The sequence below is a fragment of the Panulirus ornatus genome, chromosome 20 (genome assembly GCF_036320965.1).
Source record: "Panulirus ornatus isolate Po-2019 chromosome 20, ASM3632096v1, whole genome shotgun sequence".
Classification (NCBI taxonomy): Eukaryota; Metazoa; Arthropoda; class Malacostraca; order Decapoda; family Palinuridae; genus Panulirus; species Panulirus ornatus.
Genome location: NC_092243.1, coordinates 14,124,546 through 14,196,634, shown reverse-complemented (window position 1 = coordinate 14,196,634; position 72,089 = coordinate 14,124,546). Strand labels below are relative to the sequence as shown.

Below are 72,089 nucleotides of genomic sequence, written 5' to 3'. Positions count from 1 at the left end.
TACACAGATATTTTCATTTGATGTCGGAACTTATCTGTGAGAACTTAATATACCTGTTCTTCCAATTTACACATCTTTTTTTCATTCTTTGCTGACTGATACGGTATATATATATATATATATATATATATATATATATATATATATATATATATATATATATATATATATATATACATATATATATTTTTTTTTTTTTTTTCAAACTATTCGCCATTTCCCGCGTTAGCGAGGTAGCGTTAAGAACAGAGGACTGGGCCATTGAGGGAATATCCTCACCTGGCCCCCTTCTCTGTTCCTTCTTTTGGAATATTAAAAAAAATTGAGAGGGGAGGATTTCCAGCCCCCCCGCTCCCTCCCCTTTTAGTCGCCTTCTACGACACGCAGGGAATACGTGGGAAGTATTCTTTCTCCCCTATCCCCAGGGATAATATATATATATATATATATATATATATATATATATATATATATATATATATATATATATATATATATATATATATATATATATATGTGTGTGTGTGTGTGTGTGTGTGTGTGTGTGTGTGTGTGTGTGTGTTTGTGTGTGAAGTGAGAGAGTCAGGAAAAGTGGCTTGGTGACGAGACAAGAAGTTGATAAAAGCTGGAGTGGATGGTACTGCATTTATTTAGAGAAGGGCTGATTGTGTTGTTGACTGGTTGGTCAGGATTTTCAGTGTATGAGTGGATCATGTTGAAGTCCCTGAATATTGACGGAATGCATGTATGACGCCATTGTATAAAGGTAAGGGGCATAAAGTTGTGTGTTCAAACAGCTGGATACGTTTATTGGGTTTACTCGGTAAGTTGTATGGGAGGTATTGATTGAGGAGGTGAAGGCATGTACAGAGCATCATATTGGGGAGGAACAGTCTGCTTCCAGAAGTGGTAGAGGATGTGTGGATCAAGGTATTTACTTTACAGAAATACTCAGAGTTACAGATGCATTTGTATGTGGCATTTACGGATTTTGAGAAAGCATATGATAGAGTTGATAGAGATGTCTTGTGGAAAGTATCAAGAATACAGAGTGTGAGAGAAAAGCTTCTTGAAGTAATGAGAAGCTTTTAGCAGAGGTGTACGGCATGTGTGCGAGTAGAAGAGAAGAGAATTAATTGTTTCAAGTGAAGGTCGATCTATGGCAGGGATGTGTGATGTCCCCATGGTTGTTCAGTTTGTTTATGGATGAAGTGGTGAGGTAGGTTAATGTGTGCATTTTGGGAGAGAGGGTCGAGTGTGCAGTCTGTAGGGGGTGAGAGGGCCTGGGAAATGAGTCAGTTGTTGTTTGCTTCTGATACAGCACTGGTGGTTCATTCGAGTGTAAAACTGCAGAAGGTTGTTACTAAGTTCTGAAGAGTGCATGAGAGGAGGAAGCTTGAAATAAATGTAGATAAAAGCAAGGGTGTTACGTTTAGCAGGATTGAGGGACAGGTAAGCTGGGGTGTGGATTTGAATAAAGAAAACCTGGAGGAAGTAAGTGTTTTAGATACCTATGATTGGACATGGTAGTGAATGGAGCCATGGACGTGGAAGTAAGTCATTGGGTGATGAGGGGGCGAGAGGTCTAGGAAAGCTGAACAGTGTGTGGAAAGACATTGGTATGTTTGAAGGTATAGTAGTACCAACAATATCATATCAATTCGAGGCATGGGCTATGCTATGCTAAGAACCATTTGAGGACAAAATGTGGTGTGAGGTGGTTTGATCGAGTAAGTAATGAAAGGGTAAGAGAGATGTGTGGTAATAAAAAGAGTGTGGTTGAGAGAGAGCTGAAGAAGGTGTGAAATGGTTTGGACATATGGAGAGAATGATTGAGGAAAGGTTGACAAAGATGTGTATAAGTGAAGGGAACAAGGAGAAAGAGGAGACCAACTTTGAGATGGAAAGATGGAGTGAAAAAGATTTTGAACGCTCGAAGCCTGATAATGCTGGAGGGGTGTAGATTGGCACGGGATGGAGTGAATCAGAATGATGTGGTTTACATGGGTCAACGTAGTATCAGTAGACTGAACCAGAGCATGTAAAGCGTCCGTGGTAAGCCATGGAACGGTCTGTGTGGATTGGTTGTGGGTAGGGAGCTGTGGTTTTGGTGAGCTAACGCGATCAAGAATGGAGAAGAGATTATATATATATATATATATATATATATATATATATATATATATATATATATATATATATATATATATATATATAATATATATATATATATATATATATATATATATATATATATATATATTTTTTTTTTTTTTTTTTTTTTCATACTATTCGCCATTTCCCGCGATAGCGAGGTAGCGTTAAGAACAGAGGACTGGGCCTTTGAGGGAATATCCTCACCTGGCCCTCTTCTCTGTTCCTTCTTTTGGAAAATCAAAAAAAAAAAAAAAAAAACGAGAGGGGAGGATTTCCAGCCCCCCGCTCCCTTCCCTTTTAGTCGCCTTCTACGACACGCAGGGAATACGTGGGAAGTATTCTTTCTCCCCTATCCCCAGGGAAAAAAAATATATATATATATATATATATATATATATATATATATATATATATATATATATATATATATATATATATATATATATATATTTTTTTTTTTTTTATACTTTGTCGCTGTCTCCCACGTTTGCGAGGTAGCGCAAGGAAACAGACGAAAGAAATGGCCCAACCCCCCCCATACACATGTACATACACACGTCCACACACGGAAATATACATACCTACACAGCTTTCCATGGTTTACCCCGGACGCTTCACATGCCTTGATTCAATCCACTGACAGCACGTCTACCCCTGTATACCACATCGCTCCAATTCACTCTATTCCTTGCCCTCCTTTCACCCTCCTGCATGTTCAGGCCCCGATCACACAAAATCCTTTTCACTCCATCTTTCCACCTTCAATTTGGTCTCCCTCTTCTCCTCGTTCCCTCCACCTCCGACACATATATCCTCTTGGTCAATCTTTCCTCACTCATTCTCTCCATGTGCCCAAACCATTTCAAAACACCCTCTTCTGCTCTCTCAACCACGCTCTTTTTATTTCCACACATCTCTCTTACCCTTACGTTACTTACTCGATCAAACCACCTCACACCACACATTGTCCTCAAACATCTCATTTCCAGCACATCCATCCTCCTGCGCACAACTCTATCCATAGCCCACGCCTCGCAACCATACAACATTGTTGGAACTACTATTCCTTCAAACATACCCATTTTTGCTTTCCGGGATAATGTTCTCGACTTCCACACATTTTTCAAGGCTCCCAAAATTTTCGCCCCCTCCCCCACCCTATGATTCACTTCCGCTTCCATGGTTCCATCCGCTGACAGATCCACTCCCAGATATCTAAAACACTTCACTTCCTCCAGTTTTTCACCATTCAAACTCACCTCCCAATTGACTTGACCCTCAACCCTACTGTACCTAATAACCTTGCTCTTATTCACATTTACTCTTAACTTTCTTCTTCCACACACTTTACCAAACTCAGTCACCAGCTTCTGCAGTTTCTCACATGAATCCGCCACCAGCGCTGTATCATCAGCGAACAACAACTGACTCACTTCCCAAGCTCTCTCATCCCCAACAGACTTCATACTTGCCCCTCTTTCCAAGACTCTTGCATTTACCTCCCTAACAACCCCATCCATAAACAAATTAAACAACCATGGAGACATCACACACCCCTGCCGCAATCCTACATTCACTGAGAACCAATCACTTTCCTCTCTTCCTACACGTACACATGCCTTACATCCTCGATAAAAACTTTTCACTGCTTCTAACAACTTGCCTCCCACACCATATATTCTTAATACCTTCCACAGAGCATCTCTATCAACTCTATCATATGCCTTCTCCAGATCCATAAATGCTACATACAAATCCATTTGCTTTTCTAAGTATTTCTCACATACATTCTTCAAAGCAAACACCTGATCCACACATCCTCTACCACTTCTGAAACCACACTGCTCTTCCCCAGTCTGATGCTCTGTACATGCCTTCACCCTCTCAATCAATACCCTCCCATATAATTTACCAGGAATACTCAACAAACTTATACCTCTGTAATTTGAGCACTCACTCTTATCCCCTTTGCCTTTGTACAATGGCACTATGCACGCATTCCGCCAATCCTCAGGCACCTCACCATGAGTCATACATACATTAAATAACCTTACCAACCAGTCAACAATACAGTCACCCCCTTTTTTAATAAATTCCACTGCAATACCATCCAAACCTGCTGCCTTGCCGGTTTTCATCTTCCGCAAAGCTTTTACTACCTCTTCTCTGTTTACCAAATCATTTTCCCTAACCCTCTCACTTTGCACACCACCTCGACCCAAACACCCTATATCTGCCACTCTGTCATCAGACACATTCAACAAACCTTCAAAATACTCATTCCATCTCCTTCTCACATCACCACTACTTGTTATCACCTCCCCATTTACGCCCTTCACTGAAGTTCCCATTTGCTCCCTTGTCTTACGCACCCTATTTACCTCCTTCCAGAACATCTTTTTATTCTCCCTAAAATTTACTGATAGTCTCTCACCCCAACTCTCATTTGCCCTTTTTTTCACCTCTTGCACCTTTCTCTTGACCTCCTGTCTCTTTCTTTTATACTTCTCCCACTCAATTGCATTTTTTCCCTGCAAAAATCGTCCAAATGCCTCTCTCTTCTCTTTCACTAATACTCTTACTTCTTCATCCAACCACTCACTACCCTTTCTAAACAGCCCACCTCCCACTCTTCTCATGCCACAAGCATCTTTTGCGCAATCCATCACTGATTCCCTAAATACATCCCATTCCTCCCCCACTCCCCTTACTTCCATTGTTCTCACCTTTTTCCATTCTGTACACAGTCTCTCCTGATACTTCTTCACACAGGTCTCCTTCCTAAGCTCACTTACTCTCACCACCTTCTTCACCCCAACATTCACTCTTCTTTTCTGAAAACCCATACTAATCTTCACCTTAGCCTCCACAAGATAATGATCAGACATCCCTCCAGTTGCACCTCTCAGCACATTGACATCCAAAAGTTTCTCTTTCGCACGCCTGTCAATTAACACGTAATCCAATAACGCTCTCTGGCCATCTCTCCTACTTACATAAGTATACTTATGTATATCTCGCTTTTTAAACCAGGTATTCCCAATCATCAGTCCTTTTTCAGCACATAAATCTACAAGCTCTTCACCATTTCCATTTACAACACTGAACACCCCATGCATACCAATTATTCCCTCAACTGCCACATTACTCACCTTTGCATTCAAATCACCCATCACTATAACCCGGTCTCGTGCATCAAAACCGCTAACACACTCATTTAGCTGCTCCCAAAACACTTGCCTCTCATGATCTTTCTTCTCATGCCCAGGTGCATATGCACCAATAATCACCCACCTCTCTCCATCAACTTTCAATTTTACCCATATTAATCGAGAATTTACTTTCTTACATTCTATCACATACTCCCACAACTCCTGTTTCAGGAGTATTGCTACTCCTTCCCTTGCTCTTGTCCTCTCACTAACCCCTGACTTCACTCCCCAGACATTTCCAAACCACTCTTCCCCTTTACCCTTGAGCTTCGTTTCACTCAGAGCCAAAACATCCAGGTTCCTTTCCTCAAACATACTACCTATCTCTCCTTTTTTCACATCTTGGTTACATCCACACACATTTAGGCACCCCACTCTGAGCCTTCGAGGAGGATGAGCACTCCCCGCGTGACTCCTTCTTCTGTTTCCCATTTTAGAAAGTTAATACAAGGAGGGGAGGATTTCCGGCCCCCCGCTCCCGTCCCCTCTAGTCGCTTTCTACGACACGCGAGGAATACGTGGGAAGTATTCTTTCACCCCTATCCCCAGGGATAATATACATATATATATACACACACACACACACACACACACACACACACACGCACACACACACACACACACACACACACACACATACATATATATACATATGAAAAATGTAAGAAACAATTTAGAAAACAAACTTTTAGCTTGAAATGAATGAAAAAATGAAAAATGAATATATATATATATATATATATATATATATATATATATATATATATTTTTTTTTTTTTTTTTTTTTTTTTTTTTTTATACTTTGTCGCTGTCTCCCGCGTTTGCGAGGTAGCGCAAGGAAACAGACGAAAGAAATGGCCCAACCCCCCCCCCCCCCCATACACATGTACATACACACGTCCACACACGCAAATATACATACCTACACAGCCTTCCATGGTCCACCCCAGACGCTTCACATGCCCCGATTCAATCCACTGACAGCACGTCAAACCCTGTACACCACACCGCTCCAACTCACTCCACTCCCCGCCCTCCTTTCACCCTCCTGCATGTTCAGGCCCCGATCACACAAAATCCCCCTCACTCCATATATATATATATATATATATATATATATATATATATATATATATATATATATATATATATATATATATATATATATATTTATACCTCAGCCTAAGCTAGGTACCCTATTTATAGACCGGCCCTTAGGTGTCCATGAACAGATGGGTCGACTGTGGAACGATTGCCGCGACCAGGATTCGAACCTATGTAGGCTCGACCATACACGGTCAGTGAATACGTCACGGTTAGCGACGCGAAGCGCTACGCAACGAAGGTGAAGCTTCATTTATCCTTCAGGACCTACTTCAAGTGGCCCGCCTCAACAGTCAGGATATACACGTTGGGATGTATGTGTTAGGATTCATTCCAAACCCACCTCTTTCTGAAGCATCCCCATCATGCCAGTCCAGGAACCGTTGGGTAGAGAGACGCCCCACGCATGGTCTGGCGGCTGGACCAACGCGTACCTGCGGGGAACGAAGTAAAACCATTTTTGGAACAGTTCTTACGTTTGTGCAGCCACATTCTGTCCGACTTTCCTTTATCAAACCATTTCTCTTCTTCCTTTTGGTACATCCTTTTTTCTCTTCTTACTCTGCGATCGTCTTCTTCATTTTTCTCATCCTTCTTGTTCCCTTCCTCTCTCTGCATTCCCACATGGGAACTAATACTTCAATCAGCTAATCCTTGAAACCATAATCTCAGGGTTCATCACACTGTGTTTCAGAACCAATAAAACTGTTTGTTAAGCACTACCGAATAAACATTTGGCACAGTGCGCCTCGAATGCATATATGGAGACCACCGAACTTATTCCCAGATGCTACAAAAAGGTATGGTGTATACAGAACTGGAAAAAGAATAAGAATAGATATGTTACTTATGACATAAAGGTTTCATGTTGAGTTTCATATTTTGGTATAATCTGTCATAACTGTTGTGGTTATTCATGCTTTGTTACGTACTCGAAGTTCACCTTGTCAGCTAAGATGTCGAGAAGGTTAGCCATAGGTCCCAGCACCTTGACGGTCCCGTCTTCCTGGACGTCGGTCTTAATCCATGGCATCCACTGCAAAAGAGTACGTATGAATACTTATGGCTAGAACCTACCATTTACCAGACCTAAACCATATCTTCATATCTCTCCAGTTATCACAATTCTACAGGCAAAAAGTCTTGACAGTTTGCAATTATAATAAGCTCGTAAAAAGAAAACTGTAACCAGATAAACATAAAAATGAAAATAACACACCCGTCCTAAGTACATTATAAATGATTACATTCAATTCATGAAACTAAGGCATACGAGAAGGACAGGTAATAAAAGACCCATCGGCTCATGTCTAGGTTATCAATCTATATCTCCTTTTCATCCCTGTCTTTATTTTAAGTGGATGACGCAACGATGCAATAGTAAGAATGCTCTCACCCCATCCTACATTCTCTACAGCAACAATAGCCATCAGAAAAAAAAAGAATGGAAAAAAAACATACGTTTATGAAATAAGGTCTCTTGCACTTTGATCGAATATAGAGATTTTGAGGTGTGCGCGGGATAGAGTGAAGTGAAGAGATGCGATATACGTGGTGGTGGTCGGGGAAGGAGGTTGTGGATGAGGGATAAGGTGCTGTCGATGACTGGAACAGGGGTATGAAATAGTCGGGGGATCTACGGAAATGGGTGTGGGGCGTGGTTATGGACAGAGGAGCTGTGGTTTCGGTACACTACACATGACTGCTAGAGAATGGATGTGAGCGGATGAAGCGTTTCCTTCGTCTGTCCTGGTGCTACTACTATGCTGATGCAGGAAACGGGGAACACATATGAAAGAAATGGAACGAAAGGAAGAGTTTTATTGCAATATCTCATCACACTATCTCACCTTCTGTTACACTTCAGTTTTTCTTTAGCATACCATAAAATTATCGAACGTAATTCCACAAATCTACAACATTTCACTGTGACTTTAAGGCGAGATAAAGTGGCCAGAAGAAAATGATCCAGAACTTGAGAAACAAGAGAAAAGTGACGCTGGAGAAAGATACATGGAAAATTAGATGTAAAGCAGCACCAGCAGGAGGAATGAAATGTGGAGGAAAGGGAGGTACTGCAGGAGCTAGGGAGAGAAGAGAAGAAAGAGAGAGCAAACGAAGAAGAGAATAAGAAGTTGACATCGCCTCAGAGGAGAGGAAAACGAAGACAGTAAGAACAGAATGTGGAGGAAGAGGAGAAAAAGAAAACGAGAAGGGAAAAGGGAGAGAAAAAGGATGAATGGGGAAAGGGGTAGGTGGAAGAGAAATAAGAGGACAAAGGACAAAGTAAGGTGCCTATAACTCGATTGATTATATATATATATATATATATATATATATATATATATATATATATATATATATATGCCTATAACTCGATTGATTATATATATATATATATGTATATATATATATATATATATATATATATATATATATATATATATATATATATATATATATATATATATGGATCATTTGATATTCGAATAGGACAAATGACTGAGAGCAACACAAAATACCTGCTCAACAGCCACCCTCAGGAAAGGCTTGAGTGAAGACATTTTCTCGTTGTTACTCATTCCTCTTTCTTATCTCTTTCGACTATCTTGTCTTCCTTTCCGTACGTTCACCGACTCGTTCTTCAATCTCTGTTGTGTCAGACAATGACTCTGGTCACTGATCATCGTTATATCACTGCTTACATAATTCGTGTGTCGTCTTCTGGTATGTTACAGTCCACGTGGATGTAAAAGATAATTGTGTTCCAGCAACTGGTGTCGTGTTTCCAGCCTTAATATACGGTTGCCTGTAAGATAATGTACACACATACAATATATATATATATATATATATATATATATATATATATATATATATATATATATATATATATATATATATATATATATATATATATATATATTTAATGATAGGGGAGAAGGCGCGGGGACTGGAAATCCTCCCCTCTAGTTTTACTTTTCCAAAAGAAGGAGCAGAGTAGGAGGCCAAGTGAGAAGTATTCCCTCTAAGGCAGTGGAATTTATTACAAAAGGGGGTGACTGTATTATTGACTGGTTGGTAAGGTTATTTAATGTATGTATGACTCATGGTGAGGTGCCTGAGGATTGGCGGAATGCGTGCATAGTGCCATTGTACAAAGGCAAAGGGGATAAGAGTGAGTGCTCAAATTACAGAGGTATAAGTTTGTTGAGTATTCCTGGTAAATTATATGGGAGGGTATTGATTGAGAGGGTGAAGGCATGTACAGAGCATCAGATTGGGGAAGAGCAGTGTGGTTTCAGAAGTGGTAGAGGATGTGTGGATCAGGTGTTTGCTTTGAAGAATGTATGTGAGAAATACTTAGAAAAGCAAATGGATTTGTATGTAGCATTTATGGATCTGGAGAAGGCATATGATAGAGTTGATAGAGATGCTCTGTGGAAGGTATTAAAAATATATGGTGTGGGAGGAAAGTTGTTAGAAGCAGTGAAAAGTTTTTATCGAGGATGTAAGGCATGTGTACGTGTAGGAAGAGAGGAAAGTGATTGGTTCTCAGTGAATGTAGGTTTGCGGCAGGGGTGTGTGATGTCTCCATGGTTGTTTAATTTGTTTATGGATGGGGTTGTTAGGGAGGTAAATGCAAGAGTTTTGGAAAGAGGGGCAAGTATGAAGTCTGTTGGGGATGAGAGAGCTTGGGAAGTGAGTCAGTTGTTGTTCGCTGATGATACAGCGCTGGTGGCTGATTCATGTGAGAAACTGCAGAAGCTGGTGACTGAGTTTGGTAAAGTGTGTGGAAGAAGAAAGTTAAGAGTAAATGTGAATAAGAGCAAGGTTATTAGGTACAGTAGGGTTGAGGGTCAAGTCAATTGGGAGGTGAGTTTGAATGGAGAAAAACTGGAGGAAGTGAAGTGTTTTAGATATCTGGGAGTGGATCTGGCAGCGGATGGAACCATGGAAGCGGAAGTGGATCATAGGGTGGGGGAGGGGGCGAAAGTTCTGGGGGCCTTGAAGAATGTGTGGAAGTCGAGAACATTATCTCGGAAAGCAAAAATGGGTATGTTTGAAGGAATAGTGGTTCCAACAATGTTGTATGGTTGCGAGGCGTGGGCTGTGGATAGAGTTGTGCGCAGGAGGATGGATGTGCTGGAAATGAGATGTTTGAGGACAATGTGTGGTGTGAGGTGGTTTGATCGAGTGAGTAACGTAAGGGTAAGAGAGATGTGTGGAAATAAAAAGAGCGTGGTTGAGAGAGCAGAAGAGGGTGTTTTGAAGTGGTTTGGGCACATGGAGAGAATGAGTGAGGAAAGATTGACCAAGAGGATATATGTGTCGGAGGTGGAGGGAACGAGGAGAAGAGGGAGACCAAATTGGAGGTGGAAAGATGGAGTGAAAAAGATTTTGTGTGATCGGGGCCTGAACATGCAGGAGGGTGAAAGGAGGGCAAGGAATAGAGTGAATTGGAGCGATGTGGTATACTGGGGTTGACGTGCTGTCAGTGGATTGAATCAAGGCATGTGGAGCGTCTGGGGTAAACCATGTAGGTATGTATATTTGCGTGTGTGGACGTATGTATATACATATGTATGGGGGGGGGGGTTGGGCCATTTCTTTCGTCTGTTTCCTTGCGCTACCTCGCAAACGCGGGAGACAGCGACAAAGTATAATAAAAAAAATATAACATATATATATATATATATATATATATATATATATATATATATATATATATATTAACGTTTCCCGCGTTAGCGAGGCAACTCCGCATTCGCTCACATCCATTTTCTAGCTGTCATGTTTAATACACCAAAAAACAGCTTATCCACAACTAAGCCCCATAAACTTTTCTGTGGTTTACCTTGGACGATTCTCATGAACTGGTTCACTCCATCGAAAGCATGTCGCCCCCTGTATACCACATTGTTCCAATTTGCTCTGCACCCAACACACCTCTCACCCTTTTTTTCTTTTCATCCTTCGATCTCTAATTTGATTTATTCCTTCCCCTTGACCACACTATTTCTGACACATATGTCCTCTTTCTCAACCTCACCTCGTACTCACTCTCCCTATATCTCCAAACATTTCAGGATACCCTCTTCAATTCTCTCGACCACACTCTTCTCAGGACCACACATCTCTCTTACACTTTTTTGATTACTCGATCAAACCACCTCACACCACATATCGTCCTCAAACATCTAATTTCCAACATATCCACCCTCCTCCGCACATACTTACATAGAGACCATGCCTCGCATCCGTACGACATTGTTGGGACTGATGTACCTTCAAACATACACATTTTTGCCCTTCCTCCACACGACTAAAAGACATCTCTTTCCGCATATTCCTTAATGCTCGCACTATCTTCGCCTCATCACTCACCCTGTAACTCCCTTCTGATTCCATGGTCCATTTCTTTCCATGTCCACTCCCAGATATCTAAAACACTTCATTTCCTCCAAATTTTCTCCATTTAAACACAAGCAAACTTATCCCTCGAAACTGATAAACCTAATAACCTTGCTTTTATTCACATTTACTCTCAAATTACTCCCTTCACACTCTCAAAATCAGTCACCAACTTTTGCAGTTTCTCACTCGAATCTGCCATCAGTGTTGTGTCATCAGCAAACAGCAACTGACTTCCCGGGACTCCTCATCTTTTACAAACTGCTTACTTGCGCCTCGCTCTAGGAATCTTGCAGTTATCTCTCTGGTCACTTTCTTTTCTGTTTCATCTTCTAGAAATTTGAATACAAAAAGGGGAAGGTTTTCAGATCTTCAAATACCAACACTCGCTTCCTTTCCTGTTATTAACCGTCTATTACACTCAGGAAAACGTGGATAAAACTCATCCTTTCCTATTCCCTTTGATATATATATATATATATATATATATATATATATATATATATATATATATATATATATATATATATATATGTATATATATATATATATGAATGTGAAATCACAATTCAGTAGTTCATGTAAAGCAATTTAACATGAAATTTTTCTATACATGCAGCACATGTTACACGGAGACAATCCACCTCATCAGGTGCCAACACTTCATAAAGTTATTAAATCCCAACACCATCACAAAAATACTGTCTCACTCTCTTATTTTATACATACATATATATATATATATATATATATATATGTATATATATATATATATATATATATATATATATATATATATATATATATATATATATATATATGTATATTGTTATCATTCATCATTATGCTTTGTCGCTGTCTCCCGCGTTAGGAAGGTAGCGCAAGGACACAGACGAAAGAATGGCCGAATCCACCTACATACAGATGAATATACATAAACGCCCACACACGCACTTACATATAACAATACATTTCAACGTATGCATACATATATACACATGTACATATTCATACACGACTCCTACATCCATTCTTGTCGCTACCCCGCCTCACATGAAATGGGACCCACCTCCCCCGGGTGCGCGCGAGATAGCGCTAAGAAAAGACAACAGAGGCCACTTTCGTTCACACTCAGTCTCTAGCTGTCATGTATAATGCACCGAAACTACAGCTCCCTTTCCACATCCAGGCCCAACAAAACTCTCCATAGTTTGCCCCAGACACTTCGCATACCCTGGTTCAATCCATTGACAGCACGTCGACCCCAGTATACCACATCGTTCCATTTCACTCTATTCATTGCACGCCTTTCACCCTCCTGTATGTTCAAGCCCCGATCGCTCAAAATCTTTTTCACTCCATCCTTCCACCTCCGATTTGGTCTCCCACTTCTCCTCGTTCCCTTCACCTCTGACACATATTTCCTCTTTGTCAATCTTTAATCAGTTATTCTCTCCATGTGACCAAACCATTTCAATAAACCCCCATCTGCTCTCTCAACCACACTCTTTTTAATACCACACTTCTCTCTTACCCTTTCATTACTTACTCGATCAAACCATCCCACACCCCTTATTGTCCTCAAGCATTTCATTTCCAACACATCCGCCCTCCTCCGCACAACGTTATCTATAGGCCAGCGCCTCGCAACATCCTCAGACAGAGTGGGGGGAGGGATACAAGTGTTGAGGTCCTTGGAGGCACAGAGGTAGCAGTGAGGCGGGGTTTCATTAATCCCCGTGGAGTGCAGGTTGGCACTAATTATGTGACCTGACGTCTGATCATCCTCTCCTTACATTGTGTGTGGACAAGATTATTCTGGTGGATACTTCTTGATAATCATTTGTCACATTTAAGATAGCCAAAGGACATATATACATTATGATCAAATGTGCCAGAGATCAAACATAATTCAATTACATTTCTTTCACTGAAACGGTTTAGCTATCGTCTTAGCTCCTTCTCAGTCGATATGGTGATCAAAGGCAGCTTTATGTTGAATAAGCTGTTGCTCTGTTGGGCTGTCTTAACACTATACTTATGTTGTGAGATCCTAGACTCCAAATCTTTCTTGATTGTCCAATATAAGTTTGGTTACAGTCTTTACATGGGACTTTATAAACAATTCCTTTATCATTTGATGAACTATTCTCGATAGGGCGTTCTTGATGGTGTTGTCATATTTGAATACTAATTGTATATTAAGTTTTTGAGAATGTGAAAAATTTGTGAAAATTCTCATGGAAGGGAAGAACAAAGGTTCTTAGGTAACTTTTACATTCTGGCCTATTATTTTGGCCTCTAATAGAAACGTTTCCTCTCTGTATTCTGACACTGGTTGATGTATTGAATCATTTTCAGTTCATCATCTAAAAATTCAGGATCTGAAATCCTATATGCTCTCAGATACACAGATATGAAAATCGATCTTTTACATTAGTATGATGATTTGAATGATAGTGGACATGAGACAGTATATTTGTGGGTTTTCTGTAAACTTTAGTTTTCAAGATACCATAACCCTGATGACCTCTATATCCAAAAAGGGTAACATTATTATACACTGTAACTTGATACGAGCAACTAGCACCGTGTAAGCCACACTCAACTGGGACAGGTTAAGTTAGAATGGTAGCGTGACGTGTGTCCGGACTGATACACTCACCTTCCTCGAGCCACGGCAGGGAACAAGGTGGAGCCACATCTCTCCACTCTTATTTATATGCCTGTACGAGAACCTCACTTCAAAAGGTTTAGTAATGTACGAACATAATGCCATTAGTCTCCAGGTTAACGTCTCGTTGAATATCGCCTTTCATTATAAATGAAGATTTCGTTAAATCGTGAATATTTAAAGATGTGTCTAGAAGTGTAATAGACAGTGTTATATATAAACAACTGGTGGCAAGTGTTTGGCCCATCTGGTGAGCGCTGGTATTAATGTGAGTGAATGTTTGAGAGGGAGAACGGTGTTGGGCTGTGACTATTGGATAATTACTTGTCCATATCCTACACTCCTGACCAACGAAAACATTACGCTGTGATGAATGCGCCTGAAATTTACAGTGTGGTAAGACGTGAGCGACTCAAGTGTGATGTTGGGATTTAAATAACTTTGTTAAGTGCTGGCACCTGATGAGGTGGATTGTCTCCACGAAACATGTCGTGCCACATGTATAGGAAAATTACATGTTAAACAGAGTTGTCTGAACTCCTACTAAGTGTGATTTCACCTTCATACTATTATCACGGACTACTGTGCATATATATATATATATATATATATATATATATATATATATATATATATATATATATATATATATTTATATATTTTTATTCATTTATTTTGCTTTGTCGCTGTCTCCCGCGTTCGCGAGGTAGCGCAAGGAAACAGACGAAAGAAATGGCCCAACCCACCCCCATACACATGTATATACATACACGTCCACACACTCAAATATACATACCTATACATCTCAATGTACACATATATATACACACACACAGACATATACATATATACACATGTACATAATTCATACTGTCTGCCTTATTTATTCCAATCGCCACCTCGCCACACATGGAATAACATCCCCCTCCCCCCTCATGTGTGCGAGGTAGCGCTAGGAAAAGATAACAGAGGCCCCATTCGTTCACACTCAGTCTCTAGCTGTCATGTAATAATGCCCGAAACCACAGCTCCCTTTCCACATCCAGGCCCCACACAACTTTCCATGGTTTACGCCAGACACTTTAAATGCCCTGATTCAATCCACTGACAGCACGTCGACCGCGGTATACCACATCGATCCAATTCACTCTACGATCCAATTCACTCTATTCCTTGCCCGCCTTTCACCTTCCTGCATGTTCAGGCCCCGATCACTCAAAATATTTTTCACTTCATCTTTCCACCTCCAATTTGGCCTCCCACTTCTCCTCGTTCCCTCCACCTCCGACACATATATCCTCTTGGTCAATCTTTCCTCACTCATTCTTTCCATGTGCCCAAACCATTTCAAAACACCCTCTTCTGCTCTCTCAACCACGCTCTTTTTATTTCCACACATCTCTCTTACCCTTACCCTCGATCAAACCACCTCACACCACATATTGTCCTCAAACATCTCATTTCCAGCACATCCACCCTCCTGCGCACAACTCTATCCGTAGCCCACGCCTCGCAACCATACAACATTGTTGGAACCACTATTCCTTCAAACATAGCCATTTTTGCTTTCCGAGATAATGTTCTCGACTTCCAAACATTCTTCAAGGCTCCCAGAATTTTCGCCCCCTCCCCCACCCTATGATTCACTTCCGCTTCCATGGTTCTATCCGCTGCCAGATCCACTCCCAGATATCTAAAACACTTTACTTCCTCCAGTTTTTCTCCATTCAAACTTACCTCCAATTGACTTGACCCTCAACCCTACTGTACCTAATAACCTTGCTCTTATACACATTTACTCTTAACTTTCTTCTTTCACACACTTTACCAAACTCAGTCACCAGCTTCTGCAGTTTCTCACATGAATCAGCCACAAGCACTGTATCATCAGCGAACAACAACTGACTCACTTTCCAAGCTCTCTCATCCCCAACAGACTGCATACTTGCCCCTTTTTCCAAAACTCTTGCATTCACCTCCCTAACAACCCCATCCATAAACAAATTAAACAACCATGGAGACATCACACACCCCTGCCGCAAACCTACATTCACTCAGAACCAATCATTTTCCTCTCTTCCTACACGTACAAATGCCTTACATCCTCGATAAAAACTTTTCACTGCTTCTAACAACTTGCCTCCCACACTATATATTATTAGTACCTTCCACAGAGCATCTCTATCAACTCTATCATATGCCTTCTCCAGATTCATAAATGCTACATACAAATCCATTTGCTTTTCTAAGTATTTCTCACATTCATTCTTCAAAGCAAACACCTGATCCACACATCCTCTACCACTTCTGAAACCACACTGCTCTTTCCCAATCTGATACATTGTACATGCCTTCACCCTCTCAGTCAATACCCTTCCATATAATATTGGTAAGGATCACAATTTTGTGCGTGATCAAGTTTATTCTTAAGAGTCCACGGGAAAAATGAAACGAAAGTTCCGTTCCCAGGTGCACTTTCGTGTAATAATCACATCATCAGGGGAGACACAAGAGAGAAATATAACAGTGTACAGCAAATAGACGAAGATAGGACGCCATTTGGTAAACATGCGATTGTCCAAGACAGACAACGAGCGTTCATAAAATCATCATTTTACAAATCTTTTCAACAATAAGGTTATCTAATTTGTATAGACCATCACTAATATTAACATTATAATTCTTTTGTGTATCTAATAACAGACGATTCAATTATATTTCTAGATTGCATGATCCATAGGCAAGGAAACAAGTTTAAGTTTTGCATGTGCAGTAAACCTACCAATGTATACTCATGTATGCATTATTACTCATCTCAACATAACAGAGTTAAATTATCATAATTTCCGTCTATGTTCCTTAGGGCATTATGTATTTGCAGTCCAGAGTATATTGATGATGAGTTTGAGAAGATATATTCTATTAGATCTAAGTTAAAGTACCCTAGATCTTTCATTGCTAAATCCCTAAGTTAGCAAAAAAATCATTTTATAGAGTTGAGCCCAAACCTCCCATTGACACCAAGAATCTTTTAGTTCTCCCTTTTGATAATAATTTTACTTTACTTCCCTCGTTGCTTATATCCATTAATGTAAATGTTGCCTTCAGCAACAATGATACTATATAGAATATCTTAATCAGGAATTCACCAGAAAATTCTCCTGGGTGCATCTATAAAGTGCCATGCAGAAATTGCGATAAGTTTTATGTTGGGCAAACTGGTAAGGATCTTTTTGTTAGAATTATGCAACATGAATATAGTATCAGAAGGGGACAAGAATCAAATGCCTTGTTTAATCACGTTAAAAACTATGATCATTGTATTGACTGGAGTAATGCCATCTCAGTTATTAACTCTAACTCTATTACTACGAGAAATATCACTGAATCTTCTATTATCAAATACACAGACAATTATATTCTTAATATTAGTAATGGTCTATACATATTAGAAAACTTTACTGTTGATGAAACTTGTAAAATGATAATTTTATGAACGTTCGTTGTCTGTCTTGGACAATCGCATGTTTACCAAATGACGTCCTAGTTTCGTCTCGTCGATGTACATCAACTGACTGTTATATTTCTCTCTTGTGTCTCCCCTAATGATGGGATTATTACACGAAAGTACACTTGGGAACTTATCGTGTTTCATTTTCCCCGAGGACTCCTAGGAACATATATATATATATATATATATATATATATATATATATATATATATATATATATATATATATATATATATATATATATGCATTTTTCTTCTTCTTTTTCGTACTATTCGCCATTTCCCACGTTAGCGAGGTAGCGTTAAGAACAGAGGACTGAGCCTTTGAGTGAATATCCACACTTGGCCCTGCTCTCTGCTCCTTCTTTTGGAAAATCAAAAACGATTTTGTATGTAGCATTTATGGATCTGGAGAAGGCATATGATAGAGTTGATAGAGATGTTCTGTGGAAGATATTAAGAATATATGGTGTGGGAAGCAAGTTGTTAGAAGCAGTGAAAAGTTTTTATCGAGGATGTAAGGCATGTGTACGTGTAGGAAGAGAGGAAAGTGATTGGTTCTCAGTGAATGTAGGTTTGCGGCAGGGGTGTGTGATGTCTCCATGGTTGTTTAATTTGTTTATGGATGGGGTTGTTAGGGAGGTGAATGCAAGTTTTGGAAAGAGGGGCAAGTATGAAGTCTGTTGTGGATGAGAGAGCTTGGGAAGTGAGTCAGTTGTTGTTCGCTGATGATACAGCGCTGGTGGCTGATTCATGTGAGAAACTGCAGAAGCTGGTGACGGAGTTTGGTAAAGTGTGTGAAAGAAGAAAGCTAAGAGTAAATGTGAATAAGAGCAAGGTTATTAGGTACATTAGGGTTGAGGGTCAAGTCAATTGGGAGGTAAGTTTGAATGGAGAAAAACTGGAGGAAGTAAAGTGTTTTAGATATCTGGGAGTGGATCTGGCAGCGGATGGAACCATGGAAGCGGAAGTGGATCATAGGGTGGGGGAGGGGGCGAAAATCCTGGGAGCCTTGAAGAATGTGTGGAAGTCGAGAACATTATCTCGGAAAGCAAAAATGGGTATGTTTGAAGGAATAGTGGTTCCAACAATGTTGTATGGTTGCGAGGCGTGGGCTATGGATAGAGTTGTGCGCAGGAGGATGGATGTGCTGGAAATGAGATGTTTGAGGACAATGTGTGGTGTGAGGTGGTTTGACCGAGTGAGTAACGTAAGGGTAAGAGAGATGTGTGGAAATAGAAAGAGCGTGGTTGAGAGAGCAGAAGAGGGTGTTTTGAAATGGTTTGGGCACATGGAGAGAATGAGTGAGGAAAGATTGACCAAGAGGATATATGTGTCGGAGGTGGAGGGAACGAGGAGAAGTGGGAGACCAAATTGGAGGTGGAAAGATGGAGTGAAAAAGATTTTGTGTGATCGGGGCCTGAACATGCAGGAGGGTGAAAGGAGGGCAAGGAATAGAGTGAATTGGATCGATGTGGTATACCGGGGTTGACGTGCTGTCAGTGGATTGAATCAGGGTATGTGAAGCGTCTGGGGTAAACCATGGAAAGCTGTGAAGGTATGTATATTTGCGTGTGTGGACGTATGTATATACATGTGTATGGGGGTGGGTTGGGCCATTTCTTTCGTCTGTTTCCTTGCGCTACCTCGCAAACGCGGGAGACAGCGACAAAGCAAAAAAAAAAAAAAAAAAAATATATATATATATATATATATATATATATATATATATATATATATATATATATATATATATATATATATATATATATATATTTTCCAAAAGAAGAAACAGAGAAAGGGGCCAGGTGAGGATATTCCCTCAAAGGCCCAGTCCTCATCCTCTGTTCTCAACGCTACCTCGCTAATGCGGGAAATGGCGATTAGCATGAATATATATATATATATATATATATATATATATATATATATATATATATATATATATATATATATATATATATATATATATATATATATATATATATCCCTGGGGATAGGGGAGAAAGAATACTTCCCACGTATTCCCTGCGTGTCGTAGAAGGCGACTAAAAGGGGAGGGAGCGGGTGGCTGGAAATCCTCCCCTCTCGTTTTTTTCAATTTTCCAAAAGAAGGAACAGAGAAGGGGGCCAGGTGAGGATATTCCCTCATAGGCCCAGTCCTCTGTTCTTAATGCTACCTCGCTATTGCGGGAAATGGCGAATAGTACGAAAGAAAGAAAAGAATATATATATATATATATATATATATATATATATATATATATATATATATATATATATATATATATATATATATATATCCCATTCCTCCCCCACTCCCCTTACTTCCATTGATGGATTGCGCAAAAGATGCTTGTGGCATGAGAAGAGTGGGAGGTGGGTTGATTAGAAAGGGTAGTGAGTGGTGGGATGAAGAAGTAAGAGTATTAGTGAAAGAGAAGAGAGAGGCATTTGGACGATTTTTGCAGGGAAAAAATGCAATTGAGTGGGAGATGTATAAAAGAAAGAGACAGGAGGTCAAGAGAAAGGTGCAAGAGGTGAAAAAAAGGGCAAATGAGAGTTGGGGTGAGAGAGTATCATTAAATTTTAGGGAGAATAAAAAGATGTTCTGGAAGGAGGTAAATAAAGTGCGTAAGACAAGGGAGCAAATGGGAACTTCAGTGAAGGGCGCAAATGGGGAGGTGATAACAAGTAGTGGTGATGTGAGAAGGAGATGGAGTGAGTATTTTGAATGTTTGTTGAATGTGTTTGATGATAGAGTGGCAGATATAGGGTGTTTTGGTCGAGGTGGTGTGCAAAGTGAGAGGGTTAGGTAAAATGATTTGGTAAACAGAGAAGAGGTAGTGAAAGCTTTGCGGAAGATGAAAGCCGGCAAGGCAGCAGGTTTGGATGGTATTGCAGTGGAATTTATTAAAAAAGGGGATGACTGTATTTTTGACTGGTTGGTAAGGTTATTTAATGTATGTATGACTCATGGTGAGGTGCCTGAGGATTGGCGGAATGCGTTCATAGTGCCATTGTACAAAGGCAAAGGGGATAAGAGTGAGTGCTCAAATTACAGAGGTATAAGTTTGTTGAGTATTCCTGGTAAATTATATGGGAGGGTATTGATTGAGAGGGTGAAGGCATGTACAGAGCATCAGATTGGGGAAGAGCAGTGTGGTTTCAGAAGTGGTAGAGGATGTGTGGATCAGGTGTTTGCTTTGAAGAATGTATGTGAGAAATACTTAGAAAAGCAAATGGATTTGTATGTAGCATTTTTGGATCTGGAGAAGGCATATGATAGAGTTGATAGAGATGCTCTGTGGAAGGTATTAAGAATATATGGTGTGGGAGGAAAGTTGTTAGAAGCAGTGAAAAGTTTTTATCGAGGATGTAAGGCTTGTGTACGTGTAGGAAGAGAGGAAAGTGATTGGTTCTCAGTGAATGTAGGTTTGCGGCAGGGGTGTGTGATGTCTCCATGGTTGTTTAATTTGTTTATGGATGGGGTTGTTAGGGAGGTAAATGCAAGAGTTTTGGAAAGAGGGGCAAGTATGAAGTCTGTTGGGGATGAGAGAGCTTGGGAAGTGAGTCAGTTGTTGTTCGCTGATGATACAGCGCTGGTGGCTGATTCATGTGAGAAACTGCAGAAGCTGGTGACTGAGTTTGGTAAAGGGGCCTGAACATGCAGGAGGGTGAAAGGAGGGCAAGGAATAGAGTGAATTGGAGCGATGTGGTATACCGGGGTTGACGTGCTGTCAGTGGATTGAATCAAGGCATGTGAAGCGTCTGGGGTAAACCATGGAAAGCTGTGTAGTTATGTATATTTGCGTGTGTGGACGTATGTATATACATGTGTATGGGGGTGGGTTGGGCCATTTCTTTCGTCTGTTTCCTTGCGCTACCTCGCAAACGCGGGAGACAGCGACAAAGTATAATAATAAAAAAAAAAATATATATATATATATATATATATATATATATATATATATATATATATATATATATATATATATATATATATATATATATATATATGTGCGTCGATATGAATTGTACATTCTTTGGATGGAACATGGAGAGATACCATAGCGCGGATACATTCCTTTAAGAAACAATGATAATTTGCTAAAGTCACCGGTCACAGAGAGAGAGAGAACGTGGACCTACCCCACTCTCCTAATAACCCACGAGTAAAAACAGTGGTTCAAACCATACAACTCGATCGCTAGGACTTGTAGTTTCAGAACACGTCGCCCGTACGTGATACTCTATTCGCTTACGACTCTGAGTCCATCACTTCAGGGTATATCTAGAAAACCCTATTACAATAAAGTACAAATATCATCGACATACGGGAAAAAGGGGTTTGTTCAGTCATTAAGTGAGCTGGACAGGTCTAATATCATAGGCTGCAACAACAGTAATGAAGCACAGACTCATTTCAAGCCATTTTTCTTATTTCCTTATGGACTACTTGGCGTTATTTAAAGCAAAATACTGAGGAATGAATTACTATTGACAGGATTGAGCTCATCGTACAATGAATGTGTTCAAACGATTCAAACTTAAGTCAGATTATAAGCAATACTTGTATGTTAGAAACTACGTCAGATGTAAGATAGGCTAAGCAGAATCTAACACTATTTAAACACAGATAACGGTAACAAGAAGCATTCGAAGAAACTGTGAAAAGTCTTGAAAGACCTTGATGCTTCTGAATTGTAAAAGTAGGTGTACTAACACAGGCTTGAAAAATGACAATGTATTATGCTTTGACAAAGATAGGTGACCATTTTGATATCTTTGCCACTATTACGTCAACATTTGCTGATAGATTACCTGCACGTACCGACCGCTTTGGTCTCTATCAAACTGACTCATCTTTCAAAAATGTATTGTACATAAGATAGTTGGCTTATCTGTTGTTACAGATGATCAAACAGGGTCGAATTGTACACAGCATGAGTGGATGTAAGGCCAGACATTCAAATTAGAATTATAAAGGATATTTGCTTTGATAATTACCTCTCCTCCTCCCCATGATGCAAATATGACTCTCAATGATGGTAACACATCTAATGATCGGATGATGGTTTGGGTTGTGTCTTTGTAGAAAAAGGAAGAGTAAAGCACATGCTGGTAACTGAAGTGTAAAGTGCTATTCCTAGGGTTCGAAAGTATTGTGAATAACCAATGGGAATGAAAAGTTGCCTTAGACGAGGCTGTATCATTGGAAGTCCAGTCTCCTCAAAGGATTTCTTATTTCACAGGAGTCCATCACTTCTCTGGTGCTGAGAGCAGGGCAGTCATGGAGCGGCAGGAGCTCCAGGAAAGACGTTCTAGGTAACATCAGGGCCTTCTTGTAGAAAGTGGTCGTGAGGCAATTTAGAATGAATAAATTGAATAGAAGAAGGAGTCATGCGGGGAGTGCTCATCCTCCTCGAAGGCTCAGATTGGGGTGTCTAAATGTGTGTGGATGTAACCAAGATTAGAAAAAAAGGAGAAATAGGTAGTATGTTTGAGGAAAGGATCCTGGATGTTTTGGCTCTGAGTGAGACGAAGCTCAAGGGTAAAAGGGAAGAGTGGTTTGGGAATGTCTGGGTAGTAAAATCAGGGGTTGGTGAGAGGACAAGACCAAAGGAAGTAGTACTACTCCTGAAGCAGAAGTTGTGGGGGTATGTGATAGAGTGTAAGAAAGTAAACTCTAGATTGATATGGGTAGCACTGAAAGTGGATGGAGAGAGATGGGTGATTTTTGGTGCCTATGCACCTGGTCAAGAGAAAAAGATTATGAGAGGCAAGTGCTCTAGGAGCAGCTGAGAGAGTGTGTTAGCAGCTTTGATACACAAGACAGGGTTATAGTGATGGGTGATTTGAATGCAAAGGTGAGTATTGTGGCAGTTGAGGGAATAATTGGTGTATATGGGGTGTTCATTGTTGTAGATGGAAATAGTGAAGAGCTTGTAGATGTATGTGCTGAAAAGGACTGATGATTGGGAATACCTGGTTTGAAAAGAGAGATATACATAAGTATGTAAGTAGGAGAGATGGCCAGAGAGCGTTATTGGACTGCATGTTAATTGTTAGGCAACTGGAGGGATGTCTGATCATTATCTTGTCAAGGCGAAGGTGAAGATTTGTAGAGGTTTTCAGAAAAGAAAAGAGAATATTGGAGTGAAGATAGTGTTGAGAGTAAGAGAGCGTGGAGAGGAGACTTGTGTGAGGAAGTACTAGGAGAGACTAGGTGCAGAATGGAAAAGGTGAGAGCAAATGACGTAAGGGGAGTGGGGAAGGAATGGGATGTATTTAGGGAAGAAGTGATGGCTTGCGCAAGAGATGCCTGTGGCATGAGAAACGTGGGAGGTGGGCAGATTAGAAAGGGTAGTGAGTGGTAGGATGAAGAAGTAAGATTGTTAGTGAAAGAGAAGAGAGAGGCGTTTGGACGATTTTTGCAGGGAAGTAGTGCAAATGACAGGGAGATGTATAAAAGAAAGAAGCAGGAGATCAAGAGAAAGGTGCAAGAGGTGAGAAAGAGAGCAAATGAGAGTTGGGGTGAGAGAGTATCATTAAATCTTAGGGAGAATAAAAAGATGTTTTGGAAGAAGATAGATAAAGTGCGTAAGACAAGAGACAAATGGGAACATCTGTGAAGAGGGCTAATAGGGAGGTAATGACAAGTAGTGGTGATGTGAGAAGGAGATGGAGTGAGTATTTTGAAGGTTTGTTAAATGTGTTTGATAATAGAGTGGCAGATATAGGGTGTTTTGGTCGAAGTGGTGTGCGAAGTGAGAGGGTTAGGGAGAATGATTTGGTAAACAGAGAAGAGGTAGTCAGAGCTTTGTGGAAGATAAAACCCGGCAAGGCGGTGGGATTGGAATGGTATTTCAGTGGAAAGGGAGCTGTGGTTTCGGTGCATTACACATGACAGCTAGAGACTGAGTGTGAACTAATGTGGCCTTTGTTGTCTTTTCCTAGCGCTACCTTCGCGCGCGCGTGGGGGAAAGGGGGATGCCATTTCATGTGTGGCGGGGTGGCGACGTGATTAGATAAAGGCAGCGTGTGTGAATATGTACATGTGTATTTATGTACAGATCTGTGTATGTATATGTATGTATACGTTGAAATTTATAGGTATGTATATGTGTGTGTGTGGGCGTTAATGCATATACATGTAGGTGTGGGTGGGTTCGGCCTATTCTTTCGTCTGTTTCCTTGCGCTGCCTCGTTGACGCGGGAGACGGCGACTTAGTACAATAGATAAATAGAATAAATATTACAAGAGGTCGCAGGTGGATGGCGCGATCGATGACCAAGTGCTTCCAAGATTTATCTTGCCACAAGGATTGTTTTTGTCTGGTAGACCATCTGATGATTTTGAAAATAGGCGAACATTAGTGAAGAATGACTTCACGTTAAAAGTTACTCGCTCTTTGCTGCAATTTGCATGAAAGTTGTTATCTGATTTATCGACCAGATCCTGGTTATTTCGTATGTTTGACTGGGAGACTGTACCAACGATTAGGTTCAACAAAGCCAGAATCCTCATCGAGAGAGAAAATGTGTATATAACATCCGGAGATTAAAGGTATGTGACTGACCTAACTGAAGTGATGATTGGTGTTAGTGGGTTGGTAGGTTTTGATGTCTTGATTAGACCGTAAATATACGAGAGTGAAGGAGAAACTGTAGACGATTATTTTATCAAATTATCATGATTTTTAAGTGGATGTTTCACTTTTTGATTGACACTACTGTTAACAGTTTCTAAAGGATTTGTTTTTAATTTTGTGTAAGTTTGAGTGTCACTCAGACGACTTTGCATTTTGTCTAAATAATAACATTTATTCACTATAACCATCATATTTCATTCATCAGATGTAGTTATATGTAGATCTTTGTCTTTCTTCATATTTCTGGCCGCAATTTCAAATTTCTAAGGATAGTTAGGAATGGTGTCTCTTGACAAGGCTTCTTGGAGAGTACATTTACATATGTTATCATTATCACTAGATAAGTCACCATGTAATTCAAGGTTGGAAAATGCCTCAGCCGCCTCTGCACTGTTCTTGGGTTTGTTTGAAATGGTGAAAATTTGTCCATATCTAAGAGCTGAAGTTGGTCATTGTTCTGTTCCTTATTGGAAAGATTACTTACAAGTTTTGTAATTATCACAAACTATAGTTCTAGCGATATCCCACCGCTTCAAGTCCTGTATCATCTGTTTTCTTTTTCGTACACTTCTTTTTTATATTCAACCTTACATCTAAAAGTCCCATTTTAGTAAGGTATTACATTTTGAATATAAGTACAACTTTCCTTTATAGCATTGTATGACATAGAGAAACACTCATAAGTTACATTACCTAACATTACTCAACAACTTTATAATGTCTCTACATTCATCATTACCTACAACTTGAACTTAGTAACTTCACATGCCATCAAGACTACTTCCGCATGTTAGTGTTTGGTGCCAAGACTAACTTGCTGTAATGACTGAGGACTTAAATATCTTCAATTGCTTTCAAGGTTTCCTTTGGTCTCTTTGTTGGCAAGTGTGTAAACAGACTATGTTGGTGTAGGTGGTACATGACCCAGAAAATGTAGTCATTATTCGAGCAATAAACGAGAATGGTGTAAACAGGTGGACTTAAGAGAAATATCAAAGGACATGAAGATTGTATTGCCAGGAAGCTTCATCATCTAGCTCACACTTGTATTATGACAAATGATGCTGCCTTGCTTGCAGCAGGAGCCGTGACGACAGAACGCAGTACAGGGTGGGCCAAAAGTCGCTTCCCAGAGGGATTATAAACATTACGAGGAAATGATGATAATAATGATGATAATAATGATAATAAGCTTTCGAATTATCGGCCATTAACATTGTGAGACCTTTTGTATTCAACGAAGATATGAACGCGCCTGTAGACAGACATTGACATGGATTTCAGAACATCTGCCGTAATTCGTTTATGTTCCTCAAATAAAAACCTTACAAGGAAAAATGAAAATCTATTATAGAAAAGAAAAGATTTTATTAGTAAGCATTCAGAATCCTACGAACCGTCGCTTTATAACAATCTCTTTTGGTCTCGAAGTTGCGTCATCACGTATATTTTGTCCTAACGTAAGTTACATTTCTGATTTCATCAGATGACATCGTTTGACAGTCCTCATACTAATGGTTGAGACATCATGGCGTTGTTCTCTGATCTCATACTCGCTGTGATTGCTCCAGTAAAGACGTCATCTGTGATCTCACTAGTGGACGTGTTACAGTTGATGAAGTATAAAGCCTTGACATCATTTTCTTAAGTTATTTCAGACTGTGAAAGTTCACTGTAAATAGGAAAACATTGTTGTAGTATATAGCGCCTGAATAGACTTTTGCTGAAATATTCATTGCAAACATCACAGTTACTGATGACGTTTCCGTCAGGAAGACCAGCTCTCCCTCTACCATCCCTGGAGGAGGAAATAGACAGATGCTGTTATACCAACACTAACAAAATACTGTCATCATCATTACTACTACAGCTCACACTACAGTCATTCTCACCGTGACTCTTACAACTACATTTCTCTCCCTCTCTGAAATATCCATATGTCTTCCTACTCTTACCACACTAATCTATGAGCGTCTGATCTCTTCCACTATCACAAACCGCCTCGTTAGGAACCAGTGGTCTGTTGCTGTTTGAATTCCTTTTGTATCATATATGGTATTTGAATACATCATAGATTCATATTTTTTTCTTCACGTTGGAGGATCCAGTTACGGACAGATGCCCTCATGAAGACTGGGCCTCAGCTGAAATATAAAGAGGTTAATGGAAGGGAAAAAAAAGAGACAAGAAAAAGTATCTACGAATTTTCGAGGAAGTGGTAAACCTCTCTTTTGAAAAGGTTTAAGAGTTCCAAATCTACGAGGTTTAGGGAAAGAACAGGCTTAAGAGTTCCAAATCTACGAGGTTTAGGGAAAGAAATAGTCATCCAAACGGTCTACCCTTGACCTGCCAGTGGCCACAAAGTAATCATGGGACGCATCAGCTTACCGAGAATTGCGTGGTATAGCTAATGATGAAGGTACACAAGCCTCCAGTTCTTGGGTTAGTACAAACCAAACTAACACCTGTAGAAGAGAGTGAAACAACAATACGGCGTAGGGCAAGTGAGTCAAGTTTTGAAGTTAGCTTGGGAGAATTGAGAGGTCGGACCGTTTTCGACTCAACTCTGTCTAATAAGGAAGCAGAGCTAGAGCCACCCCAAATGTGAGAGCAGTACTCCATACAAGGACGGATGAGTCCCTTGTATAAACGGATCATCTATTAAAAAAAACAGAAATATCGATATCTAAACAGGACTCGAAGTATCTAAGCTATTTCCGGAACGTAAGGTTTCCTAGTATGTTCATTGAGTCAAGAGGCGTAATTACAGATCCTTTAAAGGAGAGAGGAAAGTTGTAAGGATTTTTCGAGAGAAAAATGGGTAGAAACGGAGATCTTGGAGGCATTAAACCTGACTAGATTTCGTCTACCCCAGTGAGATGTCCTGTCCAAGTCTTGAGTTTACTGAGGAAGTTGTGTCTAGACGAAATACAGATGAAGTGAAGTAAGGGGCAGATTTAAGGAATGAGGAGGAATGAAGTGCTGAGTCGTCAACAGATGAGGGAGATTGATCATTCGTAGGAAGGAAGGAAATAGTTGACAAAATGGATAGAACGTGTAGGGGGACAGGACAAAACCTTGAGGGACATCGATGTTAATGCAAAAACGGGGAGAGGCTGATACATCCACTGAAATAGATTGGCCAGAAAGGAGGTTATAAAAGAGGGAGCAGCTATACATGACTTCCCAGATTCTTTCAGGAATGTCGACCAGACATTAGTAAAATAGGATTGAACGTCATGGGCAGATCTCGCCTTACGGAAGCCAGACTGGTGATCGGAGAGGAGACTGTGAGTTTCAAGATACCCAAGTTTATAGGAGTTGAGGAGGGATTCAAGGACTTTTGGAATGGTATATATATATGTTTGTTTATGGATGAGGTTGTTAGGGAGGTGAATGCAAGAGTTTTGGAAAGAGGGGCAAGTATGCAGTCTGTTGTGGATGAGAGAGCTTGGGAAGTGTCAGTTGTTGTTCACTGATGATACAGCGCTGGTGGCTGATTCGTGTGAGAAACTGTAGAGGCTGGTGACTGAGTTTGGTAAAGTGTGTGAAAGAAGAAAGCTGAGAGTAAATGTGAATAAGAGCAGGTTATTAGGTACAGTAGGGTTGAGGGTCAAGTCAATTGGGAGGTAAGTTTGAATGGAGAAAAACTGGAGGAAGTGAAGTGTTTTAGATATCTGGGAGTGGATCTGGCAGCGGATGGAACCATGGAAGCGGAAGTGAGTCATAGGGTGGGGGAGGGGGCGAAAATTCTGGGAGCGTTGAGGAATGTGTGGAAGTCGAGAACTTTATCTCGGAAAGCAAAAATGGGTATGTTTGAAGGAATAGTGGTTCCAACAATGTTGTATGGTTACGAGGCGTGGGCTATGGATAGAGTTGTGCGCAGGAGGGTGGATGTGCTGGAAATAAGATGTTTGAGGACAATGTGTGGTGTGAGGTGGTTTGATCGAGTAAGTAATGAAAGGGTAAGAGAGATGTGCGGTAATAAAAAGAGTGTGGTTGAGAGAGCAGAAGAGGGTGTTTTGAAATGGCTTTGCTCACATGGAGAGAATGAGTGAGGAGAGATTGACCAAGAGGATATATGTGTCAGAGGTGGAGGGACCGAGGAGAAATGGGAGACCAAATTGGAGGTATATATATATATATATATATATATATATATATATATATATATATATATATATATATATATATATATATTTTTTTTTTTTTTTTTTTTTTTTTTTTTTGCTTTGTCGCTGTCTCCCGCGTTTGCGAGGTAGTGCAAGGAAACAGACGAAAGAAATGGCCCAACCCACCCCCATACACATGTATATACATACGTCCACACACGCAAATATACATACCTACACAGCTTTCCATGGTTTACCCCAGACGCTTCACATGCCTTGATTCAATCCACTGACAGCACGTCAACCCCGGTATACCACATCGCTCCAATTCACTCTATTCCTTGCCCTCCTTTCACCCTCCTGCATGTTCAGGCCCCGATCACACAAAATCTTTTTCACTCCATCTTTCCACCTCCAATTTGGTCTCCCTCTTCTCCTCGTTCCCTCCACCTCCGACACATATATCCTCTTGGTCAATCTTTCCTCACTCATTCTCTCCATGTGACCAAACCATTTCAAAACACCCTCTTCTGCTCTCTCAACCACGCTCTTTTTATTTCCACACATCTCTCTTACCCTTACGTTACTTACTCGATCAAACCACCTCACACCACACATTGTCCTCAAACATCTCATTTCCAGCACATCCATCCTCCTGCGCACAATTCTATCCATAGTCCACGCCTCGCAACCATACAACATTGTTGGAACCACTATTCCTTCAAACATAGCCCATTTTTGCTTTCCGAGATAATGTTCTCGACTTCCACACATTCTTCAAGGCTCCCAGAATTTTCGCCCCCTCCCCCACCCTATGATCCACTTCCGCTTCCATGTTTCCATCCGCTGCCAGATCCACTCCCAGATATCTAAAACACTTCACTTCCTCCAGTTTTTCTCCATTCAAACTCACCTCCCAATTGACTTGACCCTCAACCCTACTGTACCTAATAACCTTGCTCTTATTCACATTTACTCTTAACTTTCTTCTTTCACACACTTTACCAAACTCAGTCACCAGCTTCTGCAGTTTCTCACATGAATCAGCCACCAGCGCTGTATCATCAGCGAACAACAACTGACTCACCTCCGAAGCTCTCTCATCCGCAACAGACTTCATACTTGCCCCTCTTTCCAAAACTCTTGCATTCACCTCCCTAACAACCCCATCCATAAACAAATTAAACAACCATGGAGACATCACACACCCCTGCCGCAGACCTACATTCACTGAGAACCAATCACTTTCCTCTCTTCCTACACGTACACATGCCTTACATCCTCGATAAAAACTTTTCACTGCTTCTAACAACTTGCCTCCCACACCATATATTCTTAATACCTTCCACAGAGCATCTCTATCAACTCTATCATATGCCTTCTCCAGATCCATAAATGCTACATACAAATCCATTTGCTTTTCTAAGTATTTCTCACATACATTCTTCAAAGCAAACACCTGATCGACACATCCTCTACCACTTCTGAAACCACACTGCTCTTCCCCAATCTGATGCTCTGTACATGCCTTCATCCTCTCAATCAATACCCTCCCATATAATTTGCCATGTATATATATATATATATATATATATATATATATATATATATATATATATATATATATATATATATATATATGATCATCACATAACACATACTTGATAGGATCACCACCCACTACTGTCCGTACAGACTACGATAATGTCACCAAACACGGCTGCGCAAGAGACTGTGATAGGATCCTAGGTCCTACCTATAAGAACCTTGAGGACAGTGGTGCGAGCCCCGGATATGGTGGCTTGACCTCTACATGACCCTTAAAAAAGGGTCATGAAGAGAGAGAGAGAGAGAGAGAGAGAGAGAGAGAGAGAGAGAGAGAGAGAGAGAGAGAGAGAGAGAGACAAACCACAAGACAGACTAACCTAAGCGTCCAGTGGGAGGGTCGAGTCGTCACCATAAACCCACCAGGACACAAGCTCAGTCAGGAACACCAGCACGCTCGCTACCATCCCTGGAGGGGAAGAGTAGACACACACACACACACGTAAGTTGCTGCTGGAACAACTGTATCTTCGCATCAACCATTACTCTTACCTAAGTTACCATCACCGTCACTGTTACTGCTACTGTTGTGACCATCAACCATCCAATTACTATAATACCATCTTTCTTCCTGCCACTTCGTCTCCCTTCATCCTTTCTAGTGTTCCAATCATCAAAGTTATATCTTTCATTAAAAATCTTAACCTTAGCATTAAGTATCTTCATGCACTAATATGTTCAGATTTGATTCGTTTAATGCGATCAGTGTGTAAGTGCCATGTAGCTAAACTATGAATATGAAAAGACTACTGATAGCTAAGATTAATCATAACATAATAACCCATCATGACCCCCCCAGCACGACCGAAAGTAAACGAGTTTTGACTTAAAGTGTCCTTCCAAGAAGACCAAGCACAAACCATGAACCGTGGCTCATTTAAGGTTAGTTTAAGCCTCTATGACCCCCAAGGATCGGACTGAACCAGTACATACCTCCCGAGAGCAACAGGAATGGACCAGATAAGGCCTCAATGTTGAGAGGTGAGATGCCCTCCCTCTGTGTAGAGGTTAGAGGACGAAGACACTGGCTGGTGTTGGTGATCTCATCCTTGATCCACTTGCTAAAGATACCGGATTCTTTAGCGATGTTGATGCTGCGAAAAGACCAAAGTGTTCTGTTCGTATTAGAAGTGTTCCTTAGATGTTCTAGGAGGTACTCACAACAGAGATAACTATGCTCTTACGTCAACATATAATCAATCATTAACTGTGCTCCCTATTGCATAGGGTGACTCAGGGATATACTGCATCTTAAATGACTCATGAAATTAAATAAGTTTGGCTCACTTGAGCCTCACTTCACGGAAAATTTATCTTTCTATATTTGATATGTTGAAGCAATTACTTTTAGAGATTTCTTAGAAGAGTTGTATTAATGATATTAGAACAAATGTGCTAATTCAAACCGTAATGACACAAAGGTATCTTATATCATGATATCTCGAGTGAAGCTCAAAAATGGATCATGCAAATTAGAATCTCACACGTGGTTCGCTCTGGCGAGGTAGGTCGACTTGGTAGTGAAGGCCAAAGGCTAACATGGCATTGCTGTAGACATTTTCCCGGCTGATATACAGGTGACAACTGCCAGTTGTGCTGTAAAATATTGTCTCTTAATACAAGAAGCATCTATATGTATTTGATAATTTTTGTTGAAAAACCTCCAGCAGGTTTTTTTTTTTCAAAAGACAAGATGTATGACTCTACTTTGCCCAGTTCTCCTTTATAGTGCACTTTACTGTTGAAGATGTTTTAGAATAACTGATTTTGGGTATAGCAGTTTTCTGATAGCGTATAGGATGATCTGAGGCAGCAAGCAAGGCTGACGAAATAGCAATTTGCTTTTTGATGATTTCCAAAGCAAAATGTACTTTACGTCCTATAGTGATTATGTGTATTCTAACACCAAAGTAATCCTATAAGCTCTATTTTTCAAATCACTGATGAAATACATGTCGAACAATAGATTTGAATATTTGTAATGAAATCATATTTTGGCGAATATCCTTTCAATGGAAGGTTCAGCCAACAATGTAGATATCAGCGAGAAATGATGTGTCTACGATGTACCTGAAATCCCAAGACATAGCCATTTTCATGTTCGTTCTGTCACAGATGGCAGCAAACTCCCCCCGGGCGATGCGTTCTCTCTCCTCCCAGCAGTCCCTCGCTGTGCCGGCTGAGTTCATGAACACCTTGCGCCTCAACTCGTCCGTGGCCTCCTGGCAGATTCGTGACATAAAAGAAACAGAAAACTTAGATCGTTATTAATACTCTCTGGTTCTCCAATGTAACCTGGAAGCCATACGTAAGGGCTTGTTGCATTAAATTTAAAAATCAAACGCAAATTTGTCTTTGGTGCGATAATATGTGTATGATTACTGATTATATACTTAATTGTACAGTAAAGAGAAGGTATTCCCACACTCACGAGTCCTCATCCTGTTACCAAAAAATGTTTTCAAATCTTTGCATACTTTCTCTATTGCGTTCATTCACGACTCTGTTACTTAGAAAGTAACACATTTTCTAATGTATTTTTTCTTCGTTGATATCTTGTTATGGCCTCCTGTTTATTCTTTTTTTTTTTTTGCATGTTTGCATGAACTTTTCCCTGTTGTCATAATCAAACAAGTCAATGAATTTGATGGTTGTGAAGTGTCATCCCTCATTGTTGTCACCTCCGGTGCGTGTGTATGTGTGTGCATGTGTGTGTGTGAGACATTACTAAATGTGTTTCCTCTTTGGGTGCAACTGGGAGAGAGTTTTACACTCTTGGGGCTCCACTACTTAAACATTGTCTACTATCATACAACCTTCTAAACATGTTTATGCTGTCCATATTTTCCGCATCCTCTTTCAGTGTATTCATTCTTTCACTCCTCTTATACCATTAAAGTACTTCTACACATCCTTTATGACAAGTTTCTTTCTTGATTTCATGTTGTTTTCATTGATTGTCATATTCTTACATCAGTCGAAGAACTGTATTCTGTCTATATGATCAGCTGGGTTTAAGAGCTTAAATGGTTGTGATTAAGTTACCTCCCATTCTAATCTCTATTCTATGATGGACAAATCTTTGGTCCTGGCCTTCTGTAATGTATAAACAGCTTACTCGATATTTCCCTCTCCAGATACTTGAGAGTTTATACATATTTGCCAGCAGACTGTCGGTATACTTTACTAATCTTCTAATGTTGGACTCTGGCGTTAGGAGAGGGAAGATATCAACCCTATAGTCCTTCTCAAGCATGGAGTCCTGAAGCATGTATCCTCTTAGATCATAATTGTGTTGAGGGCTTCTTTCACACTGTCCCATCCTCATTACTTTATGTTATGTGCGCTCAGACTGAATTTCATCAACCATGTATATACCAACTTTGGAATTCGTCGAGGTTCCCTTGTAACTTCATGAATTCCTACTCGCTTTTTATTTCCCTCATGAACTCTGCATCATCTGCAAATAGATGCAGGTAAGAGTCCATACCCTCTAGCAAGTCATTCACATAGATGAAGAGTAACGGCCCCAGAACAGAATACTGAGGCACTTGCCGAATGGCCGACACCCATCTAGTGAAACGTGTCTAATGTTCACTTCGGTTAAGACTCTCTTGTCCATCGGAGAAGTCTTCCCCCTTCTTACTGTCTGGTGGTCCACCTTCTTTAACCAGCCTCCTATGCGGAGTAGTATAGAATGTGTCCTGTTAGTCCGGGTAGAAACAATCTGTCCAGCCTATCCTTATGTCTAAGACAGAGCTCACTCTCTCGTGGAAATCTAAGAGGTTCGTTACACATGACCTCCTTTCCCAGAAAACCATGATGGTTCTTACGCAGTTTCTCGTCTGTAGAAAGTCATCCAGGTACTTTCGAATAACCTTTTCTGGAACCTTATAGACCAAACTCGACAGGGAGACTGGTCTGAAGTTCACTCATTAGTTCCGGTATCCTTTCTTATAGAAGAATACAATGTTCAAATCTGCAATTGTTCATTATCTATGTATTCTTGAAAAATGAGCTAACACGAAAGCGCTCGGATCTTCGTGTTTCATCTTTCACCCGACTATGAGCATGTATGTATGAGAGTGTGTGTACATATGTTATCATTCTAATGGCTCAAGAAACTCCTCATCAAGGCCTACGTCGTTAATGCGTGCCTTGCGTGATAGCCAAAGAAAACATTCACACTAATCCTTCTTCATTAAGGTATACAAGTATTGCTTCTTCGATCACTCAGTACGCGGTCACAGATGGTAAACAAAATGTATTGGGAAGGTGCTCTCAACAGAGCCATGCTTTGACTGTAGAAGTAGAGCTAAGGAATATAAGCAGACTTTCATTTTTAGTTTTTTTTTTTCATTATTACCGGAAGTTGACTTTGAATTGATGCTAGATTATGTTTTCCAGTCAAAAATCATAGAAACGTAAATCTTTTTATCGCCCTCTGCTTTTTTCTTCTTTTGGTTGCTTTACCAAAAACTGTTCTGTTTGTAAAAGCTGGCAAATTTGTAAGGAAATCATGTCAAGTAGTGAAGAGATACCGAATGAATATCGTTAAGAGCAAAAATCAATGTCGTTAAAGAGGAAAGAACAATAAAACAAAGACCCTGCTATTATAACTCATCTACATAAACAGCACATTTTTACATACGTTTCAAGATTTTTATCTGAATGCAACTCAGTCATGAACATCAATATATATTTCTTCGTACTGTGAGGATTACGTAATTACTGAACGATTATGTGGCGTGAGAGAGACATCTCGAGAGTACAACTGAGAGCTACAGTTTGCTTAATGATGATGAGAAAGTTTCATGAAGTGTTTACACATTACCTGGAGGTATTGATATATCATAGTACCAGCCTCGAGACGCCAGGGCAGGTCCGACTGGGCCACCAGGTCCTCCATGGAGTCTATGGGGATGGTGACCCGAGGTACCGTGAGCATGGCTGTGAGGATACCACTGTAGGAAGACATGAACACTAAGGACGCCAGGAGCCAAGTGACCACTAGGACGCGGCCTCCGTCCTTCCTAGGCAACCACTCACAGCCTGTGGCAAGGATAACAAGAGGATGAATATGGTGTGTGGATGCCCATGCAGAACATGAATTCTACGGATACTAGAAATAACAAGAACATGTCGAGCTAATTGGAAACTTATTCTGCTGTAAATCTTATGCTATGTTCCTTAAGCATTTAATCATATCATCCGTTCATGAATCCTGCATACATCTATCAAACAGAAACTTCAAGGGTCATGAGATTTTCCTTTTAACATTCATTTTTGATAGTGATCAAACGTGCTTCTGATCACATAACTTGACCTAGTATCTTTGTCTCGTAATGTACATTCTTTCATCGCTTCAGATTATCCATCCTGATCTGCTAATATCTAGTTCATACTTACTCTCTTGTGAGAGGGTTTGAATTGCCCACATGGTAGCCTTGGAGTGGATGACCTGTGTGGTGAGGTTGTAGATCTCGTTCTCCATCCGTTCAAGGAAGGTCATGGCCAAGATCACACCGATAAGACTCACCAGCGTCAGCAGCCAAACCTCCAAGACACAAGGATTAATCATATAGTTTTAGAGGCAACTGATAAGACTCATTGAGCATCTGGTCAACATGGCTAGCGTTTGTCACTGCTGTCTTTTTCTTCGTTCGCGATGAATCCGCCATAATGATGAGAACACAATATATCTAATCATCTTTTATCTTAGATATTTTCCTTTGACTAGACGTTTATCTTTAATGAGTGTACCATCACTTCCCTATTGAATATATTGACTACATGAAGTCCTTATTTCATTGCCAGTAAATCATGGTATATGTCTTATACTGTAGACCTTCAGACCCAGCCAACTTACCTCCATAGCGAAGGGTTTTAGAAATCCACTGACGTCGTTCTGTAGGGTCGGTCTGATCATGAGGATGGCGAAGTCGTCGGTGACGATGGGATCAGAGAAGTCGCAAATTGTCTCCCTCTGGTACGACATCGAGGAAGGACCGAGAACTATTTCCACCTCCTGTGTAGCAGGAATGTGGAATGACGGAAGTAATCCATTGGACTTGTGATGATTTTGTTATACTTGCTTATGTTTATGTTCAACGGAATTCAAACAGCAACAGACCACTGGGTCGTTACGCGAAAATTTTTATCTTTTTTTTTCTACGTTAGCTGAGACAGCGTCGGAACTGAATGTCGTAATCCAGGCCCTCTTGTTAACGATATATATATATATATATATATATATATATATATATATATATATATATATATATATATATATATATATATATATGTATATATATATATATATATATATATATATATATATATATATATATATATATATATATATATATATATATTATCCCTGGGGATAGGGGAGAAAGAATACTTCCCACGTATTCCCTGCGTGTCGTAGAAGGCGACTAAAACGGAAGGGAGCAGGGGGCTGGAAATCCTCCCCTCCGTTTTTTTTTTTTTTTTTTTCAAAAGAAGGATCAGAGAAGGGGGCCAGGTGAGGATATTCCCTCAAAGGCCCAGACCTCTGTTCTTCACGCTACCTCGCTAACGCGGGAAATGGCAAATAGTTTGAAAGAAAGAAAGAAATATATACATATATATATATATATATATATATATATATATATATATATATATATATATATATATATATATGTGTGTGTGTGTGTTTTCCCCACCCCCCAACATTTGATCGCTGTTTCCAGTGTCTGCATGTCATGAGATTTGCGAAGACGACTGAAGTTTGCACGTCTAAAATCTGGTATCTTTTCGCAGCTTTCGTGTTGACCAGCGTTACAGGTTGTGTTGAAATCTACCTTAAAAGTGATTTGCCGGTGATCACTTGTACCAGATTGTTCTCTATTATGATATTCATATTATGATATCATCTTGAAATAGTTTAAAGAAGAGTTTTTGACATAGTTTCTTACGTGCGGCCCACTGAGTAACAAGGGACTCGGTCAAGAAATGCAAAGTGAGATTGTCCTGAAAGTGATCCAACGCAATAGATCTCTTTTTTTTCTTTTCTTTCAAAAGTCTGTCATTGTGTATTTCCTGATACAAGATTACGCTTTTTATCGTCTGTTTATAGTTTCACTGTAGCCATGTAAGGACTGTGTAGTGTGTGCAAGAATCTCTATCTCTCTACATAGATACTCGAATCTGACGTCGGAACATGTCTGTCTGTAATTAACTCAGGGTTCCAAAAAACATATGTCTAATTGTGCTCGTTCATCACTAGGCCAAAAGTCAGGATATACATGATGGATGGTTGGTATCTTCTCCACACTCACCTTTCTCTGAAGCATTCCCAGCATGCCAGTCCAGGTGCCGTTGGGTTGAGGGGCGCCCCACAGATGGTCTGGCGACTGAACCAACTCGTACCTGCGAAGACAAAATAAAACCGGAGGGTCTTCTTACGTTCGTTTTGCTGCATTTTGTGTGAGTTTTCTTTTGAATATCCTCTATCCTCCTCTTTCTCTTTGTTCACCCTCTTTTTTTTTTCTTTTTCTGCAGTCGTTTTCCCCATTCTTTTCATCCCTCTTGTTCCCCTCCTCTCTTTGCAATCGTATAGGGGAACTGACACTACACATGTGACGACCCAGCTTTAAAAGATATAGCCTTCGTGTCATCACCATCTGTTTCAGAGCTTATTTATGAAGTTCTTTTTAGCACACTACCGAATAACCATCTTGTACTGTGAGACTCGAATGCACATATAAGAACCACTAAACCTGAACTCATCATCTGCAAGCGAAATGTTGTACATAGACTTAGAAATAGAAATAGAATAATGTTACGTATGACATAAGGGTCTCTTGTATTGGAATACTCTGTCACTACTATACACGTCTTGTGGTTATTCATGCTTTGCTACGTACTCGAAGTTCACCTTGTCAGCTAAGATGTCGAGAAGGTTAGCCATAGGTCCCAGCACCTTGACAGGTCCCGTCTTCCTGGACGTCAACCTCGATCCATGGTATCCACTGCAAGAGAGCGAGTATGAGCACTTAGGACGAGACTCGGCCCACAGGCAGAACTCTCCCGTATCTTCGTATCTCCTTAGTTATCTTAACTTTAAAGCCTAATATTTATAAGGTCCCAATTGTAATAGTTAATTAGGAAAACAAATAATTAGGTAAATATAGAATTTAAATGATACACATGTTATACTTGTTTTGTGATATAATTCATCGTGTGCGATAACATACATGGGAGTAGGGCACATGGGAAAGACAGATAACAGAATGCCCACTGCCAGATGTCTAGGTTATATGTTGAAAGCTTCTATCTCTTCCTGTTTTTGCTCTAGGTAGATAAGGCAACGATAGAAAAACAAGAAGGCTCTCTTCCCACCGTCCAATCTTTCCAGCAAGAACAACTGGAACGAAAAGGAATGGAAGAAAAACCACATATTTGTTGATCGGACAGAACAAGAAATTCTGAAAAATATTTTGAATGCTCGGGATCTGAACATGCAGCAGGGTGGAAAGCGTGCATGGGATAGAGTGAATTGGAGTGAAGTGGTATACAAGGAGAGACGTGTTGTCAATGGACTGGACCAGGCGTATGAAGCGGCCCATGAAAGCCATGGAAAGGGCTGTGGAGCCTGGTTGTGGATAGGGGGCTGTGGTTTCGGTCCAATACACATGACAACTAAAGAATGGATAGCGGAATGAATTCTTTTCTTCGTCCAAACGTGGCACTACTTTGTCAATGCAGGAAACGCCGATCAGATATACAAGAGAAGTTGAACAAAAAGGAAAATTCCATTGTAAAATCGTACAACACTATCCCACCCTCTGCTACACTACAGTATGTTTTTAGGGCTTGAAATAAGGAAAAGTGATTTATGTCTATGTACATTTTTTCTTGTTTTCATACAGAGGATACCTGATATGATGAAAGATTTATCTAGCAGGTTTTTACGAGTATTTATAGCTTATGCATCAACAGCGTTTGATGGCAATTTATTCAAACGTTCAACGAATAAGTTTGCAACTATGTTTTTTCTCATGTAGGTATTGCATATTCTAGCTACAAATTTTATTCGATTTGTCGACGCTTGACACTGCATTTTCATGTATTTCCGATAGATCATCGTAATTAAAACTGCAATTTATTCAGATATTTTCTGAAGAGAGAGAGAGAGAAAGAGAATAGTCTCTTCAGCTTGTTTCCGTGCAGCCGATTTCCCAGAGATGGAATGAGTTTTGTTGTTTGTCTTTGTAGTTGTTTTAGTGTTTTTCTATACCTTTTATTTGTTTGAGAACTAGAATCAAGCTGCACGTTCAAGGTGTGAACTTCGTACGGTGTTAGAAAGAGTCAGAACTCTGTTGCTGGTGTTTTGTCGTCAATATTCCCAGCGAGGAAACGAAGTATTCGGTTTGCTTTCTTACTTCCTGCTATACGTTCAGAATGTTAGTTAGAACAACTCCAAGATTCTCTACTTCATTTACTTGAGATTGTGGTTTCCCAAATATTCTATAGTCCTCTTTTAGTATATGGATATACAATGAATATAACTTTGTATTTGTCAGCGTTAGATTTTATCTGTCATTACTCTAACCCTACTGCAAATTTACTAATCTCTTCTTGAATCATTTCAGCCTTTTCACCTCTGGATCTACTTCCCAGTATTTCACAGGCATCATACTTGGAGATTTACGAGAGACCCAATTTATCATCAACGTATATATATATATATATATATATATATATATATATATATATATATATATATATATATATATAATGAAAAGAAGAGGGCCAAGGACCGACACCTGTGGCACACCTCCCTACATTCAACTAGTGAAAGGCTTCATTTATAACCGCACGTTGGTTTCTGCCAGTGAGCCTACCATTAATGAATTCACCAAAAAACTTTCCCTTTTCAATTGACTTTATTCAACATAACGATCTCTTTTGTGTGCTACTTTATGGAATGTATTTTAAGACTGCATGTATGTTATATTGGAGGATATATTTGAGTCTCAGGTACATATAGGGCTGAATAATCCTAGTGGGTTTGGTAGACAAGAATTTTTGTTGTAAAAACATGCTCGTTATCCAATGCTATTTTCTTGGCTTCTGCTTAGGCTTCTAGTAATTTTACCAGTTTGTTTCAAATTCTTTTTTTCGCCATCGTTTTGTCTGTAACTGACATGATGCTAAACAGTAACTGAAGGCAAATTTCTTGTCTTCTTTATCATATACAGGAGGAACGTTTGCCAGTTTCCAGTCTTAAGGCAGCTAGCCTCCTATTTGTGACTTCAGGAATTTTTTGGTAAAAAGAAAATATCAATTACCGTCTGATCTCCTTCAGAAAGCCTGGGTCAAGGTAATCAGAGCTAGTCGAATTGCTTGGCCTATTTTGGTCTTTTTTTTTCTGTTTTCTTTATTTTCAGATCCCCATAGCTTCTAATTTCCTTTAACTTTTCGTCACTAGACCCTCGAGACCTTCTCTGTGATTAAGGTATGCCATTTTTCCTCAATTTAGTATGATGGACATATATTGTCGTCATCATTCACTTTACCATGTTAGGTTGTCATGTGGTCCAACTGTATGTTTCATCTACAGTAATGTCTTTTTCTTACATATGGCAGGGGTTCTTCGGGGTTCTTTTTAACGTTTATGGAAATTCTTTGTTCGTGTTTGCGTCTTCTTTGTCTTAAGGTATTTCACATTTTCTTTGTATTTCAACTTGGTCGTGCGGATTTTCTGTTTTCCATAGACTCTGAGTTAGTGTTTTATGATATTAGTATAATTCGCGCTCGAAAAATGTACTTAGAAGAATCAGCACATGAAGACCTCCATCTTACATTCCTTAAACATAACCCTAGTTACTGAGCGATACTTAACAGAGAAATTATTTTCACTTTTCACTTAACTGCCTGTTGTCTTGTGTGGATCTCTCACAACAACGGCACCGACGTTTCACATATTCAGAAAGAGTGGAATGGGATATTGAAGGTCTTGCTTCTGGTGCAGTAAACTTGTCTGTGGTCTGTTTAACTCCCTGCTCCATGCACTTGGTGTCCATTCTCATTTTCGTATAATCTGTAGCCAGGTTGTATACATGCAAAGAAGAAACTAATGTGACGAAACGTATGAAAAATTCATCAAGATTTCCGAACATATGTAGTGATAAACAACCTGAGTTTATTCCTTTAAGGTTTGGCAATGCTGCAGCACAGAGAAATGCACCCTACCTCTACCACAGCAGCCGGAGAAAACCGAAGCCTCCAGTAACACTCTCTATGTGGGGATAGGAGGAGGATGGTGGACGAGGAGGGTACCAATATCAACGACCCGGGATCTGCTGCCATCTGTTGGCGCTCATGGTTGAAAATATTGTGTTGCGGTACGTTAACTCAGGGTGCAATTTTCGCATACATATTTTTTCTTATTGAGAATTATGGAGAATTTTCTGTTGCTCTAGTCATCCAAGCCGATTTGCAGTTTGTATTGGCTCTTTTCATCCTTCATGGTGCGTTTTTACTCAGCATGAATAATTTGTTTTTAAAAGACTTTACGCGTCTTCCGTTATGTTCATAAGAAGGAAATTTATCATGTTACTATTGCTTATTTTTTGTCTTACCAAAGTTAGCTTACCCTTAATGTGGGATTAAAAGTCTGTGACCATTACTATCATATATTGTACATACCTCTAGTCTAATGATAGTATGATCTGTGTTAGCCATTACGTCACTTACTTCGCACACTTTGATTAGATCTTCGTCGGTGTTGAACGCAAGATCGAGGACACTTTTGTCAATAATTAGTCTCGTAATTAGATGGTCTGAAAAAGTGTAAGAATTCAAGATAGTCTTATTCTTTCTTAATCACATGATCACGTATTTCTGTTTACCTAATTTTCCTGAATTCATGTATCTCTTGCTTCATTCTTTCTTTACCCTAAGAATATAGAGTACCTTCCACTTAGTTTCACAACGCCTTAGTATAACATTAAAACGAGATTTATTGGCCATAAGAAAATGTTCCAAAAGTTGAGGGGAAACAAAAGAAAAGTGGCGGTGGAGAAAGACATGTAAAACGAGATGTAGAAGAGTTCCAGCAGGAGAAGTAGAGTGTGGAGGAAGGCGAGGTACTGGAAGAATTATGGAGACGAGGAGAAGAAAGAGTAAATGAATATGAGTATTAGGTGAAATTGATAAACAATGGTATGATGATATAGGCAAACAGAACAGACGGTGGAGGAAGTGGATAAAAAAAAGAGAAAGCGAGGAGGGAGAAAGGAAAGGAAAAGATGAAAGGGAATAGAAGCTGGCGGAAGAGATGTAATAGGAAAAGGAGCACTGTAAGGTGGCCGTAGCAACCAACCAAGTATTTTCTTGACGGGATGTCATAAAACAAAACATAAAAACATATTACTAACATATCAAGACAGATGAGAACGTGCAAGATGTAACACATAAAGTTAAAAGACAAAAGAAATTGATTGACATATTATGTGATATTTCAAGAAGTCAAATGATTGAGAGCAACACAAAGTACCTGCTCAACAGCAACCCTCAGGAAAGGCTTGAGTGAAGACATTTTCTTGTTGCTTGTCCTTCCTCTTTGTTACCCTGTCTTCCTTTCCTTACGTTCACCGCTTCTTTCTTCAGTCTCTGTCGTGTCAGACGATAACTGAGGTCATTGATCATCGTTATTTCACTTAATACATAATTCGTGTACCGTTTTCTGGTATGTCACAGTAAACATGGATGGAAAACTCAGTCGTGATCCTGCACCTGGTGTCGTAATTCCTATTTTAACATACAATTACTTGTAAGATAATGTACACACACACACACACACACACACACACACACACACACACACACACACACACACACACACACACATATATATATATATATATATATATATATATATATATATATATATATATATATATATAGGGGAAGAGGACGAAGGATCTGGGAGCGATGAAGAATGTGTGGAAAGAGTATGTTTGAAGGAACAGTAGTTCCAACATTATCATATGATTACGAGGCGTGGGCTATAAATAGAATTGCACGGAGGAGGGTGGATGTGTTGGAAATGAAATGTTTGAGGCCAATATGTGGTGTGAGGTGGTTTGATCGAATAAGTAATGAAAGGGTAAGAGAGATGTGTGATAATAAAAAGGTGGTAGTTGATAGAGCAGGAGAGGGTATGTTGAAATGGTTTGGACATATGGAGAGAATGAGTGAGGAAAGGTTGACAAAGTAGTATATGTGTTAAAGAAGGAGGGAAGAAGGAGGAGCGGGAGACCAAATTGGAGGTGGAAGGATGGTGTGAAAAAAAATTTGAGCGATCGGGGCCTAAACATAGAGGAGGGTGAGAGGCGTGCAAGGAATAAAGTAAATTGGAACGATATGGTATACCGAAGTCGACATGTAGTCAATGGACTGAACCAGAGCATGTGAAGCATCTGGGATAAGCCATGGTAAAGGTCTGTAGGGCCTGGATGTGGATAGGGCGCTGTGGTTTCGTTGCATGACAAACGACAGCTAGAGACTGAGTGTGAACGAGTGTGGCCTTTTTATTTGTTTTCCTGGCGCTACCTCGCTGAAGCGGGGTATAGCGATACTGTATATATACTATATATATATATATATATATATATATATATATAATGTGTATATATATATATATATATATATATATATATATATATATATATATATATATATATATATATATATATATATATATATATTCACTGCTTCTAACAACTTTCCTCCCACACCATATATTCTTAATACCTTCCACAGAGCATCTCTATCAACTCTATCATATGCCTTCTCCAGATCCATAAATGCTACATACAAATCCATTTGCTTTTCTAAGTATTTCTCACATACATTCTTCAAAGCAAACACCTGATCCACACATCCTCTACCACTTCTGAAACCACACTGCTCTTCCCCAATCTGATGCTCTGTACATGCCTTCACCCTCTCAATCAATACCCTCCCATATAATTTACCAGGAATACTCAACAAACTTATACCTCTGTAATTTGAGCATTCACTCTTATCCCCTTTGCCTTTGTACAATGGCACTATGCACGCATTCCGCCAATCCTCAGGCACCTCACCATGCGTCATACATACATTAAATAACCTTACCAACCAGTCAACAATACAGTCACCCCCTTTTTTAATAAATTCCACTGCAATACCATCCAAACCTGCTGCCTTGCCGGCTTTCATCTTCCGCAAAGCTTTCACTACCTCTTCTCTGTTTACCAAATCATTTTCCCCAACCCTCTCACTTTGCACACCACCTCGACCAAAACACCCTATATCTGCCACTCTATCATCAAACACATTCAACAAACCTTCAAAATACTCACTCCATCTCCTTCTCACATCACCACTACTTGTTATCACCTCCCCATTTGCGCCCTTCACTGAAGTTCCCATTTGCTCCCTTGTCTTACGCACTTTATTTACCTCCTTCCAGAACACCTTTTTATTCTCCCTAAAATTTAATGATACTCTCTCACCCCAACTCTCATTTTTATCGAGGATGTAAGGCATGTGTACGTGTAGGAAGAGAGGAAAGTGATTGGTTCTCAGTGAATGTAGGTTTGCGGCAGGGGTGTGTGATGTCTCCATGGTTGTTTAATTTGTTTATGGATGGGGTTGTTAGGGAGGTGAATGCAAGAGTTTTGGAAAGAGGGGCAAGTATGAAGTCTGTTGGGGATGAGAGAGCTTGGGAAGTGAGTCAGTTGTTGTTCGCTGATGATACAGCGCTGGTGGCTGATTCATGTGAGAAACTGCAGAAGCTGGTGACTGAGTTTGGTAAAGTGTGTGGAAGAAGAAAGTTAAGAGTAAATGTGAATAAGAGCAAGGTTATTAGGTACAGTAGGGTTGAGGGTCAAGTCAATTGGGAGGTGAGTTTGAATGGAGAAAAACTGGAGGAAGTGAAGTGTTTTAGATATCTGGGAGTGGATCTGGCAGCGGATGGAACCATGGAAGCGGAAGTGGATCATAGGGTGGGGGAGGGGGCGAAAATTCTGGGGGCCTTGAAGAATGTGTGGAAGTCGAGAACATTACCTCGGAAAGCAAAAATGGGTATGTTTGAAGGAATAGTGGTTCCAACAATGTTGTTTGGTTGCGAGGCGTGGGCTATGGATAGAGTTGTGCGCAGGAGGATGGATGTGCTGGAAATGAGATGTTTGAGGACAATGTGTGGTGTGAGGTGGTTTGATCGAGTGAGTAACGTAAGGGTAAGAGAGATGTGTGGAAATAAAAAGAGCGTGGTTGAGAGAGCAGAAGAGGGTGTTTTGAAGTGGTTTGGGCACATGGAGAGAATGAGTGAGGAAAGATTGACCAAGAGGATATATGTGTCGGAGGTGGAGGGAACGAGGAGAAGAGGGAGACCAAATTGGAGGTGGAAAGATGGAGTGAAAAAGATTTTGTGTGATCGGGGCCTGAACATGCAGGAGGGTGAACGGAGGGCAAGGAATAGAGTGAATTGGAGCGATGTGGTATACCGGGGTTGACGTGCTGTCAGTGGATTGAATCAAGGCATGTGAAGCGTCTGGGGTAAACCATGGAAAGCTGTGTAGGTATGTATATTTGCGTGTGTGGACGTATGTATATACATGTGTATGGGGGGGGTTGGGCCATTTCTTTCGTCTGTTTCCTTGCGCTACCTCGCAAACTTGGGAGACAGCGACAAAGTATAAAAAAAAAATATATATATATATATATATATATATATATATATATATATATATATATATATATATATATATATATATATTAACTTTTTTTTTAACTTTCTAAAATGGGAAACAGATATATATATATATATATATATATATATATATATATATATATATATATATATATATATATATATATATATATATATATATATCAGTTATTACATCAAGACGAATTTACAGGAAAGACATCCTGGTGTTACCATGGTGTCTTCCCTGAAGCTCCTGCAGCCACTATTGTGTGTTAGGTTCAGAAGAAGGAATTAGTGAATTCCATTGGAGTGAGATGTGCTTTAACATAACTTAAGTCCAAGCGAAATAGCCTCGCCATAGGCGACTTTAGACCAGAACAGGCTGAGTCCAGTAACGTCTGTACTAGATTAGGTGACAGAGTTTTTCAGTGGAGAGACGAACTTACAGCATTTCACACTGCAACTTGATCCAGGCAACAAGCATCAAGCAAGCCACACTCAATGGGGACAGGTTAAGTAGTTACGATAGCGCGGGTTCCTGATAGCGTGACGTGTGTCCGGACTGATACACTCACCTTCCTCGAGCCACGGCTGGGAACAAGGTGGAGCCACATCTCTCCACTCTTATTTATATGCCTGTACGAGAACCTCACTTCAAAAGGTTTAGTAATGTACGAACATAATGCCATTAGTCTCCAGGTTAACGTCTCGTTGAATATCGCCTTTCATTATAAATGAAGATTTCGTTAAATCGTGAATATTCAAAGATGTGTCTAGAAGTGCGATAGACAGTGTTATATATAAACAACTGATAGCAAGTGTTTGGTCCATCTGGTGAGCGCTGGTATTAATGTGAGTGAATGTTTGAGAGGGAGAACGGTGTTGGGCTGTGACTATTGGATAATCACTTGTCCATATCCTACACTCTTGACCAACGAAAACATTTTGTTTTAATGGATGCGGCTGAAATATATAGTTTAATGTAATGAGTCGCGAGAGGTGTTTGGACTCTCTCTCTCTCTCTCTCTCTCTCTCTCTCTCTCTCTCTCTCTCTCTCTCTCTATTTATATATATGCCTCGCTGACACAGGAGACAGTGACAAAGTATGATATATATATATATATATATATATATATATATATATATATATATATATATATATATATATATATATATTATATATATATATATATATATATATATATATATATATATATATATATATATATATATATATATATTTCTTTCTTTCTTTCAAACTATTCGCCATTTCCCGCATTAGCGAGGTAGCGTTAAGAACAGAGGACTGAGCCTTTGAGGGACTACCCTCACCTGGCCCAATTCTCTGTTCCTTCTTTTGGAAAATTAAAAAAAAAACGAGAGGGGAGGATTTCCAGCCCCCCGCTCCCTCCCCTTTTAGTCGCCTTCTACGACACGCAGGGAATACGTGGGAAGTATTCTTGCTCCCCTATCCCCTATATATATATATATATTATCCCTGGCGATAGGGGAGAAAGAATACTTCCCACGTATTCCCTGCGTGTCGTAGAAGGCGACTAAAAGGGGAGGGAGCGGGGGGCTGGAAATCCTCCCCTCTCATTTTTTTTTAATTTTCCAAAAGAGGGAACAGAGAATTGGGCCAGGTGAGGGTATTCCCTCAAAGGCGCAGTCCTCTGTTCTTAACGCTACCTCGCTAATGCGGGAAATGGCGAATAGTTTGAAAGAAAAGAATATATATATATATATATATATATATATATATATATATATATATATATATATATATATATAATTTTTTTTTTTTTTTTTTTTTTTCCAAAACAAGGAACAGAGAAGGGGGCCAGGTGAGGATATTCCCTCCAAGGCCCAGTCCTCTGTTCTTAACGCTACCTCGCTAACGTGGGAAATGGCGAATAGTTTGAAAGAAAGAAATATGGACTCTCTCTCTCTCTCTCTCTCTCTCTCTCTCTATATATATATATATATATATATATATATATATATATATATATATATATATATATATATATATATAGGGTTATAGTGATGGGTGATTTGAATGCAAAGGTGAGTAATGTGGCAGTTGAGGGAATAATTGGTATACATGGGGTGTTCAGTGCTGTAAATGGAAATGGTGAAGAGCTTGTAGATTTATGTGCTGAAAAAGGACTGGTGATAGGGAATACCTGGTTTAAAAAGCGAGATATACATAAGTATACGTATGTAAGTAGGAGAGATGGCCAGAGAGCGTTATTGGATTACGTGTTAATTGACAGGCGCGCGAAAGAGAGACTTTTGGATGTTAATGTGCTGAGAGGTGCAACTGGAGGGATGTCTGATCATTATCTTGTGGAGGCTAAGGTGAAGATTTGTATGGGTTTTCAGAAAAGAAGAGTGAATGTTGGGGTGAAAAGGGTGGTGAGAGTAAGTGAGCTTGGGAAGGAGACTGGTGTGAGGAAGTACCAGGAGAGACTGAGTACAGAATGGAAAAAGATGAGAACAATGGAAGTAAGGGGAGTGGGGGAGGAATGGGATGTATTTAGGAAATCAGTGATGGATTGCGCAAAAGATGCTTGTGGCATGAGAAGAGTGGGAGGTGGGTTGATTAGAAAGGGTAGTGAGTGGTGGGATGAAGAGGTAAGATTCTTAGTGAAAGAGAAGAGAGAGGCACTTGGACGATTTTTGCAGGGAAAAAATGCAATTGAGTGGGAGATGTACAAAAGAAAGAGACAGGAGGTCAAGAGAAAGGTGCAAGAGGTGAAAAAGAGGGCAAATGAGAGTTGGGGTGAGAGAGTATCATTAAATTTTAGGGAGAATAAAAAGATGTTCTGAGAGGAGGTAAATAAAGTGCGTAAGACAAGGGAACAAATGGGAACTTCAGTGAAGGGCGCAAATGGGGAGGTGATAACAAGTAGTGGTGATGTGAGAAGGAGATGGAGTGAGTATTTTGAATGTTTGTTGAATGTGTTTGATGATAGAGTGGCAGATATAGGGTGTTTTGGTCGAGGTAGTGTGCAAAGTGAGAGGGTTAGGGAAAATGATTTGGTAAACAGAGAAGAGGTTATAAAAGCTTTGCGGAAGATGAAAGCCGGCAAGGCAGCAGGTTTTGATGGTATTGCAGTGTAATTTATTAAAAAAGGGGGTGACTGTATTATTGACTTGTTGGTAAGGTTATTTAATGTATGTATGACTCATGGTGAGGAGCCTGAGGATTGGCGGAATGCGTGCATAGTGCCATTGTACAAAGGCAAAGGGGATAAGAGTGACTGCTCAAATTACAGAGGTATAAGTTTGTTGAGTATTCCTGGTAAATTATATGGGAGGGTATTGATTGAGAGGGTGAAGGCATGTACAGAGCATGAGATTGGGGAAGAGCAGTATGGTTTCAGAAGTGGTAGAGGATGTGGGGAATCGGTGTTTGCTTTGAAGAATGTATGTGAGAAATACTTAGAAAAGCAAATGGATTTGTATGTAGCATTTATGGATCTGGAGAAGGCATATGATAGAGTTGATAGAGATGCTCTGTGGAAGGTATTAAGAATATATGGTGTGGGGGCAAGTTGTTAGAAGCAGTGAAAAGTTTTTATCGAGGATGTAAGGCATGTGTACGTGTAGAAAGAGAGGAAAGTGATTGGTTCTCAGTGAATGTAGGTTTGCGGCAGGGGTGTGTGATGTCTCCATGGTTGTTTGATTTGTTTATGGATGGGGTTGTTAGGGAGGTGAATGCAAGAGTTTTGGAAAGAGGGGCAAGTATGAAGTCTGTTGAGGATGAGAGAGCTTGGGAAGTGAGTCAGTTGTTGTTCGCTGATGTTACAGCGCTGTTGGCTGATTCTTGTGAGAAACTGCAGAAGCTGGTGACTGAGTTTGGTAAAGTGTGTAAAAGAAGAAAGTTAAGAGTAAATGTGAATAAGAGGAAGGTTATTAGGTACAGTAGGGTTGAGGGTCAAGTCAATTGGGAGGTAAGTTTGAATGGAGAAAAACTGGAGGAAGTAAAGTGTTTTAGATATCTGGTAGTGGATCTGGCATCGGATGGAACCATGGAAGCGGAAGTGGATCATAGGGTGGGGGAGGGGGCGAAAATTCTGGGAGCCTTGAAGAATGTGTGGAAGTCGAGAACATTATCTCGGAAAGCAAAAATGGGTATGTTTGAAGAAATAGTGGTTCCAACAATGTTGTATGGTTGCGAGGCGTGGACTATGGATAGAGTTGTGCGCAGGAGGATGGATGTGCTGGAAATGAGATGTTTGAGGACAATGTGTGGTGTGAGGTGGTTTGGTCGAGTAAGTAACGTAAGGGTAAGAGAGGTGTGTGGAAATAAAAAGAGTGTGGTTGAGAGAGCAGAAGAGGGTGTTTTGAAATGGTTTGGTCACATGGAGAGAATGAGTGAGGAAAGATTGACCAAGAGGATATATGTGTCGGAGGTGGAGGGAACGAGGAGAAGAGGGAGACCAAATTGGAGGTGGAAAGATGGAGTGAAAAAGATTTTGTGTGATCGGGGCCTGAACATGCAGGAGGGTGAAAGGAGGGCAAGGAATAGAGTGAATTGGAGCGATGTGGTATACCGGGGTTGACGTGCTGTCAGTGGATTGAATCAAGGCATGTGAAGCGTTTGGGGTAAACCATGGAAAGCTGTGTAGGTATGTATATTTGCGTGTGTGGACGTATGTATATACATGGGTATGGGGGTGGGTTGGGCCATTTCTTTCGTCTGTTTCCTTGCGCTACCTCGCAAACGCGGGAGACAGCGACAAAGCAAAAAAAAAAAAAAAAAAATATATATATATATATATATATATATATATATATATATATATATATATATATATATATATATATATATATATATACAATATCATGGTTGTGGATATGGGTGGAAGAATACTTCCCACGTATTACCTGTGTGTCGTAGAAGGTGTCTATAAGGGGCGGGAGTGGGTGGGTGGAAATCCTCTCTTCCTGTATTACTTTCGAAAAGAAAAACAAAGCAAGCAGGAAGTAAGGACTCTTCTCTCTAAAGCGCAGACATGTCCTAACGCTATATCGGTCAGTGGGAAATGACAAATGTGTAAAAAAGATATATATATATATATATTTGACAGGCGTGCGAAAGAGAGACTTTTGGATGTCAATGTGCTGAGAGGTGCAACTGGAGGGATGTCTGATCATTATCTTGTGGAGGCTAAGGTGAAGATTAGTATGGGTTTTCAGAAAAGAAGTGTGAATGTTGGGGTGAAGAAGGTGGTGAGAGTAAGTGAGCTTGGGAAGGAGACCTGTGTGAGGAAGTATCAGGAGAGACTGTGTACAGAATGGAAAAAGGTGAGAACAATGGAAGTAAGGGGAGTGGGGGAGGAATGGGATGTATTTAGGGAATCAGTGATGGATTGCGCAAAAGATGCTTGTGGCATGAGAAGAGTGGGAGGTGGGCTGTTTAGAAAGGGTAGTGAGTGGTGGGATGAAGAAGTAAGAGTATTAGTGAAAGAGAAGAGAGAGGCATTTGGACGATTTTTGCAGGGAAAAAATGGAATTGAGTGGGAGAAGTATAAAAGAAAGAGACAGGAGGTCAAGAGAAAGGTGCAAGAGGTGAAAAAAAGGGCAAATGAGAGTTGGGGTGAGAGAGTATCATTAAACTTTAGGGAGAATAAAAAGATGTTCTGGAAGGAGGTAAATAGGGTGCGTAAGACAAGGGAGCAAATGGGAACTTCAGTGAAGGGCGTAAATGGGGAGGTGATAACAAGTAGTGGTGATGTGAGAAGGAGATGGAATGAGTATTTTGAAGGTTTGTTGAATGTGTCTGATGACAGAGTGGCAGATATAGGGTGTTTGGGTCGAGGTGGTGTGCAAAGTGAGAGGGTTAGGGAAAATGATTTGGTAAACAGAGAAGAGGTAATAAAAGCTTTGCGGAAGATGAAAGCCGGCAAGGCAGCAGGTTTGGATGGTATTGCAGTGGAATTTATTAAAAAAGGGGGTGACTGTATTGTTGACTGGTTGGTAAGGTTATTTAATGTATGTATGACTCATGGTGAGGTGCCTGAGGATTGGCGGAATGCGTGCATAGTGCCTTTGTACAAAGGCAAAGGGGATAAGAGTGAGTGCTCAAATTACAGAGGTATAAGTTTGTTGAGTATTCCTGGTAAATTATATGGGAGGGTATTGATTGAGAGGGTGAAGGCATGTACAGAGCATCAGATTGGGGAAGAGCAGTGTGGTTTCAGAAGTGGTAGAGGATGTGTGGATCAGGTGTTTGCTTTGAAGAATGTATGTGAGAAATACTTAGAAAAGCAAATGGATTTGTATGTAGCATTTATGGATCTGGAGAAGGCATATGATAGAGTTGATAGAGATGCTCTGTGGAAGGTATTAAGAATATATGGTGTGGGAGGCAAGTTGTTAGAAGCAGTGAAAAGTTTTTATCGAGGATGTAAGGCATGTGTACGTGTAGGAAGAGAGGAAAGTGATTGGTTCTCAGTGAATGTAGGTTTGCGGCAGGGGTGTGTGATGTCTCCATGGTTGTTTAATTTGTTTATGGATGGGGTTGTTAGGGAGGTAAATGCAAGAGTCTTGGAAAGAGGGGCAAGTATGAAGTCTGTTGGGGATGAGAGAGCTTGGGAAGTGAGTCAGTTGTTGTTCGCTGATGATACAGCGCTGGTGGCGGATTCATGTGAGAAACTGCAGAAGCTGGTGACTGAGTTTGGTAAAGTGTGTGGAAGAAGAAAGTTAAGAGTAAATGTGAATAAGAGCAAGGTTATTAGGTACAGTAGGGTTGAGGGTCAAGTCAATTGGGAGGTGAGTTTGAATGGAGAAAAACTGGAGGAAGTGAAGTGTTTTAGATATCTGGGAGTGGATCTGTCAGCGGATGGAACCATGGAAGCGGAAGTGGATCATAGGGTGGGGGAGGGGGCGAAAATTTTGGGAGCCTTGAAAAATGTGTGGAAGTCGAGAACATTATCCCGGAAAGCAAAAATGGGTATGTTTGAAGGAATAGTGGTTCCAACAATGTTGTATGGTTGCGAGGCGTGGGCTATGGATAGAGTTGTGCGCAGGAGGATGGATGTGCTGGAAATGAGATGTTTGAGGACAATGTGTGGTGTGAGGTGGTTTGATCGAGTAAGTAACGTAAGGGTAAGAGAGATGTGTGGAAATAAAAAGAGCGTGGTTGAGAGAGCAGAAGAGGGTGTTTTGAAATGGTTTGGGCACATGGAGAGAATGAGTGAGGAAAGATTGACCAAGAGGATATATGTGTCGGAGGTGGAGGGAACGAGGAGAAGAGGGAGACCAAATTGGAGGTGGAAAGATGGAGTGAAAAAGATTTTGTGTGATCGGGGCCTGAACATGCAGGAGGGTGAAAGGAGGGCAAGGAATAGAGTGAATTGGAGCGATGTGGTATACAGGGGTTGACGTGCTGTCAGTGGATTGAATCAAGGCATGTGAAGCGTCCGGGGTAAACCATGGAAAGCTGTGTAGGTATGTATATTTGTGTGTGTGGACGTGTGTATGTACATGTGTATGGGGGGGGTTGGGCCATTTCTTTCGTCTGTTTCCTTGCGCTACCTCGCAAACGCGGGAGACAGCGACAAAGTATAAAAAAAAAGAAAAAAAAAAAAAAAAAATATATATATATATATATATATATATATATATATATATATATATATATATATATATATATATATATATATATATATATGTGTGTGTGTGTGTGTGTGTGTGTGTGTGTGTGTGTGTGTGTGTGTATGGTGTGGGAGGTTTTTATCAAAGATGTAAGGCATGTGTACCAGCAGAAAGAGAGGAAAGTGTATGGCTCCACTGAAGGTCGGTCTACGACAGGGGTGTGTGATGTCTCCATGGTTGATTAATTTGTTTTTGTTTGGGGTGGTTAGGGAGGTATATGTAAGAGTTTTGGAGAGATGGGCGAGTATGGAGTCTGTTGTTGATGAGAGTCAGTTGTTGCTCGGCGATGATACAGTACTAGTGGCCGATTCAAGTGAGAAACTTTAGAAGTCGGTGACTGATTTTGGAAAAATGTGTGAGAGGAGAAAGTTGAGAACAAATGTGAATAAGAGTATAGTTATCAGGTTCAGCAGGGTTGAGGAGCAAGTTATTTGGGAAGTGAGTCTGAATGGGGAAAAATTGGAGGAAGCGAAGTGTTTTTGATATCTGGGAGTTGACTTAGCAGCGAATGGAACCATGGAAGTGGAAGTGAGTCATAGGTGGAGAAGGGGCGAAGGTTCTGGGAGTGGAGAAAAATGAGTTGAGATCGTTGTGTTTTTCTGGCTCTACTTCGCTGACGCAGGGGATGGCAATGCTGATTGCTGTGGGGTTTGGTGGTGCCAGGAATGGATGAAGGCAGGGAAGTATGAATATGTACATGTGTATATATATATGTATATGTCTGTGTATGTGTATGCATATGTATGCATTTGTACGTATGTTGTAATTTATATGTATGTATATGTACATATAGATACGTGTATGTATTTGTGTATATATATGAATGCATAAGGCTTTCTTCGTCTGTTTCTTGGCGCTACCTCGCTGACGCGAGAAGCGGTGATCAAATATAAATTGATAGATGAGTATTTACCATATTTCTATCATTCTTGATCGCTGTTTCCCTTATTAGCAAGGCAGTGTCAAGAAACAGACGAAGGAAGACCCATCCAAACATATGCATATATATATATATATATATATATATATATATATATATATATATATATATATATATATATATATATATATATATATATACATATAATATATATATATATATATATATATATATATATATATATATATATATATGCATAAATACGCACATTCAAGCACAAATAAGTACATGAGAAGAAAGGAGAGATAGTACGTTTGAGCAAAGAAACCAGGATGTTCTGGCTCTGAGTTTAACAAAGGTCAAGGGTAAAAGGAAGGAGTGGTTTAAAGGCGCTTCAGGAGTATAGTCAGGGGCTGGTGAGAGACCAAGAGCAAAGGAAGGAGTAGCACTACTTCTGAAACAGGAGTTGTGGGAATGTGTGATTGAGTGTAAGGAAGTAGATTCTAGATTACTGTGAGTAAAAGGGAAAGTAGATGGCGAGAGATGGGCGATTACTGTTGCCTATGCACAAGGCCACGAGAAGGAAGATCATGAGAGGCAACTGTTTTGGGAGAAGCTGAGTGAGTGTGTCAGCAGTTTTGATGTACTAAACCGGGTATCAGTAATGGGTGATTTGAATGCGAAGGTAAGTAATGTGGCAGTTGAGAGTACAATTGCGGAGAATTGTGTATTCAGTGTTATTTAATGAACATGTTGAAGAGCTTGTGGAGTTAATTGCTGAAAATAGACTGGTGATTTGGAATACCTAGCTTAAAAAGAGGGATATACACAAGTAAACAAATGTGAGTAAGAGAGATGGTCAATGGGCATTATCAAATTACATACTAATTGATAAGCGTGTGAAAGAGAGACTTTGGATGTAAATGTGCTAAGAGGATCAGCTGGCTGGATGTCTGAATACTATCATGTGGAAATGAGGGTAAAGATATGTAGAGGTTTTTGAAAAGGAATAAGCCATTTTGGGTAAAAGAAAGTAGTGGGAGCAACTAACTTGGAAAGGGGACTTGTGGGTAGAAATACAGGGAGAGATTTAGAGTCGAATGGCAATAGGTGAGAGTAGATGAAGTGAGGGGAGGGGATGTGGAATGTGAGGTATTTTGGGAAGCAGTATTCGCATGTGCAGAAGATGCGTGTGACATGCGAAAGGTGAGAGGTGAGCAGATTAGATAGATTAGTGAGTGTTTGGGTGAAGAAGTAAAGTTGCTAGTGAAAAAAAAGGGTTGTTTGGGGAGTACTTTTATGGAGAGATTAGATGTATAAGAGAAAGCATCAGAAGGTCAAGAGAAAGGTGCGAGGGTTCAAAAATAGGGCAAATGAGAGTTGGGGTGAGAGAGTATCGTTAACTTTTATTTGAGTAGGATAAAGAGATGCTTTGGCAGGAGGTAGATAATGTAAAAAAAAAGAGACTAAATGGCAACATTGGTGAAAGGGACAAAAGGCAAAGTTGTGATGGTAGTGATGAAGTAACGAGACGATAGAGTGAGTATTGTGAAGAACTGTTGAATGTGTTTGATGACAGGATGATAGATGTAGGGTGTTTGGGTCGAGGTGGTGTGCGAAGTGAGAGAGTCATGGAGAGGGGTTTGGTGAAGAGAGTCATGGAGAAGGGTTTGGTGAAGAGAGGAGAGGTGATGAAAGCTTTATGTGGCAAGTCGGCTGGAGTGGATGGTTGTGCAGTTGATTACTTTCCTTTTTAAGAAAATGGGATGACTATGTTACTGATCTGTTACTTGGGATTTTCAGTGTATGTATGGATCGTAGTGAGGTGTCTAAGGGTTGAAGGAATGCATGTGCAGTGCCACTGTATAAGGCAAAGGGGATAAAGATGAGTGTTCAGACTACAGAAGCATAAGTATTTTGAGTGTACGTAGTAAGCTGTATGGCGAGGGGTGATGAGAGGTTGGAGGCATGTATAGCGGATCAGCCTAGGCAGGGGCAGTGTGCTTTCAGAAGTGGTAGAGGAAATGTGGATCAGGTGATTTGCTTTAATGAACGTGTGTGGGAAATACATGGAGAAAGAGATGAATTTGTATGATGAGAAAGCATATGATAGGGTTGATAGAGTTGCCTTGTGGAGTCTCATCAATATCCAGTAAAGAAGAAAAGGCTGCTAGATGCAGTGAGAAGTTTTTATGAAGGATGTAAAACAAGTGTATGATTAGGAAGAGAACGTGATTTTTAAGTGAATGTCTGTCTGCGGCAGGGGTGTCTAATGTCACCATGGTTGTTTCATTTGTTTATGGATGGGGTGGTGAGCCTTAGAAACAGGGTCGGGTAGAGGAAATAAGGACTTCAGTGAGCCAGTTGTTGGTCGCAGATGAAACAGCATTGGTTGTAGATATAGGGGAGAAACTTCAGAAGTTTGCAACTGTGTTCGGAAGAGTGTGTGAAAGGAGGAAGTTGAAAGTGAATGTGAATAAAACCAAGGTCATTAGAAAAAAAATTGAAGTGAAGTGTTTTAGATAACTAGGAGGGTACATGGCAGCGGAAGTGAGCCATAGGGTTGGGGAGGGGGCTAAGGCTTTGAGAGCGCTTAAGAAAGTGTGGAAAGAGAGAACGTTATCTGGGAGGATAGAAATAGGCATGTTTAACGGATGGTAGGTCCAACAATATCATATGAATGCGAGGCATAGGTTATAGATAAGTCTGTGTGCAGGAGGGTGTTGGGAAAGAAGTGTTTGAGGACAATACGTGGTGTGAAGCGCTTTGATCAAGCAAGTAATGAAAGGGTAAGAGAGAGGTGTGATAGTAAAAAAAAAAAAACTGTATATAAGAGAAATGAGGAGGGTGTACTGAGAGTCTAATGTCCCTCAAATCCATTTTCAGTTCTCATGGCACAAGGCTTCAGTCACGGAGGGAGGTAGTTTGGTCGCGAATGAGAAAAATGAAAACCCAGAAACACCCTTACATGGTCAAGAAGCTACTCTCCTCCCAGAGAAACCCCAGCCCCCACGACGAACCCCAGCGAATCGGTCGTAGGGCATCTTCCAAGACCCACTCACAATCTTCCAAGACCCACTCACAATCTTCCAAGACCCACTCACAATCTTCCAAGACCCACTCACCAAACCGTAAATCGTCCAGTCCTACGACACAGAAGGAAGCCTCAAAGTCTCGCCCTTGCCCTGACATTTGGAGAAGATGAATAAGGAGAGGTTGACAAAGAGGATATATGTGTCAGAAGTGGAGGGAACAAGAATGAATCCTTCTTTCCTCCACTTCACTTTGTGTATAGCTCGTATAACCTAACATCTGAAATATCTTTTCAGGGCTGTAAAACAAACTGAACTAAAATCTTTTGTTTATAGCATTATACTCTTGAAAAACATAGAAAAACCTGTAAGATGCAATACCTTCCATTACTCAACATTTAGATGTATTCACATTCGTTGTTACAACCGGAAATTCTAACTTCATATACTATCAAGAGGGCTCTTGCGCTCTGCCAGTGTGGTCCCAGGAATAACTTGCTGTACTGATTGAGGACTTAGATTTCTTGAGCTGCTTTAAAGGTTTCATTTGGGCTCTTTATCGGCAAGTGTGTCAACAAACTCTGTTGTTGTAGGCGGTACAAGACCAGGGAATGCATTAATCTTTTAAACATTAAACGAGAAGGATAGAAATAAGTGGACTGTTAACTGAAAAATCAAAAAGATAGGAAAAAGATGGTATTAGCTGGAAGCTTTATTATCTAGCACATCCTTGTATTAGTTGGAACATCTTGACAAATGAAGATGAGTCACTTGCAGCAGAAGCCTTGACGACCGAACGTAATACAGCGTGACCCAGAAGTCGCGTCCCAGACGGATCATGATATCACATTGAAGTCTTATTCAGTATTTGAATTGTCGGATATCAATTTCGTATCACTTTTCTAACCAACGAAGGTTCGATACCTGAACGGTCTTGAAGACATTGACACAGACATCAGAACATTTGGCTTTAATGCTTCGATGTTCCTCGGTCGTGGCTTGTACAATAACAGAAAATTTTTTTTCTAGCAAAACTCGATACATATTTTAGTAATAACGTTTACTTAGTAATCATTCAGAATCCTATAGGGCGCCACAGTGTAAAAAAAAGAAATCACGATGGGGTGCGAATTTTGGGTCATACTGTATGCTTTTATACTTGTATATGTTATATTTTTTCTTCTTATCAGATGAGGTCGTAGTGCATTTCTAGCACCAATGGTTGTGACAGCGTGGAGTTGTTCTCTGTTCCCTTCATTGTTGTGATTGCTTCAATCGAGTCGTATCCTGTGACGTCATGGGTAGACAAGTTCCATGTGATGGATTGTGAAGTCTTGACATCAATTTCTTATATCATTCAAGACTGACGAGGCCTGTGAGAGTTTCCTGCATATAAGAAGAATACGAAGAATGCATTAGATGACGCTGGAATAGAATGTGATTAAGAAATTTATTGTCATTATCATAATTAGTTAGGGTTAGGGAAAATGATTTGGTAAACAGAGAAGAGGTAGTGAAAGCTTTGCGGAAGATGAAAGCCGGCAAGGCAGCAGGTTTGGATGGTATTGCAGTGGAATTTATTAAAAAAGCGGGTGACTGTATTGTTGACTGGTTGGTAAGGTTATTTAATGTATGTATGACTCATGGTGAGGTGCCTGAGGATTGGCGGAATGCGTGCATAGTGCCATTGTACAAAGGCAAAGGGGATAAGAGTGAGTGCTCAAATTACAGAGGTATAAGTTTGTTGAGTATTCCTGGTAAATTATATGGGAGGGTATTGATTGAGAGGGTGAAGGCATGTACAGAGCATCAGATTGGGGAAGAGCAGTGTGGTTTCAGAAGTGGTAGAGGATGTGTGGATCAGGTGTTTGCTTTGAAGAATGTATGTGAGAAATACTTAGAAAAGCAAATGGATTTGTATGTAGCATTTATGGATCTGGAGAAGGCATATGATAGAGTTGATAGAGATGCTCTGTGGAAGGTATTAAGAATATATGGTGTGGGAGGAAAGTTGTTAGAAGCAGTGAGAAGTTTTTATCGAGGATGTAAGGCATGTGTACGTGTAGGAAGAGAGGAAAGTGATTGGTTCTCAGTGAATGTAGGTTTGCGGCAGGGGTGTGTGATGTCTCCATGGTTGTTTAATTTGTTTATGGATGGGGTTGTTAGGGAGGTAAATGCAAGAGTTTTGGAAAGAGGGGCAAGTATGAAGTCTGTTGGGGATGAGAGAGCTTGGGAAGTGAGTCAGTTGTTGTTCGCTGATGACACAGCGCTGGTGGCTGATTCATGTGTGAAACTGCAGAAGCTGGTGACTGAGTTTGGTAAAGTGTGTGGAAGAAGAAAGTTAAGAGTAAATGTGAATAAGAGCAAGGTTATTAGGTACAGTAGGGTTGAGGGTCAAGTCAATTGGGAGGTGAGTTTGAATGGAGAAAAACTGGAGGAAGTGAAGTGTTTTAGATATCTGGGAGTGGATCTTGCAGCGGATGGAACCATGGAAGCGGAAGTGGATCATAGGGTGGGGGAGGGGGCGAAAATTCTGGGGGCCTTGAAGAATGTGTGGAAGTCGAGAACATTATCTCGGAAAGCAAAAATGGGTATGTTTGAAGGAATAGTGGTTCCAACAATGTTGTATGGTTGCGAGGCGTGGGCTATGGATAGAGTTGTGCGCAGGAGGATGGATGTGCTGGAAATGAGATGTTTGAGGACAATGTGTGGTGTGAGGTGGTTTGATCGAGTGAGTAACGTAAGGGTAAGAGAGATGTGTGGAAATAAAAAGAGCGTGGTTGAGAGAGCAGAAGAGGGTGTTTTGAAGTGGTTTGGGCACATGGAGAGGATGAGTGAGGAAAGATTGACCAAGAGGATATATGTGTCGGAGGTGGAGGGAACAAGGAGAAGAGGGAGACCAAATTGGAGGTGGAAAGATGGAGTGAAAAAGATTTTGTGTGATCGGGGCCTGAACATGCAGGAGGGTGAAAGGAGGGCAAGGAACAGAGTGAATTGGAGCGATGTGGTATACCGGGGCTGACGTGCTGTCAGTGGATTGAATCAAGGCATGTGAAGCGCCTGGGGTAAACCATGGAAAGCTGTGTAGGTATGTATATTTGCGTGTGTGGACGTATGTATATACATGTGTATGGGGGTGGGTTGGGCCATTTCTTTCGTCTGTTTCCTTGCGCTACCTCGCAAACGCGGGAGACAGCGACAAAGTATAAAAAAAAAAAAAAAATCATAATTAGTGCTAAAGTTTCCGTGACGAAGAGCAATACGCCCGCTACACATCCCTGGGAGGGAGAGCAGACACGTTGTTATACCACCACTCACTTAACACTGTCATCATCATCAGTACTACAGCTCTCACCACAGTCACTCTCACAATGACTCTCACTACTACTATTCTCTCCCTCTCTGAAATATCCATATGTCTTCCTATTCTTACGACACTAATTCATGAGCTTCTGATCTCTTCCGTTATCACAGACTGCTTCGTTAGGTCTGTTTCAGTTTGAATTTCTTTCGCGTTATTTGTATCATATGTGGTATTTGAAATAGTTAGAGATGCAGGTAGGACAGACGCACACTTAAGTGAACTAAGAGATTTAGAGAGAGAGAGAGAGAGAGAGAGAGAGAGAGAGAGAGAGAGAGAGAGAGAGAGAGAGAGAGAGAGAGAGAGAGAGACAGAGAGACCACAAGATAGACAAACCTAAGCGTCCAGTGGGAGGGTCGAGTCATCACCAGAAACCCACCAGGACACAAGCTCAGTCAGGAACACCAGCACGCCCGCTACCATCCCTGGAGGGGGAGAGTAGACACACACACATACGTAAGTTGCTGCTGGAACAACTCTATGGAATAAAGAACATCATAGTCTTATTAACTATCACTCTCACCTATGCTACCAACTCCATCAACCATGGTACAACTATAATACCTTCCTCCTTCCTGCCACTTCCATCCCTCCTGCCGCTCCAAACATCAAATGGATATCCTTAATTCTATACCTTTAACCTTAGCAAAAAAATCCTTCAGAGGTGATTCCTTTAACGCTATCAGTTTGCTTGTGTCACATATCTGATCAATGAATCTGGAAAGACTACTGATTACTAAGTGTAATCATAGCATAATAATCCAACATGACCCAGTCAACACTAGTGAAAGTAAATGAGTCTTGATCTAAGACTTCCTTTCGAAGAAGAACAAGCTGAAGTCGTGAAATATGGCTGACTGAAGCCCCTGCGACATCAAGGCATCTGACTGAACCATACATACCACCTGCAAGCAACAGGAATGGACCAGACAAGGCCTCAATGTTGAGAGGTGAGATGCCCTCCGTCTGTGTAGAGGTTAGAGGACGAAGACACTGGCTAGCGTTGTTGACCTCATCGTTTATCCACTTGCTAAAGATACCGGATTCTTTAGCGATGTTGACGCTGCAAGAAGACCAAAGTGTTCCGTTGTATTAGATGTGCTCCTTAGATGTCTCAGTAGGTACTCACAACAGAGATAAACATATTTTGTGCCAATATATTTCTAATCATTAAACATTTTCCCTGTTGTTAAGAGTGATTCAGGTACATAAAACATCATGAATCAGTCATGACATTAAAGACGTTTGGCTTGACTAGACCCCCTTCACTAGAAATCTATCTAGCCTTCTGTCTTTAAATGTGTTGCAGCCGTTTCTTTTACAATTTCTTTTTAGTCAGAGCTGAATATTGCTAAATCAAAGAGTGATGTCACAAAGGCATCTTGCATCATATCTCGAGTGAAGCTCAAAAATGGATCATGCAAATTAGAATCTCACACGTGGTTCGCTCTGGCGAGGTAGGTCGACTTGGTAGTGAAGGCCAAGGCTAACATGGCATTGCTGTAGACATTTTCCCGGCTGATATACAGGTGACAACTGCCAGTTGTGCTGTAAAATATTGTCTCTTAATACAAGAAGCATTTATATATATATATATATATATATATATATATATATATATATATATATATATATATATATATATATATATATATATATATATATATATATATCTTTCTTTCAAACTATTCTCCATTTCCCGCGTTAGCAAGGTAGCGTTAAGAACAGAGGACTGGGCCTCTGAGGGAATATCCTCACCTGGCCCCCTTCTCTGTTCCTTGTTTTGGAAAATTAAAAAAAAAAAAAAGAGAGGGGAGGATTTCCAGCCCCCCGCTCCCTCCCCTTTTAGTCGCCTTTTACGACACGCAGGGAATACGTGGGAAGTATTCTTTCTCCCCTATCCCCTGGGATAATATATATATATATATATATATATATATATATATATATATATATATATATATATATATATATATGATCTGGTTGAAGGACTGTTAACGAATAATTAATACTCTTTTACCAGAGACGAGATGTCTAACTCTGCTTTGTCCATTGCTCCCTCACAGTGACCTTTCCTGTTGATGCTTTCAAGTAAAGGGTTTTGGGTACAGTAGTTTTCTGGCAATGTATTATGTGAAGATCTTAGGCAATAAGGCTGACAAAAGAGAAATTTGTCTTTCATTGGTTTCCTTAGCAAAATGTATTTCAAGTCCTATATTAATCATTCGAAGAAGAAATTGGTTCTATTGGCTGTATTTCAAGATTTACACTGAATTCTAACGTTGGGAATTTGGCAAATATCTCTTCACTGGAAGGTTCACCCAGCATCGTATATATTCTAGCGAGAAATGATGTGTCTACGATGTACCTGAAATGCGACGACATAGCCATTTTCATGTTCGTTCTGTCACAGATGGCAGCAAGCTCCCCCCGGGCGATGCGTTCTCTCTCCTCCCAGCAGTCCCTTTTTGCTGGAGCGGCGGAGTTCTTGAACACCTTTTGCCTCACCTCGTCCGTGGCCTCCTGGTAAGATAATGAGGTAAATGAGAGAGACAACTTAGAGAGTAATTAGGACTCACTGATTCCTCTGAGTAACTTGATAGCCACATATGAAGGTCTGTTATAACATGAAGTGTAAAGAAGAGATGTAAGTTGGCCTCTGGTTCGTTGATTTGTGCATAATCAACAATTATGTGTCTACTGGTGGAGGCGGTTTTATACACTCGTGAGTCCTCATCTTGCTCTCAGGAAACTTGTCAAACTTTTGTATCCTGTCAGCATCGATAATAAAATCACTTTCTATATTCTTATCATTTACTAATCTGATATTTTATGAGTAACTTTTTTAATGATATATTTTATAACATTTTCTGACTTGAATTCGTGGTATGGCCTCTTTGTAATACGTTACTTGCATGTTTGGGAGAACTGTTCATTGTTGACATCAACTAACAGGTCAAAGAACTTGATGGTTGTGAAGTTTCACTCCTCACTGTTGTCACCTTCGAGGTGGGAAAGTTATAGTCTCTGGCCATAACCATGTATGTGTGATTACTAGATGTGAAGACGATTTGGGTACTAATGGGAGAGAGTTTTACACTAGTGTTGCCCTGTCTTTTATACTTGTGTCTACGTACATTTTTCCTCCTACACACACACACACACACACACACACACACACACACACACACACACACACACACACACACACACACACACTAAAATTAGGCAGGTACTCATTTATCAACTAACCGAGAATGGAGGATGAATAACTATGATGAGCAGTGGGGACGAGTACCTCGACCCAGGGCGAATAGGTGATGACACATAGTCAATAACGTTAACCTCTACACCAGAGTGTTTGTATGTATGTATGTATGTATGTATGTATGTATGTATGTATATGTATGTGTTAGTGTGGAATTACCTAATTGTTCTGCACTAGGAGGGCGTTTTACACTCGGAAGGCAACATCACTTAAACATTCTCGACTGTCATTCAACCTTTTGAATTTCTATTTGCTCTCCATATTCACTAGAACACTTTTCTTTTTTCTTATTCCATTTTTCCGCCTCTCTATACTATAGAAGTATTTTCTACATCTTTTGTGGCAAGTTCCTTGCTTAATGTTATGATATATCCTCTGGTTGTTCTATTTCTATATCGTTTGGGGAACTGTTTACTGTCTATATCATCAATCTGGGTTAAAAACTTAATTTTTGTGATCATGTCACCACTCACCCATCTCTCATCCATGGTGCGCAAATTTGTAGTCCTGGTATTATGCAGAATATGAACAGCTTACTAATCATATCCTAATCCATATATTTGAAAGCTATTGTATTATTTCCCGGAGACAGTCTGTCTCCTTTAGAAATCATCTGATGTAGGACTCTGGTGACATGTTAGGGATGATTTCACTGTCAAACACCTCTCACACACACGCAATCCTAAAGCTTATATCTCGCCAGCTGATAATAATACTGAGGCTTTCTTTCACTCTGTCCGACTCTCATTACGTTTACTCGGGCTGACTTTTCTTAACCACGTCTCAGACGAACTTTGGCGCCTGTTTAGGTCCATTTGATATTTCAAGGAATCTTGCTCACTTGTCATTTTTCTCTTTACCTTTGCATCATCTACAGATGTATTGAGGTAGGAGTCCACACTTTCTTGCTAGTCATTCATATAGAGTAAGAAGAGTAACGGTCCCTGGGATGCAGTGATGGCATGTGCAACAGATGCATGTGGCATGCGAAAGGTGGGAGGTGGGCAGATTAGAAATGTTAGTGAGTGGTGGGATGAAGAAGTAAAGTTGGTAGTGAAAGAGAAAAGAGAGGCGTTTGAACGATACTTACAAGGAAGGAGTGCAGATGATTGGGAAATGTATAAGAGAAAACGACACCAGGTCAAGGGGAAGGTGCAGGGGTTGAAAAAGAGGACAAATGAGAGCTGGGATGAGAGAGTATCATCAAACTTTAGGGAGAATAAAGAGATGTTTTGGAAGTAGGTAAGTAATGAGCGTAAGACAAGAGAACAAATGGGAACATCGGTAAAGGGGGCAAAAGGGGAAGTGATAGCAGGTGATGAAGTGGAGATAGAATGAATATTTGGAGTGATTGTTCGATGTATTTGATGACAGAATGGCAGATGTAGGGTGTTTTGGTCGGGGTAGTATGAGAAGTGAGAGAGTCAAGGAGAGTGGTTTTGTGAAGAGAGAAGAGATGGTGAAAGCCTTGCGGGAGGTGAAATCCGGCAAGGCACCGAGAATGGATGGTATTGTAGTTGAATTTATCAAGAAAGTGGGTGACTGTATTACTGACTAGTTGGTGAGGATATTCAGTGCACATGTGGATCATGGTGAAATTCCTGAGGATGTAGCTAATGCATATATAGTGCCACTGTGTATAAACAAAGGGGATAAAAGTGTTCGTTCAAACTACTGAAGTATAAGATTATTTAGTGCACTTGTTAAGTTGTAAAGGAGGCATGTACACAGCATCAGACTGGAGAGAGGCATTGCTGGTTTCTGAAATGTTAGAGTATGTCTGGATAAGATGTTTTCTTTGAATAATGTGTGTGAGAAATACTTAGAAAGATAGATGGATTTGCATGTGTCATTTGTGGATCAGGAGAAAGCATGTGGTAAGATTGATAGAGATGCTTTGTGGAAGGTCTTAAGAATATATGGTGTGAAAGGTAAGCTGCTGGAAGCACTAAGAAGATTTTATTAAGGGTAAAATGAGTGTGTACGAGCAGGAGGAGAGGAGAGTAATTGGTTCCCAGTGAGAGTCGGTCTGTGGTAAGAGTGTGTGATGTCACCATGTTGTTTAATTTGCTTCTGGATGAGGTTGTGAGAGAGGTAAATACAAGTTTTGGATAGATGGATGAGTATGTAGTCTGTGGGGGATGAGAGGGCCTGGAAGTGAGTCAATTGTTGCTCGCGGATGATACAGCACCGATGGTTGATTCGAGTGAGAAACTGCAGAAGTTGGTGACTGAGTTTGGAAGAATGTGTGAAGGGAGAAACTTGCCAAAGGTTGTGAGTAAAAACAAGATTAAGGGATCAGTTAGTTAGGGTGTAAGTTTGAATGGAGAAAAACTGGAGAAAGTGAAGTGTTTTAGATATATGGAAGTAGACTTGGCAGCGAATAGAACCATGGAAGCGGAGGTGAGTCATAGGATGGGGAAAGATTTTGGAAGCAAATTAGGACGTGTGGAAAGATAAAGCATTATCTCGGAGAGTAAAAAACGGTATGTTTGAAGGAACAGTATTTCCAACAATATCATATGGTTGTGAGGCATGTGTTATAGATAGGGTTGTACGGAGGAAGATGGATGTGTAGAAAAAGAAATGTCTGGGGACAATATGTGGTGTGAGGTGGTTTAACCGAGTAAGTAGTGAAACGGTAAGGGAGATGTATGGGAACAAAAAGAGTGGTTGAGAGAGCAGAAGAGGGTGTCTTGAAATGGTTTGGACATATGGAGAGAATGAGTGAGGAAAGGTTGACGTAGAGGGCGTATGTGTCAGAAGTGGAGGGAACAAGAAGTGGGAGACCAAATTGAAGATGGAAAGATGGAGTGAAAATGATTTTGACTTTCATTGGAAGTTTTTCATAGTTAATGGAATTTTGTTTTGAGATGATACTAGATCGTGTCTTCCATTCAAAAAAATATAAGGTACCCCAGATTTCTTTCGTTCTTAACAATCTTATATTATGCTGATTCACCAAAGACTTTTCTTTTTGTATAGGTTACTACATTTGCACAAGATTATATCAAGTTTTGTAAAGATATTAGATTCATTTCGCTAAAGCAGAACAAACAATATGCTTACCACTTCAAATACGCCCTTTAGCATAATTTATCTTCATAAACAACACTTTTTGCAGATCTCTTCTTTAAGAATGAATTACTCATGTATAAAGACTTTCATGTAAAGGTAACCTTGTCTTGTACAAATTTCATCATTTTGTAAGGTAAGGACTACGAAAATCTATACTGCGAGCTACAGTTTGCTTTATGTTGATAAGAAAATCCAAAAAGCGTTTACGTCTTACCTTGAGGTACAGATACATCAAAGAGGCATCCTCAAACTGCCAGGGCAGGTCCGACTGGGCCACCAGGTCCTCCATGGAGTCTATGGGGATGGTGACGCGAGGTACAGTGAGCATGGCTGTGAGGATACCACTGTAGGAGGACATGAACACTAAGGACGCCAGGAGCCAAGTGACCACTATGAGGCGGCCTCCGTCCTTCCTGGGCAGCCATTCACAGCCTGTGGCAGGGATGGAGAATTGATTGATATAGGTATGGGGACTTCCGTGTAGGAGGAGAAGAATTCTATGGACACAAAGAATCACGAGATTACGATGATGTGATCTTCCCCAAGTGTTATAACCCCTCAGCAGCCATTCACAGCTACTGGAAAAATTGTTTTGTCTTACATCTGATGTTACTTGAATCCTTAATGAATTCTGCAGCTAATTAGAAAGTCACAAGAAGGATTTATTTCCAAAATTCATTTGTTAAAAGTTACTGAAACTGTCTTCGCATAACTATATTTCCAGCTGTATGTGTATCATAATGTACACTTGTTTATAGGTAGAGAGTTGAATGTATTACCTCGTACTGCACTCTGATTAACAACCCTGTTCTGGTAATATCTAGTTCATACTTACTCTCTTGTGAGAGGGTTTGAATTGCCCACATGGTAGCCTTGAAGTGGATGTCCTGTGTGGTGAGGCTGTAGATTTCGTTCTCCATCCATCCAAGGAAGGTCATGGCCAAAATCACACTCACAAGACTCGCCAGCGTCAGCAGCCAAACCTTCAAGACACAAGTATTGATCAATGATTTTGAGGTAACTGACAGAACTCTGTGAGCAATTGGTCAAAATTCCTAGTGATTTTGAATGTCATCCATTTGACGTTTGTGGTGAGCCCGCTGTAATGATGAAAATACATATCCAGTTCTTATTAGCATTTAAGTATAATCCTTTTAATGACTAGGTAGTGCCATTCTTAATGAGCAAACCATCACTTCCCCATCGAATATGTTGATTACATTAAGTACTTATTGCCGATAAATCATGGTATATTTCTTATACTGTAGACCTTCAGATCCAGCCAACTTACCTCCATAGCGAAGGGTTTTAGAAATCCACTGACGTCGTTCTGTAGGGTCGGTCTGATCATGAGGATGGCGAAGTCGTCGGTGACGATGGGATCAGAGAAGTCGCAAATTGTCTCCCTCTGGTGCGACATCGAGGAAGGGCCGAGAACTATTTCCACCTCCTGTGTAGCAGGAATGTGGAATGACGGAACCAGTGCATCAGTAATGTTAAAATCGCTACCAATTCTTATGATTGTGTTCGATGCACCAATTTTCTGAATTTCTTACATCGATAATATCTTGAAATATTCCAAGAAAGAGACTGTTATTCCTTTTCGAATCAACGCTAGTGTTTTTATCTCACAGATTCTTCCTTGAAAATAAAGACTGTTGTGTGTATATCTTCATACATGCGATCCACTGAGTTAACATGGGATTAAATCTAAAAATGTAAAGCCAGTTGTTCTAAAATTGATCTAACGGAGCAGAACCATTACAGTCTAAGCCTGTCATGGTGTATATGGTGAATCAAGATAGAACTTTTTGATTCTTGTTTCTAGTTTGACTGTGGCCATGTAGAGAATGTATGGTCTGTGCAGGAATTTGCCTTCCTTGAACCACATATTTGAAACTGATGTGAGGACTTGTCTGTCAGAATTTAACTCATGGGTTACCTTGCATATCTAATTATGCTCACTCATGATTCATAACCGACCACAAACAGCTCAACAGTCAGGATATACATGATGAGAGCCGTCAGTCGGGATCCTCGCCACATTCACCTTTCTCTGAAGCATCCCCAGCATGCCAGTCCAGGAACCGTTGGGTTGAGGGGCGCCCCACAGATGGTCTGGCGACTGAACCACCTCGTAACTGCGAAAACAAAATAAGATCAGTACAGAATAGTTCTCCTTACGTTTGTTTTATCTGGTTTTCTTGTCAGCTAACCCTATCCTCCTTTATTGTCTTTGTTCACCCATTATTTTATTCTTGCACTGCAATCGTCCTCATTTTTCTCATCTTCCTTGCTCCCTTCGTCTCTTTGCACTTGTATACAAAACCGTCACTTCGTAAGTGTCGGCCCATCTTTAAAACCATAACCTCCATGTCACCACCATTTGTTTTTAAGCTTGTTTGTACAAGTGTTTTTTTCTTTTTTACACAAAAGCGGGAAACCAATCGTTACAGTGCTACAGTGGAGACCACTGAACCTAATCTTATAAGCTCCAAGAGGTATGTCATAACTGACTTAAAAAAGAAGAAAAACAACGTTACGTATGACATGCGGGTCTCTTGTTATGGAATACTCTATCATGTAGTACTGTACACCTCTTGTGGTTTTCTCATGCTTTGTTACGTACTCGAAGTTCACCTTGTCAGCTAAGATGTCGAGAAGGTTAGCCATAGGTCCCAGCACCTTGACAGTCTCGTCTTCCTGGACGTCAACCTCGATCCATGGTATCCACTGCAAGAGAGCGAGTATGAGCACTTAGGACGAGACTCGGCCCACAGGCAGAACTCTCCCGTATCTCCCTAGTTAACTCTAACGGGCAATATTCCTAACGGTCTGCAACCATAATACGTTCATAAGAGGGGAAAAAAAGGAGATGCTAAGATAAATACAAATACTATAAGGATGCACGTGTTATGAATACATTACTATAATGTTCTTGGTTTGTGACATAGTTCATCACGTATGATTAAATAGGAGTAAAGCCTAGGTTATCTCATTATAACTTCTATCTATTCCTAAGTGGACAGAACAGAAAGAAGACTCCCTACCCACCCTTTATTCTTACGAGCAACGCCAGCCAATAGGAAAGAGAATGAACAAAAGCTATAACTTTGTGATATAAGCTCGTGGAAATTGATCGGATTGGAAGGAAGGGAAAATCTTATCGTAAAATTTTGCTCCACTTTCCCACCTCTGCTACGCTACAGTATTTTCTTAGGGACTCATAGGATAAAAAAGAATGAAGGTGTATGTCCAACTTTCCTTGTACGCATTTAGTAGATATCTGAACTGATGAAAGCTTTGTTTAACTGATTTTTGAAATTATAGTGTATGCATTAACAACGAGTAATGACAATTTATTCCAATATGCAACGCATCAGTTTGCAAATAAGCATTTTCCACGTCAGTACTACTTTTATTAGCTTTAGATTCTAATCCATTGATCCTAATAACATTTTTTTTTTGTGTTTCAAAAGGATTCTTGCGATCAAAGTTGTCGAATCTATTCAAAATTTTGGAAACTTCTGAATGGCCAATACGAAGTCTACATTCCTTCAGAAATAGTTGATTTAATCTTCTTAGGCTGTATTCACACGGGAG

At 40.2% G+C, this 72,089-nt stretch overlaps 2 protein-coding genes and 1 pseudogene across 3 annotated transcripts in view; all 3 read right to left on the bottom strand.

The window, feature by feature from the left end:
• LOC139755787 (probable glutamate receptor) overlaps nt 1-9,276 on the bottom strand; it is a 23,359-nt gene extending 14,083 nt beyond the window's left edge. Inside the window, exons 1-3 of the mRNA XM_071674409.1 lie at nt 8,996-9,276; nt 7,406-7,509; nt 6,817-6,907 (exon numbers count right to left, since the gene is read on the bottom strand). Of these exons, the coding sequence (XP_071530510.1) occupies nt 6,817-6,907; nt 7,406-7,509; nt 8,996-9,055 (255 nt within the window). The 5' untranslated portion in view covers nt 9,056-9,276. The remainder of the gene's footprint in view (nt 1-6,816; nt 6,908-7,405; nt 7,510-8,995) is intronic.
• A 17,922-nt stretch (nt 9,277-27,198) lies between these two features.
• Nucleotides 27,199-44,037, bottom strand: LOC139755941 (glutamate receptor 2-like; annotated as a pseudogene).
• A 15,439-nt stretch (nt 44,038-59,476) lies between these two features.
• Nucleotides 59,477-71,310, bottom strand: LOC139755940 (glutamate receptor 2-like). Of its 2 annotated transcripts, XM_071674721.1 has the most exons (10): nt 71,116-71,310; nt 70,537-70,627; nt 69,778-69,936; nt 69,322-69,469; nt 68,701-68,918; nt 64,509-64,663; nt 63,578-63,688; nt 63,043-63,203; nt 62,477-62,565; nt 59,477-60,165 (listed from the first exon to the last, which is right to left on the bottom strand). In XM_071674721.1, exons 1-9 carry the CDS (start codon nt 71,157-71,159, stop codon nt 62,477-62,479), a joined length of 1,176 nt encoding a protein of 391 aa, XP_071530822.1. In that variant the 5' UTR covers nt 71,160-71,310; the 3' UTR covers nt 59,477-60,165. The 2 variants fall into 2 exon arrangements, 1 of the variants encoding a protein (XP_071530822.1); XR_011714215.1 differs by having other exon boundaries at nt 62,477-63,203.
• Nucleotides 71,311-72,089: the final 779 nt, after the last annotated feature.

What these genes read in the sequence shown, in the direction of transcription:
- LOC139755940 (XM_071674721.1), bottom strand. Translation starts at nt 71,159, where the DNA reads ATGGCTAACCTTCTCGACATCTTAGCTGACAAGGTGAACTTCGA. An exon ending in TGGGGATGCTTCAGAGAAAG is followed by an intron (nt 69,937 to 70,536) that starts GTGAATGTGGCG and finishes CCTGCTACACAG; the next exon opens with GAGGTGGAAATAGTTCTCGG. An exon ending in ATTCCTGTTGCTTGCAGGTG is followed by an intron (nt 62,566 to 63,042) that starts GTATGTATGGTT and finishes CTCCCCCTCCAG; the next exon opens with GGATGGTAGCGGGCGTGCTG.